This window comes from Diadema setosum, chromosome 1 (assembly GCF_964275005.1).
Source record: "Diadema setosum chromosome 1, eeDiaSeto1, whole genome shotgun sequence".
NCBI lineage: Eukaryota > Metazoa > Echinodermata > Echinoidea > Diadematoida > Diadematidae > Diadema > Diadema setosum.
In genome coordinates, this window is record NC_092685.1 from 43680765 (window position 1) to 43752853 (window position 72089).

General features: G+C 38.1%; 2 protein-coding genes across 2 annotated transcripts in view; one reads left to right on the forward strand and one right to left on the reverse strand.

The window, feature by feature from the left end:
* Nucleotides 1-18346: 18346 nt before the first annotated feature.
* LOC140230904 (D-aspartate oxidase-like) lies at nucleotides 18347-35262 on the reverse strand. The gene is made up of 10 exons (XM_072311048.1): nucleotides 35037-35262; nucleotides 33748-33874; nucleotides 32353-32435; nucleotides 29923-29988; nucleotides 28771-28825; nucleotides 27889-27990; nucleotides 25001-25092; nucleotides 22155-22272; nucleotides 19169-19270; nucleotides 18347-18627 (listed from the first exon to the last, which is right to left on the reverse strand). Exons 1-10 carry the CDS (start codon nucleotides 35255-35257, stop codon nucleotides 18502-18504), a joined length of 1092 nt encoding a protein of 363 aa, XP_072167149.1. The 5' UTR covers nucleotides 35258-35262; the 3' UTR covers nucleotides 18347-18501.
* A 26333-nt stretch (nucleotides 35263-61595) lies between these two features.
* LOC140238539 (putative lipid scramblase CLPTM1) overlaps nucleotides 61596-72089 on the forward strand; it is a 15647-nt gene continuing 5153 nt past the window's right edge. Inside the window, exons 1-9 of the mRNA XM_072318473.1 lie at nucleotides 61596-61679; nucleotides 63319-63537; nucleotides 64404-64562; nucleotides 65313-65430; nucleotides 66212-66297; nucleotides 67700-67820; nucleotides 69015-69114; nucleotides 69769-69910; nucleotides 71891-71984. Coding sequence (XP_072174574.1) covers nucleotides 61596-61679; nucleotides 63319-63537; nucleotides 64404-64562; nucleotides 65313-65430; nucleotides 66212-66297; nucleotides 67700-67820; nucleotides 69015-69114; nucleotides 69769-69910; nucleotides 71891-71984 — 1123 coding nt within the window. The remainder of the gene's footprint in view (nucleotides 61680-63318; nucleotides 63538-64403; nucleotides 64563-65312; nucleotides 65431-66211; nucleotides 66298-67699; nucleotides 67821-69014; nucleotides 69115-69768; nucleotides 69911-71890; nucleotides 71985-72089) is intronic.

Here is a 72089-nt window from a genome sequence, read left to right on the forward strand (position 1 = left end):
GGTATTGGAGAGCGGTGATACTGAGGGGGTTTACGCATCTTGGAAATATGTTGTTGACTGAATCGGTGAAGCAGTCCTGGGCATGAAAAGGGAGATAAAAAAGGGAAGTCTAAAAGGATACTTCGCTACAGATACAGTCGATTCTGTGCCGTCGATACCGGTGAACGGTAAATTGTATTACGAACCAATATGGAGAAAGAAGTTTAATGCTCATAAAGACAGATAATGTAAAAATATGTGATATTACCATTCCAATTTCATGAAGGTAATATATTTTCCCTCATCATCAGTCATGTTTATAGTCATTCATATTTTTTTTCTCTTTCTTGGTGTCTCAGATAAATCAATATGATAATAACGGTGAAAGTAGTGATGATAACAGCAGCGAAACATATTTATGATAAAAGAAACATATTGATTATAACTTTGATGATAATCCATTTTCATGTCTCACCATTGTCCATCCTGGTATATGTACGTACATCTATATTTGGTTTTGTTTTTTGGGGGTGTCTTTTGTCCTCTTGTCCTTCCCTTGGTATTTTGTTTTGTTTGTTTGTTGTTTTTCATTTTATTTCATTTATTCATATTCATTTTCAACAAAGAATATAGATGTACAAAACATATGCCGTAAAGCAATATACATATTCTACATAATGTATCGAAATATGATATAAACGTACAATAAATTGTGAAGCCCAGATATCTACTGGATGATATTGAAAATTTTGAAAAGGGATTTAGGGCCATAAACGGGCAGAGAAGTGTATATGAAGTGAAAACAACATATCGGACATCGACGACAAAACTAAAAACCTGACAAAGCCCTTTGAAGGTCTCCTTCTTGCAGCGAGGAATTTTAGAATCATATTCTTCGTCATTTCATCTACCGATTTTTTCCCTATTTGAATATAAGGCTTCTCTTTCTTTTCTTATTAACCTTACATTCTCTTCCTGGAGAACTTATCTGTCTTCTTCATCCTCAAGTGACCTTGGATCCTTTTCTTTGAGACCTAAGCACAAACGTGGTTTGCGCATGTGCCTTCATGCTGAGGACGATTACATAAGAACAGGGATGGGGGAGCGGTCCATACAAAGGCTGCAAAGTGATTATGATGTTGTCCGGTTGTTAGGGGTGAAGATTGACTGTATAGCGGCATTGTGAACGTGTTCATGATACCGCTTTCAATGCTACTATAGTTGAAAACCGCAATCCCAAACGAGGCTATAGATCTAGAGTTCAAAACGTACTTGTGTATGTTAAGTATGTACACACATTCATGCACATACTAACACATACTGGTACATTTGTTTATTTATTCATATATTCATTTATTGATATATTTTTTTATCTATCTATCTGTTCAAATATCTATTTATTCATGTACATAATATATGCGTAGTTTATGTGGATGTATGTAGATGTATGTATGTATGTATGTATTTATAATGTAACTATGTTTGAAATAGCTTCGTAAAGACTATAATGGTATATTACTGATGGTTTTAATCGTTGTTTAACAGTGCTTATGTGTGCGATGTGTTTAGCTTTGGGTATAATTTTGATCCTCTATCATGCAGTGCTGTTCATCCCATCAAATACAAATTTATGGCCTATGGAAAAAGACAAAGAGGCATAGTGCTTCGTTATAGGTTAAGCTATACAGGGGTTTTCTACTGAGAGTATGATATAGGCTACTTTGTATTATGGAGACACATAATATACACCTGATAAGTCAAAGCGACTGCACTCTTCTTTTCTGTTAACCGTTGAAAAAAAATCTTGAAAAAAAAGGCAAAACTTTTTTTTTCCACAAAGGAACGGATTGTTTGTTTTCCTCTCTGAATTCTTTCTACGACATTAAAAGAAGTGAAGAGTGCAAAATTAAAGCAGTGAGAGTTGAATATATATATATATATATATATATATATATATATATATATATATATATATAACTCCTTGTAATTCATTGCATTCTTTAAAGGTTGTAGGCCATGTATTCGGTTAATTCCATGCACTTTACTTTGTATAGTGTATGTAACAAAGTGTCAACGTTTACTACTTTATAAACACTTCCAGTTTGAGTTTTTCAGCTATATTGTTCATTTATCATCGTCGTGCAGTTTGGTAAAATATTGTATCATGCTGGCAGGCATTAAATGCTCATTGAGTGAATACCATTCTATTCGTTATCTCAAACTTGATTATCTAATTGCTCAGAGGGTGTGTTAGTAAATGTAGACAACTTTTTTAGTGATGACAAATTCATTACACCTTAACCATACGTTAGAGTTTCTGTTTACCTTTGGGAACAGTGATTTTAAAAAATTCAAGATATCACATTTGATGCATAATTATGTGTAGGTCTGTTGTATGATCACAAAACATCCTACGATATGATTTTTTTTTTTTTTTTTGCAATAAAGCCTAAAATATAAGGTGATACCAGTATTTTCTCATTAAACCGTAACTGTAGACGGTTTAGTCTGGAAACATTTTATTATAACTATTGTTCACATTTTGTGTATTTAGAAATACTTAACTTCAATTATACGGATTCAAATTTTTGCAGTTGTTGTTTCTATCCCTAACTCATATTTTGGAATTATTTTAAAGCACTAGTGCTGGGTTTTTGTTTCTTCTGCAAACGGTATTCGCGTTAGGTGCAGGGTGAGTTTCATAAGACATCGTACCATTGACGTAAAATAAGACAAGTAGAATTCAGTACGACGTTTTTGATAGTGTATGAGGAAAGCATGAATTGTATATTTATACTTTGTGTGTGTGAGTGTGTGTGTGTGTGTGTGACGTGTGGGTAGGCATGACATATAGTTGTAGGACAAGCAACAAAGGAAATTCCTGAGAATAATGGTCCCACAAGCGTAGATAATGGTCCCACAACTGCAAACAATAGATTTTGGCTTTATTTAGTATACGTTTGTGGGGCGAACTTACTGTAGGTGTCCTACAAGAGTATGCTGTGTCAAGAATGTGTGTGTGTGTGGGTGTGTGTGTGTGTGTGTGTGTGTGTGTGTGTGTGTGTGTGTGTGTGGCTATAGCTTTCTTTGCACAATCAAGTCTAAAATTGGTGAAATAACATCAGCCTGTTTCTCTTGAATTGAACAAGAAATGTAAGTAGTGTTAACAACGCCACAACGCAGACACACAAAAAAATTCAGTGGACTGAGTTATGAGTAATAGTGCCATAAAAACAATGCTCCATATTCAGTCTATTCATGACCGATACTAACTACCAACGCAGTAGCATCATCCTTCCAAAAGTTATTAGAGTTGAAAGTGAAAAGTGCTTGAATGTTTTCTAGTTCTTCGAATCCCCAATCTGAGAAAGACTTAGTAAGGCCAAAACAAAGTGCTCTAGAAAAACTACAAGAAAGGGGGGCAATGCTCCATTCTTTTTATGATCCCATTCTTAATTTCGACATGATATCATATCAAAGAGGAATTGCTCTTGTGTCCAGCTGCGGGTTGTAAGTAATTGTCATTGCGTCTTATAATCTTCTAAGAGAACTTTCATAGTGAAAATGTTGTAATTGTCCAAATGACCATGGGTTATAATAGAGGTTACAGCTCGATATTCCGAAGGTTCGTTATTCCGAAGGTTCTTTAGTCCGAAGGTTCGTTATTCCGAAGGTTCGTTATTCCGAAGATTCGTTATTCCGAAGGTTCTTTGATCCGAAAATGTGATGAGGTTTGTTATTCCGAAGGTTCATTAATCCGAAAATGAAATAAGGTTCGTTATTCCGAAGGTACATTAATCCGAAAATGAAACAAAGCTCGTTGTTCCGAAGGTTCGTTACGGACCCTTATATCACTTCGGATCAACGAACCTTCGGAATAACGAACCCTATTTCATTTTCGGATAAACGAGCTTTCGGAATAGCGAACCCTATTTCATTTTCGGATTATCGAACCTTCGGAATAACGAACCTTCGGAATAACGCCACAAATGTTCGGATTAACGAACCCTTTTTCATTTTCGGATTAACGAACCTCTAGGTAAAGGGAATTTGTGTGTTTCGGATTAACGAACCTTCGGAATATCGAACCTTCGGAATAACGAACAGCACCCATAATAGAAAGGGGACGTTGGTAAATAAGATGCTCCTTGTAGGCAAACACGACGAAATACAATGATATAGTGTCACTTCTTACTCGACACCCCATGTGACGTCAACGACGGGTTAAGAAAGCATTGACACGTGAAAAACTCACGACCCATTCCGCCCAACTCATCTCTCTGTCATTTTAAGGTTTTAATATGGCGACGTCGAATAAAGATAAAGTTAGTGCAATTGCATATATACAAGTACTTCTATCCGACATTTGCCATTTTTTAGACAAACGCTTTTCATTTCAAAAACAATTTCAAACAAACGATAACAGAGAAAGTTGTCCAAATAGCATGAATCGCTAGTAGAAAAATGTTCACTCACCAAACACGTTTTTTTTTTTTTTTAAGTAAAGTAGCCCTAACTGTATTTGTTGATAAGCTGTCGACCCAAATGCGTGTTAGAACTTGTAGAAATTACCTGGGATCCCAAGTGAAATTATCATAGACCCTATGCATCACCTAAAGCATGGTCACGTGACGATGGAGGTCATATAGGCACTTCGACGGTTTCTCATTTTACTTTGTGCATTGTGCAGTGTGCACGGGAGGAGGGGGGGGGGGGGACTGGTCGAGCTTTGTTGGATATCGGAACGGACGTATAAGATCAGAAAGGTGAAACCTTGTACAGAAATGACTTACTCTTTGTATACAGGCATGATCGTTGTTAAAAAACCCAACAAGAACAAGAAAGAAAGACAGAAAGACTGGGCAATAATAATATGTGAACATGAAAATTAGTTTCGTGGGATCGAGGAGAAATATTCAAATTGTGTCATGAGACGAGGAAGCAGAAGTCACATTTGGCAATGAGGGTACACAATGTAGAGTACGGGGCGAGTCTCCTCCATACATTGCCATGCAAACTTACTCGCGACTTCAGCAAATTTAAAGAGTGCGAGTCTTAAGACTAGAATCCGCCCATATAATTTATTTTTCTCATTCATTTAAGCAACTGTTAAGTAATTTACATTGGTTGTTTCTTACCACCTATGTGGATTCTGTAGTCGTTAGTGATGCCCTGTTTCGATCGATTTCATTTTCCTCGCTCATTCTTCATTTGTGTACCAGTTTCTACTTCTTAAAACAGCGCAGTGCAGTTCTATGAGATAAACACCGGCAGATTGTGACGCAGAAAGATTCATACAACTTACAATCATGAATGATGCATTTACGTGAAAATGTGATTGGAGAAGCAGTGCCAGGAAAAGGAGAGATGAAGACATAGCTCGTTATACAGAGAGAGAGAGAGAGAGAGAGAGAGAGAGAGAAAGAAAGATGGAGGGGGGGGGGTTCGTGGGGATCGTGTCAGATGAGATGGGAACGAAATGAAAGAGGGAGAACGTGAAGCAAGTATCTGATGACAACAGTCACTACCTGCCAAGATTTCCCCTCAATGACATTTGTTTGAGCAGTTCCGGGGCTTCTGTTGCAGAGGGTGAATTAGATAGCCGCATAAATCCCCTTCCCCCGCAGAAACAAAGAAAGATACGAAGGAGGAAAGCACACACAAGTTCCTCTTCTTGCCCACCCCCCCCCCCCCTCACCCCTCCTCTCCAAAGAGAACAAAGCGGACAAATACATAACCCGCACCATTTTGTTATAGGTCCATGCCCGCACGCACTTGGCAAGTCGGGGGATAAGGGTGCTTAAGTCGTTTGCTCGCGTCGACTTGGTAATGGTGTTTTCGAGAACTCTGAAAGGAAACGCTCTCGATTCGTACAGGGCGATCAAGATTATTTACCTTTCCCGTCACGGCTCTCTTTAGAAAGTCATAATCACGTCTGCCATAACGCCGGAGAACCATACACATCCTTGAATCGAGATGGACAACTTTGTATGGTTTCGTACCTCAACCGAAGACTGAAATGTTATTTAGACTCCAAGCAATCAATGGTCATCGGGAAAACATAAAGGATCGGATTTGGATCCATTTCGCTCCCTGTTTTCGCCGAGGCCGACACATACTGGAGATGGGGTAGCCTGGAATTTAACTGCCAAACTCTGTGTATATGCAGTCTTTCTCATCTTACTCATGGAATATCTAAAAATGCAATTTTCGCCAACTCGCGCTTCAATGTCTGCTGCATCAGTTGTTCTACTCTAGAAGTGAAAATCATTTCAGGTATCTGACCTATCAAGAGTCTAAGCACTTATATTTGCGACAAACTATTGAAATCACACCTTGTCAGGTACGGGAGCGGATGGTCAAAAGGTGACGAATATGGCAGTTGGTCTGCAAACCTGAAACAAATCTCTCAGTTTTCCTAAAATGTGATGGGACACTTGCTGCCTCGACTAATAGACTGACATCAGATGGATACACTAAACAATTTGAAAAATTGATGTGATGTAGTCTGACTCAACACTTTAAAAAAAAAAATTATAAAAATGGCAGAATCTCCGTGGACTGGGGAAAACCGAATGAAAAAGCGCCGTCTCTCGCACGAAGCCGAAGTATTTCTCAGCGCAAGCCACCAAAAGACTGAAAAAGCTCTGAGCAAGTGTATCGACGACCTCAGCACCTCGCATCGCGAGTTCATGCGGCAGCACAGGCGAGACATGTGGGAAGTCCATCGCTCGCTGGGCGCCATTCAGGCCACCGACAACCTCTCCCTCGCCGACAACCGCCGCAAGGCGAACTTCCACCTGGCCGCCGTACGCGCTCGACGCGAGTTCGCCGCCATGCCGAACGGCGTCCTCAAGCGGCAGCCGAAGCTGATGAACATTATGGAACTGCACGAGTGGCACGAAGCTAGACCAACGGGTGCCTTGTCACCGCTGGACACGACAGTCCTCGACGAAACGAAGAAGACGACTACGAGATCGAAGGCGATGCAATTGAACGGTCCGACATCGAAACAAGCACAGATTCATTCCAGGAGACACACCTTTCCGGCAGTAACGACATCGAAATCGACGCCTTCGGTGACCGCGCCAAAACGATACGATCGCCTCGCCGTATCAAGTCGTAGGAGATCATCGACGGGTGGTGATTTGCAAGTCCGCTCAAAATATTTGGAACCAATCTATGAGATTTCACCAAGATTCTCGCGCAGAGATCCCAAATCTTAACCAAACATCAAGAAAAATTGTGCTGTGGCGAACAGACATGAGAATACACACATGTCCGTTGCAGAAACTGTACAGGTGGAATACACGTATTTAAGTTATTACTTGATTAATTATGATGCGCAATCACTTTTTTTCCCACAGGACGATCCCTTTGTGATCGACATAACTTGTTCAAAAAAAAAAGATTACTTGAACAGATGAAATCGTTTGTTTGTATAGATTATATGTAATAGTATATAGGGCCTACATTGTAAACGTGTTGTTATTATCAATTGCTGAAAGAAAGGGAACATAACTGTGTGTATGCTACTTGTTGAGACCAATGTCCAAGATAGAAAAGGATTACTTTTTGTGATATTGAATTACGTCTCTCAGTTCTGGCGTCTTTTCGTTTTTGTTTTTGTTTGTTTGTTGTTTGTTTGTTTGTTTGTTTTTGGTTGTTTGTTTTTTTTTTTGGTAATTTTTCATGTGATTATTGAAGCCTTTCGTGTTTTGATTTTCAAAACACAATATACCGGGCATATTTTATGTATAGTATGAGGACCTTACCGCATGCTTACAGTCACACACTTACGGTTATTTCCATTCTGTAAACATGTCAGCGACAGGTTTACTGCACCCGATTTTATATTACAGTGAAGAAGGAAAAAATGGAAGGGAAGCAAGGTATAAAATGAAGGAACAGATATCAACTCACTGAATAACCGGTAAAAGACCAAGTAGGCTCTAGATGTAATCTTATCACCCTAATGACTGCGAGTACAAATCTGGTTTCTCGCTTCATCACACTTATGTTATGTTTGTTTGTTTGTTTGTTTGCTTTTATTTCTGCATTCAATCAAATGCAATTTGAATGCAAACTTCAAAAAGTACAAAGACAAAGAATAACAAGTGCAGTGAAATAAATCGATAACAGTACATAAATAGATTCACATAGGTGATTGCATTGAGCAATGTTGATACACAGAAACATGAAATAAAATATACAGTATTTTTCAGTAAACAACAGAGATAATTGAATGCAGGAGACCACCATCATAAGCGATTAAGCTTGAAATGGATGGAGGCCTCATAAAATGACTATCCAACGACATAACTCTCTTGGAGGAAGGTGATCAGGTGAGTGCAGTGCAGTTGCAGGTGAGAGTGCAAGATGCAGTTGAAGGAAGAAAATAGAGATTGACAATAAGATGACAATCTATACTATAAATATTTGTTAGCTCAATTGGTTTGGAGAATATAATTGTATCAAATATCGTTTAATTGAAGCTTTCAAAGAATAAATACTTGAACAAGACTTTATATTATCCGGGAGATTATTCCAAATATCCGGACCCGAATATCTTATAGATTTATGTGTCACTAATAATTTGGGATTCAAAAGGTGGAAATTTCTACATATACGAGTAGGGTACGAATGGACAGAAGTATTGAACCTAAACATGTTATCAAACGATGATGGAAGTTGATGATGTATATATTTGAACATAATTACTGCTACTTGAATAATATTCAAATCAAAAACCTTCAATGTTTTAAGCTCATGAAATAAAGAATCAGTTAAGTGCTTTGCACATAAGTTAAGTGCTTTGCACATAGAAAAAAAATGTTCGCTTTAAATAATGATAACTGGGGCCTGTTTTATAAAGAATGATCGTAAAATTGATGCTACGATTGATGCGATTAAAAACAAAGCTCGATCTAGCGTGAATATCTTTATGAAACAGTCTTACAACCAAGATTGATCTTACGATATACAGTATTCGCTGAGATATGCCAAATAAATCGAGCGTAAAATCAATCATAACTCTTTATGAAACAGGCCCCTGTATTATTTCGCGGGGTACGTTAAGTTGAGATACTGTTATAGCTCAGTGGATAAAAACACGGACCATCATATTAGAGAGCTTTAGATCTGCAACGCGAACGCTAATGACGACGCTAATGGGCCAGTCACAAATCAGTTGCGATGCGTCGGCGATGGGTAAAACCCGGGAAATTTTAACAAAATCTTGAGACAGATCTCACGATTTTGCAGGCGTCGGAGGCGCTCTCCGGACGCCTGCGACTTGTCGCAGATTTTTTAGGCATCGCCACACCCGTCGCGGTCCCTAACTTTGAACTTAAAATTGCAAGATTGCTCGCAAGATTTTTCACCCATTTTTGGCATCCCAGACACAATATCCGATGACCTATACGATGCCCTCCGATTAATCGGAGGCGTCCTCCGAATAATCTGAGACTAGTCGCAAGATTCTGTGTGGGATTGGAAATTCAGGTTGAGATTCAATGTCTGCGAGTAGTCTCCGGCGCCCTCCGACTGAATCGGAGGCGCCCTGCGACGATTCGTACGCTTTCTGTGATCGTCTCCGACGATTCGTACGGTGGCCCTCAACTCTGCAACACGGCCCACACGGAGCCTCTGGGGCGGAATCAGCGCCAGCTTCTCTGCAGAGTTGAAGTGACTGTTCTATGTACAAGCAGATGAGGGATACCACGCTATAGTGTACAGGGAGAAATACAGATGACCGAGGTCAGAAAACCCTCCTTTTCCCCCACATATACCCAGGGGAAAAAAATTAAAAGAAAAGACGATCGCAGATATCGTCTCGTCTCCGATCGCCTCCGATGGCATCGGAGGCGATCGGAGGCTAATCCCACGATTTTTCGACAAAACCGGGTCAAAATCCTTGAAAAAATCTCAGACAATGTGACTGCTCCACTTTTATTAGGAATATTGCTAGGATTGTTCAAGGATTCTTTATTTTCTACGACGACCCCCGGCCAAAACTAACCCCCGACAGATCGCCGACATTGTGACTGGGCCATAATTTGGCCCCAAATGATGTTCTGCACATGCGGAGACAGCTGTTGCTTCCTATGTCGGGAGGCTGAGTCGTCTTAGCGTTCGCGTCGCAGATCTATAGATCTTTAGCGTCCTTCGGAGGGGACTTCAAGCCATAGGGCCCGTGGTTGCTAGTTTACAATCATCTATTGCTTCCAGACGTAAAATAAATCAATTCAATTTGATTCAGTTCAAACTTGTAATACATGAACATGATTGTAATGCAGTTCTCTCCTCAAGCCAAAGGCAAGAACATTCAGTGCTATACAGGCAGAGTGAGGACCTGGGGGCATTTCATGAAGCATTTTGTCCGACAAAGTTGTCGGACAAATTTGCTCTCTGCCAATCAGATGCAAGAATTTCAGTAGCTTGTAACAGTTTGTCAGAAAAAATATCCGACCAAAACGCTTCATGAAATGCCCCTCTGTTATCATTACTTCTGTGAAAACATGTTAAAGATCGCTTCAAAATCCTGTGGCACCTTTTAAAACTAAGCAAGGATTAAATTCACTATTTCTTTTTTATCCATATGAAGTGATCATCTACAGTATGAATAGATACCTAAGTTTACCATAAATGTCAATAAGATATAATTGAAAAAGAATTTTTTTTTCTCTGAGGTAATCAAGTATTGAAAAAGAATACTTTTCTCTGAGGTATAGAACCAAGTAATCAAGTAAAATTTCTTGGGTTTCTTCTTGTAGCACAATGCTGTACTAGTTTTCGATGTTTCCTGTTGGTAGGATGTAAGTTTTAAAGATCCACTGTACTCCCTGTTATCGCTGGAGGTTGTGTTCATCCAGAAACAATCAAATAATGCGATGCCAAATGCCTTTTTTTTTGGGGGGGGGGGTCTAAAAGTTAGATCCTGTTAAGTAACAGCTTCAATATTCTAAGGATATATTTGGCTCCTGTTAGCCGTGTTGATAAAGAAGATATTTATTTTTTTTCTAGATAGAATCACAACATACTGTTCGATTTTTTTTTTTTTGGGGGGGGGGTGAGGGGAAATCATGATGCATTTGAGGAAAAAGTACTATACTAGCTGTAGTCTCGCATCATAGAATACGTCTTATTTCATTTTACCATATCACGATTGTGAAAAGTTGATAAGATATATTTTACTAGAGTAACAAATCAATTTGCATGTGCATTCATTTCAGGCGTTCCTAAGATTAAAGCATTCACAAAACACAAAATGAAATCTCGTTCTTTGATAGTAACTGTGTACGTGAAACGATAAGTGAAACGATACAATGTACTTTATCTTTCCCTGTTTGTAATATTGTTTTGTATTAAATCCAAAATGACGCTAATTAAGTTTAATTACAATACAGGCTAAATAACATGTATGAAATTTCTGACGTGACTCAACCTGATTTTTTTTTTTTTACGGTCACACTAGGTTAGGAAACGTTTGTGTGTGTGTGTGTGTGTGTGTGTGTGTGTGTGTGTGTGTGTGTGTGTGTGTGTGTGTAAAAACATTGTATCATATTTCATACCGATATTTATGTGCCATGTGTGAGGTTTGATGCTGTGCGTTTTCATGATGAAAACAAATCACGAAATACTTTCTTTTTTTGCATGTCAGAGATAATGTACATACATGTAGGCCTATACCAGTCTTTGTATACTGTAAACATTGCATTTGATAAGAGGAGTTTTTTTTTTTTTTTTCATATCATGCTTATTATATTATAGAAACCTTTAAGGTTTGTTTAATCATGTTAAGAAAATTCTAAATTGTACTTCTAAGGAAACCCGATTAACTTCCACAAAGCAAGCCCTCCTTGATTCGTTGCGCCCACATTCATAGTGACACATCCCCAGGACACATCTCGAAAGAAGGGCATTACATTTTCACCTTCCAGGGGGGGGGGGGGGGGCATTTCATGAAGCATTTTGTCCGACAACTTTGTCGGATAGAATTGCTGTAAACCAATCACATGCAAGGATTTCTGTAGCTTTTGAAAGTTTGTCAGACGAAATATCTGACGAAACTCTTCATGAAATGCCCTCCAGTAGTCTACCTCTATTCACTAATTCTCCTGAAGAGAAGTGTAATGAGCCAGAGCGAGCTGAAGGTGGAAAGGTTTTATTGTAAACATTACCGAGAGATGGCGCTATCATAGCTGTCGGATGTCAGGACTGGCGATAAAAATCTAATGTTGTAAACAGTGTATGCGTACAATCACGAGAAGAGAGGGACTGTCAGCGGGAGAGACAGACAGACAGACAGACAGACAGACAGACAGAAAGACAGACGGACACAGACGGACAGAAAGAGAGAGGACAAAGGGAGGGAACATACATTATTATAATGATCAAATGCATTTGTCAAATGTGTGCCAGGATAATATTCTGCAGAGACTTTCTGTAAGAAAGATGACATTGATGCTGAAGAATGTGAAGAGCGAATGTTTCCACTTATTGCAGACATGCCATGTGTGACCGATACACAGCATAAAATGTTAATGTGTGTCTCCAAAGAAGCACTCTTTCTCTCTCTTTATACACACATACATACATACATGCACACACACACTCACTTATGAAGAAACAAACTGGTAATGCATTTTTGGCCAATAAAGCACAAGTTTATTCGACTCAAATTTTCGGCGTCCTACGCCCAAAAATATGCATTACCAGTTTGTTTCTTCAGTTCTTCGTGGAGCCAACACGTGAAATCTCAAGATATATGTATATGTGTATGTATATATACATGGCTCGACACTAACTTTTTTGTTTGGTGGCCCGATGGGGCCACCAAAATCCTAAATTTCAAATTTTTGGTGGCCTGAGAGAAAAATTTGGTGTCCCGAAAAAAAAACCCAATAAAAAACATTAGAAGTCCTTTTTTTTTTTAATGAGTCAAATATTTAAGTTTTATGATAGTAAGAATTAGAAGTTGGACATCTACTCATAAATAAACTTCAACAAACTCGCAACACTCACTCTCAGGCACTCATTCAGTTCTTTTCATCCATCCTTTAAACAAATTTAACTGCTAATTTCCGGAGCAAAAAGTTACGAATCTATTGACATACTTTTCAAAAAATTTTGGTGGCCCGAGGCGGGCCACCAAATTTGCCCTTTTTTGAAATTTGGTGGCCCGACTTTCATTTCTGGTGGCCCCGGGCCACCGGGCCACCGTTAGTGTCAAGCCCTGATATATATATATATATATATATATACACACACACACACACACACATATGCACATATACATACCCTGTATACTTATATTATATACATACATAATCAATTATTTATACACAAAGACATAAACACACAAACGCACACACACACCACACACACACTTGCTCACTCCCATTCTCCTATATCTTTCTTTCTCTTTCTCCTCATCTTCGTTCTCTCCCACCTCCTTTTCTGTAACTATACTAATAACATATCTAAGATTCATTCAAATAAGCATGAAGCATGATTTTTATTTTCACCCGATATCAAAAATCACACGCACACGTACACAAATTAGTGTGCTAACATCTGAGGGCAGGTACATTAAAGTTCCTGAGGTGATACACAACATTCAATCGAGATAGCATGATTATGACATTTAGAAATAGAATCGATACTCGGATACCACAACAGGCAGGAACATGCCTAGAGAAGGATAAACTACCACACTTAAAGTACTAGAGTAAACAATTTACCTTGTCATATGTGATGTGCTAAATTAAGTGTACAAGAATTGTTATACTTATAAAAAATATTCCAAAATACCGTAGAGTTATTTCAAAATACCATAGTCCTCCTTGAATACAAATGCCCTCCTGTTATAATGAACACAGTTATAATGAAATTCAAATTGTAATGAGGTAAAAATTGAGACCACAACCTTACCCACTCAATGTATTTTTATTATTCATTTGTTTGGTTATAACAAAATTTTGATATAACGAAAAAAAACTGCTGGTTCCGCAGACTTCTTTATAACTCGAGTCCACTGTAATAATGATAGCCAATAATAACAATAATAATAATAATAATAATAATAATAATAATAATAATAATAATAATAATAATAATAATAATAATAATAATAATAATAATAATAATACTAATAATACTAATAATGATAATAATGATAATAATAATAATAATAATAATAATAATAATAATAATAATAATAATAATAATAACATATTTATAATAAGAATGATGATAATTTATCACAAATGTATAATGAAAAGCCTTTGAAAAATATACATATTACATAGTCATACTGCAAGGAAAATATCTAAGACAAAACTTCAGATGTGAGATCATGGTCTCCTGTGATAAATGTTTTTGAGAATCTGCTGAGTTGCAACATTTGTTATCTCCTCTCTGTAATTAGAATCCATGAAATATATACACCTACCTACCTACCAAATAAAATTAAAATGCCATGTCACATATTCCACAATGATGAGTATTTCTACTGGCCACTCTTCTAAGCCTGCCTAATTCGAATAAATGCCCATTCACTCACCTCATATAAAGACAAATTGAAATTCGAGTGCAGATCAACGACTAAACTCCAAGGGTGGTATTCTGAAAATCTTCCTAAGTTTCGTCCTAAGTTTCTTCCCAAGTCAGAAACTTAGGAAGTGCCTAGGAAAGACAGAATTGGTATTCTGAAATTTCTTTCTAGGAACTTCTTAATGCAAATTAGGCCATTCTTGTCCCCACCCATGTCCTTTCTTGAGCCAATACAAAATGCTGTATCATAAAGAACCAACCAATGACAATCGTGTATTATTATATGACACAGGGTTGAATACAGGTGTGCACAGCATGTCCCCTTTCTCATGCCCATTTCGCTTATCAAAAAAGTACATGATGTGTGCAGTGAATGACAAGTGCCTATCACAATGTTTTGCAGCTTGCTATATCTGAACAACATACTTAGGACAGGGGTGTAGCTTTCCTAAATATCTTAATAGAATTCTTTCCTACATGCATTCCAGAATACCAACTTCTTCCTAAGTCAGAAATTTGCATATCTCATCCTCACTAGCATATCTTCCTAAATTTTTTCCTAGGTTTACGGAAAAAAAAAAGTTAGGAAGACACTTAGGAAGAAACTTAGGAAGACTTCACGAATACCACTTAGGAAAAAATCCTGACTTAGGGAGAATTTTCTTCCTAGAAAGAAATTCAGGATACCACCCCAAGGGGGGGGGGGGGGGGATTAATACTGTATTTTGCATTCTGCATAATGTGGAAACCTCTTTGACACGATTGCATAACTGAAACCTGGTCTTCCTGACAAGGTAACTACGATACCATTTTTTCCCTGCATTTTGTAGCATATATGATGCTTGAATGTAATTTTGCATACACACATGTAAAAGAGACAAACTTACACAAAACTTACATCCATGCAAGTGCACTGTAAATCATAACTAGAAATGTCGCTACGGCGACTGATGCCTCCGCCATAATGCATGATTCTCCCAATAGGTGTATAGTACAATGTCTTGACAATGTGTGATGACAGTTTCACATAACTGGCAAAATATCGAAATAACAGGTTTGTCAGAAATATCTTGAATGTTCACTTTCCACGAACTGGTTTTGCTATAATTGTCTATTAAAGAGTGCAGGTACACATATTTGGGGAATTGAAAATTTTCACTTGACTTCTGACCGACCTTATTATAAGTTTATGCATTGAGTATAATTTTCAAGGTATGAAGAAAGAGTGTAATTACAGTACAAAATATTTTTTTTTTAATTTAAACCTGACCTTTGACCCTTAACCTTTGACCTTTGACCTTCTGGCTGGAAATTTCCAAGAGAATCTCCATCAAGTAATACATGTACATATATTAAACACTTTTAAAACTAATAATGCAATCATTGCATATACTAGTATACATGTATGAGGGAAATACAGTAGTACCAACATTTTGAGGAGTTGACCTTGACCTTTGAACCCCTGACTATTGACCCATGACCCCTAAATTCCCTAGATAATCCCTGCCAGTCAGTACATGCAGATGTACCATGTTCCATGAAGATACATTGAACCATTTGCGAGAAAAGTGATATTGCAACATTTTCACCTAACCTTTGACCTTTTGACCTTTGACCTTATGACATGAAACTCTCTCTGGAGAATCCTTACGCAGTAGTACATGTCTACACTAAGTTTCAAGAAAATAACTGCGGGCATTGCATAGATATGGGGGAAATAGCAACATTTTTAGCATTTGACCTTGACCTTTTGACCTTTGACCTCTTGTCAATGTCACTAGAATCTACTCAACTAATTGTCCCATCATACATCATCCTTGGACCAAGTTTGGTGAAAGCTGCTTCATCCAGTTTTGAGTTATCACATAAACAGATAAATTTTAGGATTTGACCTTGATCTTTGACCTTTGACCTCTGTCCGATTTCACTGAAAAACTAATCAAGTAATTGTCCCATCATACATCATCCTCCAACAAAGTTTGGTGAAATTTGCTCCTTACAGTCTTGAGTTATCGCGTAAACGGATACAATTTCATGATTTGACCTTGACCTTTGACCTTTGACCTTCAGCCGATTTCAACCAAAATCTTATCAAATCGTTGCCCCATCATACTTCATACTTGGACCAAGTTTGGTAAAATTCCAGTAAATATTACTCAAGTTATCGCGTAAACGAAAGGGGACGGACGTACGGACGTACGGACGTACGGACGTACGGACGTACAGACGTACGGACGTACGTACGGACGGACGGACAACCCGAAAACATAATGCCTCCGGCACCACTTCGTGGCGGAGGCATAAAAAGCAACATAATTTGAATACATGTACCTCTGTGCCTAATGGGAAGGGGAAAATTTGTGATTTGTATGTGTGTATGTCTTATGTAATTTGTCTGAAACACGTTCAGGCATATCTGAATGATAACCTTACTCAATCTTCACAGACATGGAAACAGCAGTATGCTTCCTATTTCGGTAAAGTTCTGCAACGACACTACGTTCCTTTTTTTGATACACTTTTCATCTCTTCAGAAAATGATGAAATAATCACATCAACAACAGAACAAAAGTGACCTTCCTTAAACAAAATAAGTAATCACAGACTTATAGATTTGGGACAACATTATAAGTTATTGCAAACTTTAAAAATGCATACATGCACTTGACAGACACATGATTCACTTACTTGAAAATGAACATGTCACTGGAAACTTACATTAGATGACATACTGTAAAAGACAAAAGGATTATAGATAAGATTTCAATATACAGTATCATTTGATAACCCACACACAGTTTTAAACTAAAATTCCATGGACAGTACATATGACAACATAACACAAATACATAAATCTTCCTGGAAGACATGCCTGTATATATTATTTAATAACACAAACATAGTTGAAATTTAATTTTGATGGATATTGCAAGAACATGTCTAAAAAAATAGTAATAAGATGCATATTTTTTTTTACATAGACACACATAGCATTTAAAACAAAAAACAAAACAAAAACAAAACTTGCATTTCACAAAATTGCCAGTAAACCTCATTTACTCTCACAGTAAAAATGCACCCTCCTTAAAGAAAAGAAGAGGATTTGAATAGGTCTCTTTTTCCATTCTCAATCATTCCATCACTTTGTAGTGTTCAACCAAGCTCTTATCAAGGAACTGAGTAGTCTAGTCTAGTCTTTGTACTAAAACTATTGCCATCAGACATATGTATGTACAGTGCACTCTCGTTATGACGAACACAGTTATAACAAAATACCAGTTACAATGAAATAAAAATTCAGGCCGCGGCATCCAATGCTTTTTTACTGTTTATTTGTTCGGTTATAACAAAATTTTGATATAACGAAAGAAAACTGCCGGTCCCGAGGACTTTGTTATAACAGGAGTCCACTGTACTGTTACATGACAAGTGGGTACCTATGGTGTGGGCAGTGATCTCACAGTGACCTACACGTTGTGCAGGACCATATCTGTTTATACCATCCTAAACACGGCATAGAAAGTTGTTGCCTGGCAACAGATGCATAGTCAGGTGTATGGAGGTAGGTGAGTAAGGCAGTGAAGGTTACTTTGGTATATGTGTTTCATAGTTGGCACATTACACAGGAGAGACTTGGAGAAAACGACTCATCTCCTTCATGCATTTCTGTATGTGTAAAACATAGTCAATTTTGATCTCTTTGGCTGCACAAAGATTTAAAAAAAATCAAAAATGGTTGCTGACTATCAAGCAGCAGCAACTTATGCAAGAATAAAAAAAAAAAATTAATTAATAATGAATAAGTGTGACACAAGGATTACAAATGGAAGAAAAATAAACTCAGATGTGTTCCCATTACTGAATGGGTTGCTAGTGTTAGTTCTGTGTATGCTTTCATGAAATAAACAAAATGCAAAATGTAACATCTGGCTACAGCCCAAACCTGTAAAATATCAGTTGGACCGTCTACAGCTTGGACTGTGGTTGCCATGGTGAAGAGGCTAGGATGCCACGGACGATCTCAGCAGCCTCCCTCCCACAGCCCCAGTGCATGGTCACTCCGTTACCATCATGGCCATAGTTGTGGACAACCTGGACAACAGTAAAGGGACAAAGACTCAACATGACTGAAATGACTGATTTTTCAAATTTCCTTTCTTGAAAATATGACATATTTAACTATCTCTGTATTCTCTCTCTCTCTTATTCACAGTCATCATCGCTGAGGTGACAAGACCTCGTATCTACAAAATGTCAAATGTTCAGGAGAGTAAAAAAACATGGCAGTCAAAGCACTGTATCAAATTTGTAGAGCCTTTCCTTTAACATGCCATGGTGGCTTCATTTTTGGGGTAAGACAGCTAGGATTTGGACAGGACATCACTTAACTGATTATCCGACCATTAATCCCAAAAAGTCATTTTCACCAAAATTTCAGATACGAGGTCTTGTCGCCCCAGTGACGTTATAAATGCGAGTTTATGTTTTACTTATCAGTTCATTTTATAGAAACTATTTGGGGTACTCTAAGAAATAATACCCACTTGTGCTTCAGATCCAATTGTTTTTGGATTGTGTCAGGTTTTCATTTTCGAGAAGAGAGTAATGATACAATAAAAGGAAGCCATCTTACCTTTAGCTCCTGGGAGCCAAACCTCATCGTCTCCGCCTCTAGTCTAACACCAACTGGTCTGCTGGGCCGCAGGCCAACCTTTTCTTCAAGAACCTCACAGTCCTATGAGCACACAGCATCACAGACACTTCAGTCATTACAGAAAAGTTCTCCATGTGTGGATATAGTGCATATATTTCTACATCAAGACTTAGTTCATAAATTTTCTATGCTACATTAAAAAAAAAAGCCCGGAGCACAGAAAAATTGCAATTTACATGACTGATACATCCAGATGATGATAGTACCTAAACAATAAAAAAGTGCACCAATCTGTGACCTTTTACCTTTACCCCTGATAATCCATACAGAAAAAAAAGGTAGGGGAAATGACACATATACAGTGGACTCCCATTATAACGAAGTCCCTGAGACTGGCAGTTTTCTTTTGTTATATTTGTTATCACCGTACAAATACGGTTTGTGATGAAACAAATAAACCATGCATAAAATGTAAGTTGTTTGTTGAAAGCTAATCACATGCTGAAAAGCAATGTAAAATGCAGTGTTATCTCATTAGTTTTGTTTAAATTTCACATTTAAAATGGAGCATAAAGTTGTTAGTATTTTCATGTTTAGTTTGAAAATACATGTATAAAAGTGATGGTTAGGGTTTGGTTACAGTTTTGTTACTCCAAGGGTCCAGTTTTCAAAGGTTCACTATTCCCAAGAATCGTTAATCCAAAGGTTTGATAATCCGAAAAATTAAGCAAAGTTTGTTATTCTGAAAGTTTGTTCTTCCAAAGGATTGTTGTTCCAAAAGTTTGTAATTCTGAAAGTGAAATGGTGTATCATTCCGAATTGAATTGAATTGAATTGAATTGAATTGAATTGAATTGAATTGAAAAGATGTTTTATTCAGCCCGAAGGCTGAATTACAAACATTGTTAACAAAGGACCACGAATACATTAAAAATATGCACAAGATACAGCGTAGCGATGGAAAAAAAAATGTATAGAACAACAAAAAATCAATCTTATTCATCCTTACCATTGCACAATGAGATCAACCTATAATACAAAACAAAAATACTAAAATTGCAATGTCTAATATCACTATTCTCGATGATTATCACAAATAAAGTGAGTTTATGTTAATTGTGTATGCCGATCAATTATACTTACTGATACAGATGTTGTTATACAACTCAAATCAACAGATTCTACACAGCAAAAATAATCAGTTTGATTCAAAAAATATTCAAAAAGGTTTGTTAATCCAAAATGAAATAAGGTTGGTTATTCCAAAGGTTCATTAATACAAAAATGAAACTAGATATATCGCTACAGCGACTGATATGCCTCCGCCATAATGCATGGTTCTCCTAATAGGTCTATAGTACAATGTCTTGACAATGTGTGATGACAGTTTCAAACAATTGGCAAAATATTAAAATGACAGGTTTGACACAAATGTGCTGAATGTTCACTTTCCTAAAAGGTTCAATTGGATGAATGATTAAAATGTCAGAGTGCAGGTACTGTATTTGGGGAACTGATGATTTTTACTTGACTTTTGACCCTTTTATAAGTTTATGCATTGAGTAATTTTTCAAGGTATTGAGAAAAAGTATAATTTCAGTATCAAATGGGAAAATAGCATTATCTAAACCTGGCCTTTGACCTTTGACCTCACAGTTCCAAAGAGAATCACTGTTAGGTTGAACATGCATAAATATGTAAGTTTCATGATGATACCTTGAGTTACTTTTGAGATATGGAGGAAAAAGTGCAATTCAGCACTTTCACTTGACCTTTGACCTTGTGACCTTTGACCTTTTGGCAAGAAACCTCCCACAGAATATATATTGGGTAATACATGTATACATCAAGTTAAAAAATAAAAAAAAAACCTTCATTCATTGCATAAATATAAGGAAAGTAGTGATATTTTAAGAAGTTGACCTTGACCTTTGACCCCCTGACCTTTGACCCATGACCCCCAACTTCTCTAGATAATCATTGCCCATCGGTACAAGCATATATGATAAGTTCCATGAAGATACCTTGAACCATTTGCGAGATATGGAGAAAAACATGAAATTTCAATTTTTTTTTCACAAAATACCCTGTGACCTTTGACCTTGTGACCCTAAAATCCACACAAAGTATTATCCCCCAAGGATATACCCTCATACCAAGTTTGATGTAAAACCACCACACGGTTCTTGAGATATCGACAAAAACAAAACGGGACGGACGGACGGACGACCCGAAAACATAATGCCTCTGGCCACTTCGTTGCGGAGGCATAAAAAGGTTTGTTATTCCAAAGGTTTGTTAATCCGAAAATGACATCAGGTTTGTAATCCTTAAGGTTTGCAAGTATATACACTTTTTTCACTTTTGGATTAATGAAACATAATTCATTTTCAGATTAACAAACCTTTAGAATCACAAAGATTCCTATCATCTTTGAACCTTCATAACAATGAATCTTCGGAATAATACCACATAAATGTTTGTAAAAACGAACCTTATTTCATTTTTGAATAAACAAATATCTAGGTATATGATATTAGTGTGTTTCGGCACAATGCACCTTCAGAATAATGAGCCTTTATTCCTTTCGGATGAACATAATGCCAGTTCTATTAGGAAAAGGTAAACACAGAGAGCGAACACAGAGCAAAATGTGAAATGTCATTGCCATACAGAGGTGCTCTGTAAATGTTTGTTTGGCAATGTAATTTTATAAGCGATCCGCACATTGTTATAACAGAACGCATTCCTTTTGCTTTTCTTTGTCAATGGCATTTGGAAATGACTTTGCCATAACCAAAATTTTGCTATGACAGTGTTCATTTTAAGAGAATTTAGTCCCACAGACTTTATTGATAAGTTTGGGACCTGAATTTTTATTTTTATGTGATGCAATTTCATTCAAACAGTGTTCGTTGTAAGGGAGTGCACTGTATATATTTATTATGGAAAATTTCCACTTTACCTTCAGATTTGGAAGCAATCTCACAGTCTTCCTCATGATTTCCTCACCATCCTTTTTGTTGGGTGTGGTGTCCCATCGATTTGCCTGCCTTGTCCCCCCAAGAATGACCACTCCATTTCTACATTCAAAATAGATTTATCAATTCAATAGTTTATTTCCATCATCAAAAAAGAAAAAGAAAACATGATTCAAAGTGGTACAAGTTGTCGATTTGTCTTTCATTCATCTGATAAGGACAGTTTTTTTTTTAGAATAGGATATAAAGTATATGCACAAATGATGTCATTAAACAAAAGAAAAAAAACCTGAAGAAAGAATGCACACTTTGTCATGGTAACAAAAAAAAAAAAAGAGTAAGTAATCATAATGACGGAAAACAGTGTTCCACTGTGGGAGGACAGGATTGTTCCCTCCATCAGCACCACTCAATGAGGACAGGATTGTTCCCTCCATCAGCACCACTCAATGAGGACGCGGTGCATGCCCCGCGGTCACTATGGTGGCCTGGCCAAAGGCGCGTGTTGTTGAGCAGCATGGTAACCGCGCGCCTTATTGACATCATAGCGCAAAATTGTTATTGCTTGCTTATAATTTAATTCATTGTTGGATTGACTCGTAAACAATCCAGACGTTCATTTCAAAGCACTCCCGCTTGTAATGGATTTCATCATACAATACAACTAACTGACTCTTTCATAGGTAAGCGCATTATAAACAGCTGTTTTGCTGATAATTATTAAATACATATTTTGCAAATATTTTATTTGTTTGTTTGCTTTTGACAATAATTATATTTACATTGCAAATTAGCCGGATTGCTTTATTACCAACATACCTCTATTTAACCGTTGGTTGGTGAAATATATCATTTATTACTGTCGTACACATTCAGAATACAAGTGTACATGTATCTTCTTAATAATGTTAGCGATATCCAGTATATCATATGCTCCGTACCGCAGTATCTGTTTATGAGCTAGATCTATGAGTTTTTACGAAAATATTGTTACGAGAGCTGGTTGTAATTTGTAAACATTTGAATATATTTGTGGATTGTTTGGTCAGTCTACATGAGTTTAATAGCGGAACTAACTTCTTTTATTGCGTAGGTAACGCACGCTAATCATAACAGATCGGCTGGTGAGGCGCCGTGGATGGTGTAATTTGCTCATGTAGGAGGTAAATATATTCTATGCGTATTTTGTATTGTGAGAAGCATATCATGACGTATTTACGTATTCTTATTTATCAATGTATGAGCTCGTATCATATAATTATCATTATCATTATAAATATCTTTCTATGTTTTGTTCTATGCTTTACTTTATGTTAATTCATCCAAGATTTACATCATAAGATTACTGTTGTGTCTTGGTGAGCTGTTTGAAAATATACAAATTATTTATTTCATTCTTTTCTTATTACATATTTACAGACATCTTGTCACGCACGAGTTTGTGCAGCACAACAGTGCCGTGTTGGTTTTCGCTCGTTGGTTTTCCTTCTTTGAATATATTTTATTCTTTTTTTATAATATTTGTAATTTTCACTCTGTCTTTAATTATCTTAATAAATAAGCAATAATTTGACATTTAAAATATTGTTTCTGAGTTCTTCCTTTTCACCTTCTCTCCAAGTGTTTGAACCAGGGATTGTTGATGTATGTGTTGTAATGTAATGTAGGTATTCAGTCTGTCACACCACTAAAAAGCCAAGCTTTTAAGACGTGGAACGCTGGAAACAAAACAACGACAGCACCAATTTGTTATACCAATGAAATATATTCATATTAAATTCATCTACATACCACTGTACATTTGTTCATTGATATATGATGCTGATTCTATAAAAAAATACTATGATTTTAAAATGCAAACATATAAAATATACAACATAGCAAATTCATGGCACAGACACTAAAATGAGCAAGATGTGAGAGCATTTAATGCTCCACTCATAGACACACTTACATCATGACACGTGACCAGTTCCAGTCAAAATCAGAGAACACACCTGAATGATACTGCTGTTATATATTATGCAAACCAAGAAAAGCACTACTTTCTATCAACCACTGTAGTCTACCAAACTGCACAGAACACATGCATTGATTCTCACTCAATTATTCATGACACAATCACACATGCAGGCATACATCAGCAAATTCACAGCCTTCATAAATCAAACTTCTATGACCCATCACCTAAGAATGCCATCAACATAGAATATGAGTAGGTGGTGGTGGTGATGAGAGACTTAAGAGAAAGGATAAGTGACAGTTCTCTTGCAATTTTCTGAGATCATCTGTATTACCAAAAATACAAAATAAGAATAAAATACAGTAAAAAATATGGAGTACCTTTGGTTCCTGCCACTCTTCAGTCCTACAGTGGGACTACTACAAAGCACAGAGTGCATGTATTCTTAATTCATCAGGTCCAGGAAGAATTTGACTGCAGGTACTATCATTTTGTCATCATTATTGTGGCAGATTTAAGTAATATCAAGTAATATATATCTTACTTTGGAGAAAGGTTGGATGGAACTGGTTCAATTCATTGTATCAGCCAAATTTAAATCTGTAAATTTGTAAGAGATAAAAGAGCTAGTGTCGCAAAGTGAAGAAGCAGTTATGAATTATTCAATCTAGAAGTGTTTGGATATTTTGCAACCAAAACAATGACATATTAATAACACAAAATTCAAATGAAAGATAGCTTTTCGAATTTTCTTTATGACACATAAACAAGGAATAGATCAAACTTTGTATAAACGTTCTTGTACACCGCACCAAACTATAGACTCGATGGGTTAATAGGATACAAAGAAAGACGACTTCGTCGTACCTAACCAGGACGTAGCAGTCTGCCTCAACATCTCTCTTGGCGTGTCTGCTGTACTCCTCCAGTATACAGAACGTCTGCGAAGGGGCTCGCACCTGACAGGCAAAGGATGATTGAAAAGAAGACGTCATAGGAAACAGTAGGGATACCTTAAAGGGACTCGCACCTGACAGGCAAAGGATGATTGAAAAGAAGACGTCATAGGAAACAGTGGGGATACCTTAAAGGGATGGTACAGTTTTGGTTGAGATGGGGCTTCAGGTTTCCAATGTTTTTTGATGATGATTTTTTTTTTTTCAGATATTGAGATACAGTTGAACCTCTCGTATCCGGACAAGTCGGGACCGGGGCTCATCCGGATAAGGGATTTGGCCGGATACGGGAGACTCAATGCTTTATACATGTACATACATACACATGTACTGATGTAGCCCATTGTAGTACCACATGCAGTAATGTGTATACTGCAACCTTTTCATTGTTACATTTGGGGATGTTTGGGGATGTTAAAATGTCTGAGGGTAAGCAATTTGGAAGGAAATTTGATGTAATGTATGTTAATCATGTTGGAAGTAATATGTAATTCATGTGTGTTTGTGTAGGAGTTCTCAAGGAGTTGGGCAAAATCACGGCGAGATTGCGTCCGGATAATAGAGAGATCCGGATAAAGGGAGGCCGGATAATAGAGGTTCAACTGTACCTCTCATGAAATGTTAATGGGTATACAATTCAAATGAAGAATTCCAAGTTTATTTGATGAAAATTGGTTTTGAAATGGCTGAGATATCCAAAACAAAGTGGTTCTAATAAAAGATGGGTCCCGCCTTTAATTAGGATCGCTTAGTTTTACTTTGTTTTTGCATGTCTCAGTCATTTCAAAACCAATTGTCATCAGTTAAACTTTGAATTCCTCTTAGAATATTATTGTATGCTCTTTAACATTTCATTACGTGGTTTCTATGTATTTCACAAAAAAGATAAAAGCTGAAACCTCACCTCTACCCATACCGTGGAAAGCCAACAATGCAACTCTGTGCTTAGAGACCCGGAAGACACGGATGGCTAAATTGAATTGATCTTCATTTGCTGGCCACTGGGGTACATTCATACACCAAAAATAGCACCCGTCAGGGAAATGTGCATCAGAGCGTACGCTCATCAGTAACATTGGACTCCTGTTGAGGTTCTTTGGCTGTGTGTGAACTTACATAGATATCTGTGATAAAGTTGTACACAATAGTTATGTTCAGACGGGAGCCCTTAACCTCGAGGTCAGGAAACCTCGATGTTAGAGCTTGTAGTTAGGAACCGTGAAGACGCACTCGTAGTTAGCAAGCCTCGAGGTTTACTCGATGTTTCGAGCCACGAGAAATCTTATGGTTAGCTCTCTAACCACGAGCCGCGGGGGGTCCCCACTCGTAGTTAAGCACCGTGTGGACACAAAAAACAACGAACTCGAAGTTAAGAGGGAAAAAGAGTACCGGTAAAAGCGAGTCCGACAGGGTTGGACTAAAGAAGAAATAGATGCCTTGTTAGCAGTGTGGGCTGAAACTTCCAGTTTTGTGGTTTTAACATCGAGTGGGACCCACACGTAGTTATGGGGGGGGGGGCAGAAGCTTAACCTCGAGGTTAAGATTCGTCGTGTGGACACACGTCGTAGTTAGGGGGCAAGAGCTAAACCTCGAGGTTAGGGCCTGCCGTCTGAACGTAACATATATGTCACAGGTATTCTCAGCTATATCCGAGAAATAGCATGTCCAGACAGCTTTCCCACTCCATGTTAACTCTGTGCTACTGGGTCTAAATAAGGTGAATTGAAGCTCAGAAAGCAGCATAGATTGTAATATGAAACTCCAGGTTTGTTTTTCTCTTTTTTTTGGGGGGGGGGGGAGGGTGGTTGGTATTTTCATTCCCCCACAGCAAAGAAAAATAATTGATGCTTCTCAAAGTTATGGCTGTATCCATAAAGGTTCATGTCGACCATTACAGCAAAGAAGAAGAAGAAAGAAAAAAAAGACTGTCTGGCTGCCCTTTTAGTTTCTGTCATACAAGGCGTCCTGAGGGTTACATCATTTTAAGCTTGTTCCAGGCGTCAGATACATGTTTATGAGTATGAACCCTGGCTAAACTAATCTTGATTTACCACTGTTTGCATAATTGGCACATTTGACGCCATATCACTCATTGACAGGCATTGTTTGGTTTTAGCATGTGACCTCATATGGTTAACACACTATCAGGTTAAACATAGCCTTCAATTGTTTATTGTTCATAGTATCAAGTTACTATCGCTTCTGTATCAGATACTACACAACACAGAATGAACACACAACTTCATTAATGTGTTCAATACACTTGTTTTATGATGGCTAATGATGCTACACATATCTCAACAGACATATATTTAGACATTGACATGAGTTTATAATCTTTGGAGTGTTGAAGATAAAGCAGCAGAAGATAAAATACTGAATAGAGCATAACTTCCGCCGATAGGCAGCCATTAAGGAAATGTCTTGGCTATTCACCCACACATACTACAGCGTCAATAAACCAATTTAGAAGCTTAATTTATGATCAGTGAAAGCTATATAACAAGACGAAGTGTAAACATTAACATCCTAGAAGATCTTTATCTGCACAACTTGTGCACGAGATGAGATTGCAAATCTTGTCAATACCAGCAGAGAAAAGGAGCAAGTACTGACGAGGGAGCATGAACGAGTTGGCTACACGTAGGCATCACATTGTCTCTGATATCTTTACAGTTTGCCAAAATGCATCTATTCTTTTAGCTTGTTTTGCAATGCCCCACCCCTTAACCTCCCATAAAAATAAAGAAAAGGTCAAGATGTGTTTATCCATCCATCCTAATTGTTTTGCCGACTTACTCTGAATATCTGGCCCCGCATCGGCCGAATGTTTTTGTCATTAGCCAGCGTCTTGGCCCCTAAGCCTGAGCAGTTGACGACAACATCATACTCTCCTGCGAGCTGATTGGTTGAAGAAAAATTGAATTAAAGGCATTATTTATGATTTGCAGAGAAAACAAAAACCCAGCTTTCGTGCTTGTGTTCTAAAATGTGAATTAGAAATAGAAACAACCAATGTAAAATGTTAATCAGTATAGTCAATGTCAGTTAGGTATTGCTGAATATACAAAATGTGAACATTAGTTATAATAACATTGTTTGTAGAATAAAACATCTACAGATGGTTTATTGAAAAAAAATAAGGATATCTTCTTATATTTTAGGCTTTATGGCAATTTTTTTTATGTGATAGGATTTTTTGCAATGCAACTGACCTACATATATGCATCAAATGTGATAACTTGAACATTTTTTAAATCACTGCTTGCAATGGTAAAAATACCTTTAATTAGATAAGGGTGTGTTTATATTCAAGAAACATTCATAAGTGGTAATTTTCAAGAGTTATTGCCAGCTTGCATCACATTTTGAGGATGACATCTTTCCCAAAATGTTATGCAACTAATAGAACATTTCTGTACCAGCTGTAGTAAAACAGCTCAAAGTGGCAATTGGAATCACCATCACAAGGAATCTTGGCACATTTCTGACGTTTCCCCTGATATTTCATCCAAATCCACTTACAACTTTTAACACAAGAGTTGCACACAAAAGACAAACATACAAAGACTGGCAAAAGAAACATCACTTCCTTGGCAAAAAAAAAGAAGAAGAAGTTACCACTAAAAGAGAACTCTGTGTATACTGGCCACCTGCCTACAGTGGCAATCACATTCTTACCTCGGCAAGGCTACCAAGCCTCCTCTCCACCAACTGTCCACCTTTGGCACGGAAACTAAATTTTGTAATGGAAAATGCAACAAGAAAAAAATTGAATATTCTTCAGATTTGATGAATATTGCTCAATGGTGGGACCATATGACAAATGTTGTCCTAACATAGATATATGTTTACAATTATAGCACAGGAGAAGAAACTAATCCCTGGAGTTTGAGCAAAATTAGGTATGTACACAGAGGGAAAGATAAATACCTGAAATTTGAACATTTAGTCAAATCGTCAATCACTGAGTAATTGTAGAAAGTTAAGTCTGTTATGGTTTCTTTTTTGTGTGAGACTAGTCATCAATGATTAAAATTCCTCTTAAAAAATATGTATATATGTATATGTTCCTGACACTCAGTCAAATTTTGGGGACAGCAAGGTCAATAACAAGTCTCTCTGCTTCTGTTTAAGTTGTAAATGATAACAAAATTGCATGACCAGGAATGTGACTTATGTGGATGTAGAATGTTGCCCAAGAGCGGTCATGTATATCCACATTAACAAGACATTCAATACATCAATTGCACGATAACCTTCTCATGTAGAAATATCAGCACATGGATTAAACAAAAACTTTAAAGAAACAATAGTTTTTGAACAGATTACCCTATTCTCCTCAAATTTCACTGGTGTGTTCAATAGATTTTTTGTATTCAATGAATTGTCATTTGGGGGGTAAACTCCCGATTGTGATTCTTTAGCGTGTCATCTCAAATGTTATGAGATCGTGCTTCCAAAGTTCCTAGTTTATTTGGAATAGGGAAGCTCATTTCCTGGATTTCTAATTCAGTCACGAGTGCAGCGGCCCCACTTCCTAGAAGCTATGAGGCACTTTAAGAAATAGATTCGTTGTGGCTCAGCAAGGTCATATTATATGGTAAACACATTACATCCTTTATGTATAATGAAAACAGGACATTAATGTGACAGTTATGGGCAATTTAGGGAACAAAGACATATTGAGACCTAAAACCTGACATAAATTTGGAGTGATTCACAACATGCTCTCATCCTAAAAGCACTACCCTTCCACCTTCCCCCTCCTTCCCTCCCCCCCCCCCCAACCCACCCAGAAAAAAAAGAGAAAAGATAGTATAGAATACTCACCGATTGCGTAGATATGGCAGATAGAGTGTGGTGTCGGTGATCGATGAAAGGTAGCTAAAGGCTCCCCTGTTTTGTGGGTGGAGAAAATGCAGGAATTGTGATTGAAACCACAAACATTAACCCGTTGAGGACGAGTCCCGAGTACACTCGAGCAAGTGTCTATGGAAAATGCGTGCTGTAGCAAAATCAGCCCATCCTCAACAATTAAGTTTTTCGTGTTTTTTTTTCTTTCTTCACTTGTTCCTTTCTTTTTTAAATGGGAATAGGATAAACAATATTACATCTTCTTATCAAGAGCATGTCATCATGTAAGGTCAACATGCAAGCACATGAAAAAAAAAAAAAATCTAATATGTCACTTTATATTGGAAAAAAATACACATAACTGATTCTTGCCTGGCACAAATTCTCAAAAAACAAACAGACTTGAATATGCCATAAGTCAGGGCTCGACACTAACTTTATTTTTCGGTGGCCCAATGGGGCCACCAAAATCATCAATTTCAAATTTTTGGTGGCCCGAGAGAAAAAATTGGTGGCCCGAAAAAAAACAACAAAAAACCATTGATAAAAGTCCCTTTTTTTTTGATAAGTCGCACACTCACTGCATGCATTTATGCATTTCCGGCGCAAAAAGTTACGAATTTATTGACACACTTTTCAAAAAATTTTGGTGGCCCGAGGTGGGCCACCAAATTTGCCCTTTTCTGAAATTTGGTGGCCCGACTTTCATTTTTGGTGGCCCCGGGCCACCGTTAGTGTCGAGCCCTGCATAAGCACAAAATAGAATCAAAATTTGCTGTGAACCAAGAGGACAATGAAGTGTTCTACATTACTGAGACACAGCAATCTTTGTGAGCCATCATAAACCACCACAGGAGATGCAAGTGTGGACAGTATCCCAGAGTGAACATTTTTACGCACATGCAAGGGGAATGAAACCGTTTTATTGACAGAGCTGACATCTCCATTCAAGGGAGAAAGGCCAGATGGTTTCAACAGTGCATCACCATTATGGAATGTCCACTGAACATTTTGTATCACATACACACACACACATACACATACACAGGACTAACTGCTTCATAAAATTAAAGCTGGCAAAGTTCTATGCGGAATCAAATGTTGAGCACTGTTTTTTGCCCCTTGTAAATTATTTAATTTTTTTCATTTTGTTTTGTTTTGTTTTTGTTTTTGTTTTTGTTTTGTTTTGGTTTTTTTTGCTTTTTTGGGGGGGTTCTGGTCTTTAAGGCCTACTGGAATTCATTCATGTAGTCACCCATACATCATGGGGATGATCCTTTAATCCACTTTTGCTTCACTTTGACTAGTCATATTAGAGTACTGTAAAAGTGGAAATTTTGTGCATTTCGTGCAACAAGAAACTAGCGCGAAAATAAAAGCATGCGAATATTTTTCCTTGCGTATGTTCCAGTAGTTGATGTCTTGATTACGCGGAATTAAAAACCCACAAAACTCTTCTTACCAGCCGAGCGTGAAAAATTAGTCACTCGAAATATCCACTTTTACAGTATCTGTGATCACCATAAAACAGGCAAAAAGTACTGACAAGTGAACAGAGTGAAAAACACTTTAACATGTTCCTGGTATACCAGGTTCCTGAGGCATCAACTGATAAACAGGAACCTGGTAACGTACAAGCTGAAATTTTCACGGTGGTTTCATTTTCGCGAATTTCGCAAATTGCCTTTGAATCGCAAAAATAACAACACGCGAAAATAACAACACACGAATAACTAAGTTCAGTTAGACCCTCGCAACCGCGAACATGCGAAAATGTCCTCCAAGTAGCAATTCGTGAAAATATCTGTACGCGAAAATTTCAGCTCGTACAGTATACCAGGTAGATAAAGAGTGCTGGCATTTGTGGCCTAAATTCATGCTTATGTGTGTTATGCTGCCCCGAAAAATGGCTTTGATAGAACGAATTAGAGTTTCTTCTCTTGACAAAAGCTGTTCTCTTTCTGTGTGAAAACTACGTGTATCACAGTATTATTTACCTTTTTTTTCCGATACAATTTGCAGAAGTTTCACTCTAAAACTCGTATGAAGACATGTACATAGAAATCAAGGCAGAGCTCAGTATATTCCTAACTTCGCTGACCCCATTCGGGTGCCTCTTTTGTGTATAAGAAAAGAGCTTGTAAAGCCATCAGTGCAGGCTCTATTCATACCTCACATCCGATTGATATTTTCATTGTTGGATGGCACATGTTGTAGTTGACAGTGGAAAGGAGATACATGTATTGTTTGACTGCTTTTGCACAGGCGGATTACCAGCCTGTCTAGTCTCTGTTAACTGGCAAGAAGAATCTCATTCAGGGGCATTGAAGGCTCTCGGATGATCGTGGGAGGAATGGGGTAATATGATTTGTTTAACAGAGAGGAAGAAAAGTGACAGAGACCTACTTGTAACCCGGGAAGAGGCGTTCAACCTGGTGTGGCGCCATCATGTGGTAACCAAACACGTCATCCTTCCACCAGTGGCTTTCCTGTCATGGAGGAAAAATAATTAATTACCGGTAAGACTTAAATCACTTAAAGAATGGAAAAGTTCCCATCATCTGAACATACAAATGATGCGTATGTCTCAGCGCATCAGTTGGAATTATTTGCATGATGTAACTATGGGGTTGTTTAACCCACAAGCCACGGTCGCCGAGCAGGTTTAGACTAGAGTCCGCTGCTACCATGCATGCATGCATGCTATTCCTACTGATGCACGCTATTCCTACTGATGCACGCTATTCCTACTGATGCACGCTATTCCTACTGATGCACGCTATTCCTACTGATGCATGCTATTCCTACTGATGCACGCTATTCCTACTGATGCATGCTATTCCTACTGATGCACGCTATTCCTACTGATGCACAATGAAAATGTGCATCATCTGTTTCATAGAATAGTGGACATATTTTCACCCAACCCCCCCCCCCTCCCCCCCCCCCCCCAAAATAAAAAAAAAAAAATGAAACATAATCATTTTCACCATGCATCCAGTCAATCACCTATGCATGGGAAATTTGCTGGATGAAAGACTAGAGCCATGTACGCAGTAATTACTGGCTGCATGACAAATTTACTAGACGTGTGGCTAGTAACCTCTTACTCTGCACAATCTAGCAGATTTGCAGTTGTTATCGTCAGTGATCACAACAACTACAATTTTGTATTTGATAGGGAAAGTGCAGCCAGTAAAAGTCAGTGCATGGCTGGGCCTCTGAGTAAATGAGACTGCACCATTATCTTGACCCATTCCATCATGTTCTTTGATTGGCAGTAAATGGTCAAGTTTACAATTTTGAAACATGGAGTTGAAAACTTGATCTTCAATCAGTATGGGTATTGCTTCCAATGGTCAAATCTTAGCATGGAACATGAGTCTAGCTGCTTACAGTAGGACCCTATACACAACGTCCTAATGAAAATAATAACTTTTGATCACTTTAAAATCTGCTAAGAAAATGTATTGCACACTTGCACGCATACATAACACAAAAAATTCTTGTAGATTAAACACACCAGGTATACCAGACCTACTATAAAGTAATATATTTTCACAGCATGAAATTTTTGCGAATTGGAGGCGACGGCCTTTTTCGCAAAGTTAAAATGCATGCAAATATCCTCCTTTTACAGTATTCCAAAGAATATTTGCACATCTATTTATCACATAGTAAATGGACTGAGCAAAAAATTTCAATACATGTACTCACATCCACACATTGAAATCTTTCTGTACAGTAGGAGGAAGGCCGAGTCTATTTCACTGATAACATAATTGTGCCTTGTGGACTTACTGGTATATCTGGAGTGACAATCTGGGGACAAATGCGATAGATGTGTATGAATTGGATCCCCGCTTTCGAGCCTTCAGGGGTCTTCATTAAGGCTAAGTTGTGATTCCATGTCTCTCGGCTCCACTTTCTGAAGGGAGAAAAAGGCATTGCATAACAAAGAAAATTACTACTTGAGGGATTTATACATGTAGGCCTATTGAATTGAACTGAATATATTTTATTGACCAAAACTGGAAATATGCTTCCATAAAAGTAGCATGTCAGAATTGTATACCACAGGAATGAAGATTTATGTGGAGCACTGCTAGCAATCTCTTTCAGAGAGATATACATGTAGCCTACACGGCTAGTACAACCCCACTGAACCTACCCAAGATTCAACTCCCCAACATACTCAAGAAAACCCAAAACTCCATTATAAAACCCTGACTTTATAACACATCCCATTCCATGAAGAATTTATGATAATCAATACAACCCCAACAAGCCCAAGGCTGTGCGTACTAAATAAAACCACAGCTCCAAACTCCCTCAGGGTGGCTCTCACATCCACATTTTAGAGGTTTGAATTCAATGTTCTACAAGGGCAGCGGAACATTAACTACATTCATATGATAGTATATCTTTAATGTGAGGGGGCTGCGGGCTGGTCAAGTTGGTTAGTGCTTGATGTGGTTGGGTCCCATTGGTCCCCCCTAACCCCAGGGTGCTCCATTGTACACCCACTGTGGGACATGAGCATTGGGCTGGTCGCGGTTAGGTTCCACCACCCCCCCCCCTTTTTTTTTTTTTGCTTTGAAAGGCGGAATCTGACATGGGCATGCAGAACCTTCCAAAGAAAGTCATGGGTTTTGCATTGTTGTTGTTGTTGTTTTTATATTTTTATTTCCATATATATATATATATATATATATATATATATATTATATACATATACATTTATATATTGTTTGTTGGGTGGGGGGTTCCTGTAGAACCCCTGATGAGTTTGAGATATAGAGTGGTCTAAATGTTTGTGGGGGGCTACCAGCTGCAGCCCCGCCTCTCAGCCCCCCATCCCCCCCCCCCCCCAACCTGTCTCGCAGTGACAAACGAAAAAGGAAAAAAACACAGCTGCATACAAGCATAACAACTGCAAACTGAGACCAGCTCCAACGCGTAACGTTGGTACCTGTGTACAAGGAGCGCCCTGGGGTTAAACAATATTGCCTAAAAAAAAAAAATAAAAAAAAAAAAAAAAGAGAGAGATTTTACAGAGGTCGAGTGCTCACTCGAACTCGGAAACTCACATCAACCTGTCTCGCGGAGTAGCACCGATGCTGTCACTTCCGTGCCACAGCCCTCCCGACACACAGGAGGTGATGTCAGGTGAGCTGAATTTTTCAGCTACAACCGTTACCTCGACACCAGGTATGTTTTCCACAATGTTTACGGCCGAAGCAAGGCCTATAACCCCTGCCCCAACAACACATACTCGTCTTCTGCTACGCATTGCTTGCGTGGTGGTCATCCTGTGTATAACCTGGCCTTCTGCTTCTCAACAACGATCTACACAAATTGAGCCAGAGCAGCATGTACCCTATAGACCGGGGGCCCAGTAGGTTTATTCAACCGAAAAGCGGACAAGCCACTGATCTCATAGGAAGTTTACATGGACCCTGGACATCACAAAAATGCATTGCTGCCGGGTCTCATCGTTGGCCTAGATTGCCTTCCAGCCAAAATCACGCAATGTATGACGTCACTTCCGGTTGGCAGTTTTCCCAAATTTTTGAGACAGTTTGAGTTGAATGATCATTATTAATATGTCAGTTTCGGCTTCTAAGAGTGTCCTAGATATATTTTATTTGGTATCCAACTATTTTGGAGTATGTATTTACCATCTATTTGCTATGTGGTGATGCTCCTGATGGTGAATATGGCAATCATTGTCGACGTCGCTGTTTTAGAGAAAATGACACCTAGATTTTGATCACTTTCGAGAAGATAGTTGTTAATACTCTCTATAAATATCTCAATATTGTCTAACGGTTGTAAAAATCTATATCCAGCCCTTCTTGTGATTTGAGATAAGTCTAGTCCGTTCAAACATTAAAAAGTATAACCCTTCCACCATTTAGGGTAGCGCCCTCTGTGATGTGAACCTTTGCAACACAAAAAATAAACTTTGAAACAAAGCATTATTGGACACATGTTGGAGATTAATGTTCGTAATGCACACAAAAAAATTGTATATCTCGTCAGAATATTATAATGTTCTTCACTTAAAGCTTCTAGATAATTTATGGAAGAGAGTACAGGAACTAGGCAATATCTTAATCTTGTACATGGGCAAACAGTATTTGCATCATTACGACCAAGAGTCAAACTAAATTCGCAATATTTCGGGACACAACCTTTAGAATGTCTTCGTCATCACTGACGCTTCCATCACTCTCATCGCTTTCATCACTCTCATCGCTTTGCTCACTCCATGTCACTTCGGATTCCTCATCGTCTCGGTTTGCATTATCTGAAGGACTGAACGATGAGCCTTCGAGTGATGCGGGAACTGCACTTCCTTGGTACCAGTCTGGCTCAAAGTGCTTCTGGGTAGATTTCCACCCATAGTCTACAAGACTGTCGGAATGGCTCTCTTCCACATTCTGGCGACATACTGTGCTCTTGGATGTGATTTTTAAGTGTTGTGGCACAGAAAGGAAGAGAATTAGTAAATAGCAGATGATCTTATTCAGTCTTGCAAGGGGCAGTACCTTTGTCATGTCCACTGCTCATTCGCTTGAAGACATTGTATAATATCTGGCATCATTTATGTCCGATGTTGCAAAGCCATACAGTGGGCAGATGAAGAATGTGGCAGCTCGAGTATCTACTTCCTCGTTTGAGAGAGACTGGAAAGATTTGATGTGTGTTGCACTATTTTCCATCTTTTGTAAGGTTTTACTTTCTCTTTCCTGGAGAAACGTGAAGTGAAATCGCAACCTGTCATAGAGACCAATATGTGCATCGGCAATGTCAGGTTGCTTCTCTTCGAGAACTGCTGCAATTTTTGAGACATCAACTTACCTTTTGTTTTTGCCCGAACCAAAGTCTATATTTATTTTTCCTTCATCCGACCTGGCACAGTACAGCAAGATGATGAAGACGTCTGTGTCACTGGACCTAACGAAGATAATGCCCTCTTATTTGCATATTATAGCTTCTACATGATGGCCTTGCAAGTGTCTCGGCATATCTGCTAACAGTTGGTCGTTGCTATTCCTCAGTTCTACACAGCTTGCGCCATGAGAAACACACCACATTTTCTATCCAATAACCTGTCCATACTAGCTGAAGTCCCGATTCTCTGTACATACAAACCTATAGCACAGCGATCCGCATACAACGAAATTCGCTTATAACGAAGTATTTTATGTGATCCCAAGCACACACATACTTTTGGTTCGTGAAAAAAAAAGAAAAAATCGGGGAAAAATCAAAATACCCATGAATATGAATATCCCAAGATTCCGCCCTTACATAAAGTTCCCGTCTAAGCACCAGCATAGCAAAAGCAGAGGGAGGGGGATGGGGGGGGGGATGTGGCAGTCGCCCCCTTAAGATTCTGAATAATTCTGAGTGCACAAGACTTATCACTTACATTCCGAAAAAATCAAAAGTTCCGTCATGTACAAGGGGAATATCCCCTTTTAATCAACCCTTTCCTCTCTCGGTTCCCCCGATCATTTTTTAAATACTTTCCCAAATATTCCATCATATGCGTATACGAAATATAGATCTCAATTTCAATTTTAAAAAGGCAAAAGCTCCCTGTACGGGGAGGATGAGGATAGCACTCTCCCACGCTTTCTCCCCATCTCCCCCCCCCCCCCTCCCGTGCAAACAAGTAGACTATGGCTACACTTCGAGTTTTCCAAACATATACGTGTACCACAAAATGTGTACACAAAAACGTTTAACTGCAATCAGAAAATACAGAATCTCCCTCATGTAGGAGGGAGAATAGGGCTTATCCCCTCCCACATCATCCTGCTATGTCTCCTTCTGCAGACTTGCACTTCTCTATTTGACAAATTTTCAGATATCCCAACAGAAGTGTGCGCCAGATTGTTGAATTTCAGTTCTAAAAATGAAAAAAAAAAACCAAAACAAACAAAACCTCCCTCGAATATGGGAGAGGTATCTTGCCACCCTCCCGTTGATTGGTCCCCTTTATAGACTAAGTACACTTTGGGGAATGGCAATTTCCGAATTTCCCATGCACAAAAAGTGTGCTTCAGATCGCGTTAATTCAGTTTTAAAAACTCAATAGCTCCGTCGAGTGGGAGGGGGCATCCCCTTCCCACACCCTCCCCCTCTAGACTTTGTACATACACACAGGTGATGCACATGCGGAATAATAGCTAAATCCCGTGATTTTGCTATTAACACTTCCCTGAAAAAAGCCCTAATTGTTTCCATTATTTTTTGGGGGGGGGGAGCTAGAAAAAACTCCAAGTACTGCAACAAAAGTTTGCACCAGATCGCTGAATTTCAGGTCTGAAAATGTAAAATCACCTAGGAAGGAGAAATATCCCTTATGTACACCCTCGACGTGTGCATGCCTTTTCTGTTTGATTGCTTTACAAGAGACGGCGTTCATGAAATTCATTAATTAATACAAGAAGTTTATTCAAATGCTACCACTAATGTCTTTATAGGCAAGTTGTTCAATAATAATCGACATCTAAATATCCTGCTACCTTAATTAAACAAGTGTGGCCGTTTCAAGTCCATAAGACGCGCAAAAACACGCATTAAATTGTGCCATTTACAACATAACAATGAAAAAATTTCTCACCCTGGGAGGGGGACACACCCTCCCCCCTCTTTTCGCTCGGCTCGCTCGGCTCGGTCGCTTCGCTCCCTCATAATACAGCCGCCCCCCCCCCCCCTAAGGGGGGGGGGCATGACCTTGACCCCCCCCCCCCAAACTGGAAAACGTTTTCAAGGTATCTTTTTGATATGATTTTTTTTTTAATACTTCTTGATTGCTTTGAAAGTGATCTCTTTTGAGTGATACAATATAATGATCAAACTGGAACCCTAATGACGGTTGAAGATTTTTTTTTTTTACATCACCCTGCTGTTGGAGGATCTGTCCTTGCTGAAGAGTAGTGTGAAACAATTCAACAATCCTACCTGAATGAAGTGCTTGTTCCCTTGTAGTGTCACCATTGGTTATACTGCTACAGGCAGAGGTGATAAAACAGATCTTCTGTTCTAGCAAGAACCAAACATTTAAGTTTGTCTACTACTTTATTTGGTTCAGATGTATGGATCATGTTCCTGAATATCAGTCTTTTTCCTGAAGATACTGTTTGTGCATCTGTTTCATCTGTTTCTTCTGGATGGCTGGTAATATCTCTTGTCTCTCTCGTTTGGTCATTGTGACAAGAATAATGAGCCGTTACAGAGCAGAAGTATTCAAAAAAATCATATCAAAAAGATACCTTGAAATTATGTGTATACCAATGTATACAGAAAAGCAACATGACTATTTTGAAATACTTCTGATAATACTACAGTCGAATCCTGTTATAACGAAATGCTTGGGATCACATAAAATACTTCGTTATAAGCGAATTTCATTGTATGCGAATCGGTTGTATTTACAGAGAATCGGGAATTCGTTATAAGCGACTACGTTATAACAGGATTAACCTGTATTGTTTTTATCAATGGATCTAAGCTTTAGGCCTTAATCTTCATATTTCTTTTTTTACATTATGCACCTCCCTCGTCCAAAAAAAGGGGAAAACTTAAATGATAAGTCAGGTCTTTGCGCGATTCTACATATAAAGTCTACACTACAGCATGTTGATGGCGGCCATCTTGAAAAATGGCCGCCATTTTATTTTAAGACATCAAAGCATAGTAATATCCTGAAACTAACCTCAGATTTGAATTCTCCATCCCTAAAAACCTATAATGCCCATTTTGGATGTGCTGGGGGGTTAAAAGTAAGTACAATGTAAATAGCATTTTCAAGATGGCCGCCGGCGGCCATCTTGGATTTCCGCGTATATCTCAAATTGCTCAATGCTGACAGAGCTCCAGCATGTGGATTGATAAAATAGAAGGTCTAAACATTCAATATCACTTAAAAAAAAAACTATAACATTCCAATGCAACCTTAGCCCCAAAATCAGGGTTTGGCTGCCGGACTATACCAATTGGTGGAGTGTCGCAATCAGCGGTTGGGCGCATTGTGTGGGTGCATGCATGATTGTGTATGCGTGTGTTAGTGTGGGGAATGCGAACGATCAAAATCGTCCAGTATTGGACTACATGCACCCTAGTCCAGATACTGGACGATTTTAATCGTCCGCATTCCCCACACTAACACTGGAAGTGTAACAGCGCGCGATCACTATACTACACTGTAGTAGTAGGCCACGTGTATACATACGATTAAACACAAAAGATCCGGAGATCCGGAAGAGATTCATTTTTTTTTTCATACTTTACTAAAGCCATGAATGCACTAAAATTCAGAGTTGAGCCTTGAAATCTACATCTATGAATATAAAATTTAAGACAAAGAAATAAAAAAATTATACATGTACAAAATTCTATGTCTTTATTTACACCAAACATCATATTGAGGAGCGAAAGGGTGTATACCTTTGTTGGTCTTTTCCGCTGTAAAATCAAATAAATTTTGCCATAAAGGTATAGTGTTTCAGGACATTGTACAAATAAATAAAAGGCAGTTTCCTGTTCTTGACTACAAAACATACACTCTGGGTGTTCTATTTTTTAAATCTTAAATAAGAATGCATTTAAATCAATAATATCATGAAAAACCTTAAAATAAAATGAGCGAAGTTGCGTTTCAATAGTACATTTATAGTTATTCATATGAATAGCATACCACTGAACTGTTTCATCATTAATGGAGAGAAGGTCTTTCCATTTACCTGTTCTTTTCTCACAATGAGGAGTCACAGTGTACATTCCTTATTTTTCCACAAGCTCTGTCACTATTTTATCAAATAAATCGTCATTGGTATCCAGGAAAAATCATACCATGAAAGATAAATACCATTCATTAAAGAATTGTATTTTCTCCTATCCTTTTTTGCAATATCAAATTCTAGAACTAGCTCTTCAAAGGTTTTGACACGACCCCCTATGTGCAAATCATTAATAAAATGAATTCCTTTCTCAAACCAGTCAGAGTAATTAAAAAAAAAGGTCTGTGTCTCAAACTAACTTTCTTATTCCACCATAATCCTGTAAATGAAAATTTAAAAGACCAAGGTCTTTCAAAATACCTTCTCTATAAATGTACCATACTTTTAAGGTTTCAACTAATTGAGAATTCTTAAGCTTGTTCAAAACACAACCTGGGGCGTTTACTCTCCACGAAACTAAGCTATGTTCATGAAAATTCAATAGCATTATCTGTTCAATATCCTTCCATGTATTTGAATAATTAGGATCTAAGAATTTTGCAACCCATGTCATCTTCTGAGCCTGTGCATAAACAGCAGGATCAATCATACGCAAACTGCCTGAATCATAATCATTACACATTAACTCTCTCTTCACTCTATCTCTACCCCCTTTCCATATAAATTTAAAGGAAAGTTCCGTTCTCAGTGGCCCTAAAGGTTGTATATCCCTATTGCAAACGTCAAAAAAGAATGCATGATTGAAGAGTAATGTCTCCCAACATCGTGTATGAAATCTTACCGTGATACACCTCAGAGTTTGAAAACAAAACAAATGTATGAATAACCCCATGTCACCCGAGAATTACACCATGTACCAAGAATAACGGTTGGATTTTTTTTTCTGGGTCCGAACAAATTCATTGGAAATCTATCATGTTGTTTCCTTATCTATCATAAAGAAGTTTCCAGTTTTGCTATTCATGGGAAAGGTCTGAATTATCATACCTGTACAATATACTAGTACCAGCTTGTGAAAGGAATCTAATTGTCAGGGCCCAAAAGGGACACACAAACTTTAGATGTAGGCCTATACTCTTTGTTAACCAATGGATACATAAACTCTGCACGGAGTATCACACAGGGATACAATTTCATCTTTGAATCAGTATACCACAATGGAAACTAACAGAGGAACAAAGACAATGGCTAGATTTTTTTCCATGTTTTATTTTCTACACAGCAACTTGTAGTTTATAATGTGGCACATGAATCAGTTAAAACATGTAAAACTTTAAAGATTTCGAAACTTTTTTTTCTTTAATTTGAGGTCCAATTTTCACGGAACTTCTCTTATTCTTATTCTATTTTGCAAGGTCAACCTCATAATGTCGAATCGCACTTCATATAATGTGTTTAACTGTTTTCCTACATTATTTACATCAGTTGGGAAAAGAAAGTGGACATGAAGTCCAGAAGAAAGATAATGGATATGAATAATAATAATAATAATAATAATAATGATAATAATGATAATAATAATATAATAAATATTATTCATAAAGCGCTTATCACAACGTAGCTAAGCGCTAAGCGTCTCGTAATGTAGAAGAATTAGAAAGGAGAAATTTAGTCATGAAGTAGATAGTAAGCTGAAACACACTACAAAATACATAATACACACGTTGTAAATTATAACTTAAGGAACAAACATAACATAATCTATATAATAAATCATTACAAATTACATGTCATGAGTGAACAGATGGGTTTTCACTATACACTATACTGTAGGAGCTTCGCGGACGTGGATGGGAAAGTTGTTCCAGAGTGTAGGTGCAACAACGCTGAAGGCACGGTCGCCGTAACATGTACGTTAGCGTGTTATCGTGGTTATGGTGCAGATAAACCACGGTTTTCTGGTAAGATCTAATAATCTAAGCTTGAATCCAGCAGTAACTATCCGTGACTAAATGATGATCGTCCCAATTAATGACGGCCAACGCAAACGTCGTCTCAAACGTCCGCGTCGCAAGTCTGAAGCTCCCTATTAATGAAAAGCAGTCCCTTATTTGTCCCTCTATTTAGATATTTGATTTTATTCAATCTTCTATTCATTCATCACCTGTTTATACCTATTTATGCAACCATGATACCATGTAGTCCTACATTTACGAACAAGAATATTTAAATATCATAATGAAAACAGAATATTGACGACAGTCATTCAGATAATTAAAAATTTACTGCACCTGCAAGTAACATTTCATACACAGCAGAACACACGGTTACTGATATCTGCTATAAAGAGGAAATCCTTCTTCCACACTTTAGGATCTGGCACGCAATAAAGAAAGCTAATCAACGAACATAGCCTACGGTCGACAGCCTCGGATTGTCGAAGTCCTTTATTGTATTCATCACGAAGTTATTAAGGGTTTGGTCATAGTTGGTCATCACCCCGACACTCGTCTTGTAGAGCCAATATAACTTTCCGTCAACGATCTCGACGTCGATAATGGAATTCGACTTTGCGAGGCCGCTCATTAAGGGGATCAAGTCGTAGGTATTCCCCGTATCAAGGTCCGTGTACAACGCCGTTTGCGACTGCCAATCAGATATGATTAACCGGTTCCCTGCCAAAACAATCGTAACACATGCAGGACTAAGGAGATGACTGCAGATATTATAGGTTTTCCCGGCCAATTCGCACTTTTTTCATTCCAATTCCTAATTGCTGCATTCAATTTAGCACAATTTAGACTAGGCGGCATGTTCGGTATTTCAATTTTATAATCTTTTCATTCAAATTCATTTTGGAGCATTCAAATTACCTTTTACATCATTCGAATCAGCGCTTTTTCAGTTCAAATTCGTAAGACAAGCACGATTTCGCAAATCGTTCATTCAGTTTAGCACGATATAGTCACGTGATCACGTAAACGCTGCGCTCGTTCATTCGAATTCATTCTTGGGCATCCAATTTCGCATTTGCTGCAGTCAATTTAGCAGACACGTTTATGCTTTTATTCTGATATCACCTTTGCAACAGTACTTTCAAAATAAGTGTATGTTTTTATAATGTTCGATAGCATTATTTCATTCACAGATACATTGATCTTAAGTTTGTTTTGTCAATAATTGGGAGAAGGAGGTTTCAATTTACATGATTATTTCTTTCATCTGCATGTTTCATTATTTTCATTTGGTGGGTGCTAGATTGCGTTAATTATCATTAGGAATAAATAAAAGTTCTTGGATCAGCTCTAGCCATCAATTTGTCAAGGTTATTACCCTCAAATGCTTCTATGATTCTTTCCCTGTTTTCTTGAGAGATACGACTGTATCTAACTCGTGCTGCCATGACTGGACATAAGAAAGTGTAGTGAACCTATGGTACTGGTGCAAGCATGGCATGTATAGTTCTGATAACATGTATGGAAGAAGAGGGGCGTTACAGAACAACAAACTTGAGTTATTTAGGGTCAAAGATACCTTTACTATATACTTATGCTTAATGTGTGGATGAAACAAAAATTCACATTTAGATACGTATAAATCACGGTTCTCACCTTTTCAAAATAGAAATAACATTACGCCAATTTGAATGAACATGTTTGGAATTTGACTGCCCATACGCGAAATTGAATGACTGAAATACCATTTTCCGCCAGTGCTGGCGAATTTGAATGACTGAAGAGCACGTGCCAATTTGAATGCCCGTTTTACGAAATCGAAAGGCGCATGTGCGAATTTCATTGACCGAAATGCTAAATTGAACGAACAAGTTGCAATTTTGAATGACAGAATGTGCAGTGACGAGGATTTCGCCAAATTGAATGAACGTTTTATCAAATGGACTGACAAAAGTGCGAAATTGGCCGGGAAAACCTATAGTAGCAGGATTCGCCCGCCTATTGTATCGAATTACATGACACATTTTTAAAGATGGGATTTTGGATTCAAAGTATTATATTATTATTGTTATTTTCATTATTATTATCATTGTCATTATTATCATTATTATCATCATCATCATCATCATCACCATCACGATTTAGATCAAGGTGACTTCAGCTCTTATTATGCAAGAAAATCTGAACGTAAAGCTATTTTTCATTTGAACTTATATGATATCCTAAATTTACGAGGTCAAAGGAGAAGCGAACTCATTCACTGAATACACATGCCAGTCCCAACGATTATAGCAGGGGCGGATCCAGGAATTCTGTAAAAGGGGGGGGGGGGCGCAACTAATATTTCTGGTGCCACTTCCGGGTTTCAGTTCATTTTTTTCTTTTTATTTCCATTGTTTTTAACGAAAAATAAAGGGGGCGTGCGCCGGTTGCGCCCCCTCGGGATCCGCCACTGTATAGTATCCTGTGGAAGGTTGCATTATATTCGGGCTCTGTCTGAAGGCAGTGAAAACTTTATGTGAAAATCGCTGACTAGTTTCAGAATGAAGATTGGGAACGTCCTGTTAGTCGCTCAAATTATTCGTTTGATATTCATTTTATATCTACTAGTCAATGTACCCGTGGAGTGCCAGAAATAGGCTACGGAGGTCAAATAACTGTTTGCGCTACTCCTTGGTCCGATCTTGGCTAAACTTGCTTATCTTGTTATTTATATTTGGTTTTTGAATGAAATTGAATTGAATTTAATTGGATTAAACTATTAAATAAAAATCACCTATGATGACCCATGATGATGAACTTGCTTGAAGCATAGGTAGGCGTACACCTGGGAATCCCCATATCAGTAGGCCCAGTGCCGTATATATACGGCACTGAGTAAGCTTACATAGCACCCTCTATCGGGTGTCTGATTATATTTGGGGGGGGGGGGGGATTCCCCATATAACTAGGCCTACATAGCACCCTCTATCGGGTGTCTGATTGCAGCTGACGAAAATTAGAAGTTATTTGACCTTTGACCCCAGTGACCATGACTTTTCCAAAAATGAACCCCTCAACGGCAATTTCGCGGTCAACCTGCATCCACCCACTAAGTTTGATGGAGATCGGACCAAGGACCTGGGAGGAGTAGAGGAACAAACAGACAGACAAACAGACAAACAGACAGACAAACGTTGCTCGCATTATAGTATGATTTCAATTATTTTAACCAGAAACAGAAGGTTAGAATATCTTGTCCATGTAATGAAATAATTATTGTCGTAACACACGGTAGAAATCCAATGATATAAATTCATATCAGGTTTTGCTCTGTCTTACGGAAATACGTTATTAAAATGCACGACGATAACAAAAAACAACAACAACATTCTTAATACCGATGTGTCACAGAATAACCGCTACTCTCACGCTGTGGCTGATGTTGATAGAGCACTTGCAATGAAGCAAAAAAAAAAAAAAAAAAGAGGAAAAGAAAAAGGGGATCGAGATTTCAAATTGGAAATGCCATGAATATCAATTAACGAATAATGATAGAATGCAGAGCATATACCTCCCTGAAGCACAAGAAGACCGATGTATTTGTCCATGCTACCGGAGTGTTGGTATACTTCTTGCGCGGAGGGCTGCGCCAGTGAAGCTCGATAGACTCCAGCATCTTGGTCTTGCGTCCAGTAGAGAAATCTTGAAATAAATAAAGTCGTTGCAACTGGACTGAGTATAAGGAGTTTTCAAGTTTGCTTTATACAGATATTAACTGAAATGCTATGTATGATAATAAGAATGCTTTGATGCAAACTAGTTTAGAAATGCATGCAGGAGGCGACGCCATGTTTACATCATGGAGTATCAAACTTAGCAATAAACGGAAATATTTTGCGCTATCAGAGCCTAATCAATGCACAGTTTTCATGTTATATTTATGACACGGGGTTATCTTCTGGTGTATACCCGTTTTAAATATACTTCAGAATGGCAGCTATAACACTGTGAATGGCATAAAGAGTACACGCACGTTCTAAAATTAGTAAATCACGTATGTCACTATCTCATAGATGTATGACAATAAACATAGATAAGCGTGTTTATGAAATTTACCACAAACGAGTGTGTGCGACGGTTAATGGTATAGAGTGGAGAATCACGTGTATAAGGTATCGATAGTGTTATGGTGCTTACACAACTTTTTTGACAATAAAACAAACTAGATTTATTTCAAAATGGATCAACGTGTCTGACAATTCTTTTTATTACCTGTTCACATCATCCAAAACGAGCGTTCTTGGTCGTTTGACGCTCGAAATGAAAGTTCGTTCAGACAATGGGTCGCCCAGTTGAATTACGTTTATCTTATCTGACAGATAGTAGGAAACATAGATGACCCGTTTCGTTTCGGCGATAACCAGTCCGTACGAATCTAGATTTGAGAGAATACGATGCATGCACACTATGACGTGGTGACAAATTCAAAGAAGACAAGCGTTCCTTCACAATTTAAAAACAAATACAAGAAAGACAATCGGTCCGACAATGGGAGCACCGCGGTTTATAGCGGGATGTTAAGCTGTAGGCATTTCGGAAAATTCTGGACCAGACAAAATGTAATTAGTTTGACAAGAAAGGTTAATATTCTATAAGCACAATAGTGAAAATTTGAGGAAAATCAGATGAAACTTAATGAAATTTAGTATTCAATGTACGCTGGCCGTTTAACTATTTCAGTTGTTTCCCCGTCTCTCGGACATAATAACGTATACCGGCATTAGAATTCTTATGTCACTCATACCACAATGTGAAGGTTAACTCATATTCACATTTTGTAGTCCTAACACAGGCAAACTGGTCGTAATTCACGAACACAGGCTCTCAGTAAAATTTCCCTTTGACTTAAGACAAATTCTTGTTTAACAGGTACACAGTGACTCTCCTCTACACTGAGCTTACATCCATCTTGGTCGTTCGTTGACACTTGCTCCTTGTTCTTGTCGACAACTCCGGCCCGCCATATTTCCTCCTCGTCCTTGTCCGACCAGTACACCTTCTGTTCCACGTTATCGAAGGCAATGGCGTACGGACGAGTTGGAAAGGAGAGAAATTCCGTAAATTCTAGCCCCTCAACATCAGCCATGAGTATCTTTTTGTTTCCGAAGTCGGCGACGAACATGGTTGCCGTACCTTAACATTGGAGGAAACAAGAAAAGGAAGGAATCTGATATATCGTTCTTAGTACACATAGATGTACATCCACACCAAAGAGTCGCATTCTTAATGGTCGAGGAAGCTTCAAAGAATTCACATCTACCGTAGATTGGAACATTGGACTGAAGTGAGCAGACAGGTTTTTTTTTTTTTTTTTTTCTTTTCCGACAGTTTCAGATGTCGTCTTTATAGTGATCGCCCGAACGGGTTCGGGTACGCCCATTCCTCGTTCGATTTTCTTGATGCTATAGAGCAACTTGCACACCTCATCCATTTATGTTATGATGCTACTTTCTTAAAATTAGTTACATTGAGCTGAAGACATGACAATGAATAAGCTTTGTATACAGTAAATGAAATTTAAATTTTACATATTAGGATCTTTCGAACTCTCCGAAATTGCACAAGTGCTGTAAAATCGGGGCCATCCCACGAGACCGAAACCCACGAGTCATACAGCCCAGTATAGTTCGACATTGAAAAAAGGTCCATGAGTCACACAGCCCATGAGTCATACAGCCCATGAGTTCGACAGTAGGTAAAAACGGCCCACCAGTTTGACATAATCTGTCGGTCTCGTGGGCCTTGTTTGCTTAGTGTCGAACTCGTAAGATATACGACTCGTGAGCTGTATAACTCGTGAGCGATGGGCTGTATGGCTCGTGGGCCATACTGGGCTGTGTAATTCGTGGGCTATTTGACTAAAGGGCTGTATATGGCTCGTGGGCTGTATGACTCGTGGGTGTCGGTCTCGTGACGTGCACCCATCGAACATGGACATCTAATTTAAAGCATAATGGTGGTTGATGGTTGATTTTCTCCGGTCGATGAAGATATTATCGCTATGTTGGAGGCACAGGCAAACACACACCACATAATATGGTTTGCCATGTATCTCATGTGCATTCATCGTGACACTCACCTGTTGTGGCTTGTGTTGTTGGCGTTCCAGTAGTTGAAATCGGTACTCTATTTGTTGTCGTGTCTTCATGGTATTCCGTTGTCGAAAGAGATGTCGTTGGATTCTTAATCGACGAACTGTCCTGATGTGACAGATAATGTTTCGTCGTCGAAGACATCAATGTAGAAGCTTGATTATTTCCATGTTGAGTACTAGTCAGTTGTGTTGTGGTTGTAGCATCGTTTCTTTGTTTCTGGGTTGATGGTGATTTGTCGGCTTCTGTTGAGAGCACATATAAAAATTATGTTGCTGTTGTAACGTCTTGTTGCAACTGAGTTGAAGAGAACGGGGTCGATGCTTGCCTCTCTACCTAATACGTGTAACGTTCACAGCATGAAATAATACATAGATGTGTATTATGCAGTATCTATAATCAATGTCAACCTCACCCATAAATAAGTTAGGCTCACACATGACGAAAAATTGGTTAAGTAGCAGAAATTTGTTAGGTGGGAGGAAATAAACGCGTTTTCATTCTGTATAGTGTAAGTCGAATGATTTTCTTCTGTCCTCTTGGATTCGACACAGGCGAGACTTACTGTATGATAGGGCGCATTACATTTTCGCGACGGGGACATTTAGAGGGGAAAAAAAAAACTATTCTGAGCATGCGCAGAATCGCGTATCAAAGTCGATCTGTTTTTAGCTTGCGTCGCCCGAGTTTTCACCATGCACGCGTTCTGTGCTATTTTACGTCCCCTGAATTCACGACGTGGAGAGCTACTAATTGATGCACCGATTATGGTGGGGCGCCATTTTATTTTGTATAGGCTACGTGCCAATCTAAAGCTCCGGCCTTTTCAACACGACGCATGGAAGAGGAGAACGTCCAGCTCAAGCGTCGTCTCAAACGTCCACGCCGCAAATCTAAAGCTCCCTAATATTGTACACATCCAAATAAGAAAGTAAATCACGCGTCTTTTAGACTTCTTTTCAAAGTTATGTCGACGTTGTTTTGTGTATGATCAGTTATCATCTCTACCTCGCCCCCTGAGTCACATTCTCCGGGGATATATAAACCATGGTTCTCTGGGAATATATTGGTCTTTTTGAGGCATGCTTGATGCTATGTGTCTTAATCGCAGTGCATGTATTAGAAAGATACAATTCAGTGTCATGTTATACGATGTCTCGAACTAGTGTAATTTTCGGTATTTAGAATCTATTATAAAGTATACTCTGCGGAGTCTTATTTTCGCGTTTACAGTCAAGTCGAATGTTAATGTCTTTACCAGTTATTGAAATAATAGCACAGTGAGTTCTGTATTTCAAAAGCTTGGCTTGTTATCTGCATGCAGTGGTTGTTTCCTGTGGATCTATATTATGCCATTTTGGTCGTGTTAATAAAACCGTGTTGCATATCATTCACAAGATTTGCCTTTTGTCGTTTTTGGTATTATCTATTCTAATATTTACGCACTTCAGAACGAATATAACAATAGTGAAACTATCCGTATTATGTTTAGGGCAAATGAGATGCATATAGGCTTACGGATCAGCTCTTTTGATACTGTTCGGAGGAAAGCGTTTTAGAATACGTGCAGTCCCTCCTATATACTGACACAGCCATCTACCTCATTTCATTTTCCACGGAGACATTTGCCTTCAACGATTCAGAGGCAAAAAAAGAAGTAGCATTCAACGATGAATCTAACATTCATGATAGAAAATCGTGCTTTCATTCGGACCAGGGAGGTGAGACACCTCCCTGTTCGGACGTAGCCTACATAAGTATGTATCATACTGTAATCTAAAAACATTGTGTTTGATGTCATTGGATGGCCAGAAACTTCAGTTTATGGGTATGAGAGAAAGTTCATCCCAAATAGCTCACAGGTATTGAGCTACATCGACAGCATTGCCAGGGGTAACGCCTCTAACGGTGAAAAATATAACAAACATAGGATGCTGACTTGTGTGTGTTGTGTATGACGTGTGTGCACATCAACATCATGAAGATCCTTTCGTATTACAGCCTTTGTATAATGGCGTAATATCTTAGAACACAAAAATGATAAAGATATTAGCACCGCATGGTGGCGATATTCTCTTCAACAGTTACAAACCTGTCGTGTATTCACAACCATTACGGTTATGAATCTGCCCATATATTTTCGTCTTTGCTGTGCTGTTCCTACGGTGAATCGATTAGCCTTAACGTCACTAAAGATCACCACTCATAAATGTTGAATCATTGGTATACAAGTTGAAATCTGTAGTTGATATACAAACGTATCTAACCGAGTGGGCGACAAACGTACGGCTTCCCATAACCGTGGACGAGGAACGTCAAATGTGACGCCTGCGGGAACAGCTCCAAGACGTTTCCGCTACTCCCTCTGAGACTGTCACAGTTCATCAGAGCCACGCCTCCCTTCTTGTGATTTACACTGGTAGCTGATGACCCCGTAATCAGAACTATTCATTGTGTTGAACGGTGATACATCGAGGAATTAGATTAGGGACGAATATGATAATAACAACCAAGAATAATACTTGTAATATTGTGTAATAATAGAAATAATGACAATAATAACATTAATAGTAAGAGTATATAGTATTAATGTATATAAAAACAATAAAAGTAATAATAATATTAGTAATTACAATAATGCCGCTACTGATAATGAGGGTCAATAATGATAATCATCCAACGATAACCACCATAACATGCTTTATCAATATATAACACAGAGAATGTCATGGAGAAGAGATTGCTACATGGAGAAGAAGATTATCGGGAGTTGCTGATTTGAGGCGGAACATGAAAAAGGTCATCTTGGTGACCGAAATCATTTCAATGCGATCTTCCAAATCCGACGTTCTAGGAGTGGACAAAAATTACAACAACCACATTTAAAATATTGTTGATCTGCAATGATGCGCTGAACAATAAGCCCAAAACCAAAGAAGAATAAAGAAACCATACACGTGACCATGAAACCAAATTGGCATCACACATAGTTGTATTACCACAAGGTACTTGATGCTATAGCTGGTTAACAAACGTGTTAATTTTGAAGGGATTGATCTTCACCTTTATTCACGACTATAATAGCACGGTCTACTTACTTGCGGTTAATTTCAGCACCAGTAACACAACATTGTGTCGTCGGCTACAGACCGCATTATGCGTTGTCCTCTTTGTAGATGGCGGGAGAAAATATCAAAAAGCTGGCTGAACATCATACGCATGAAGTCATCATGACAGTCAATATTAACAAAATTAATTAAAAACTGAAATATGAACAAAAATGTGAAAACAAAGCAAAACGCATTAGGAGAGAAAAATAAAAGTGTGTTGTCAACAGGATATATATAACAAAATTTGTAGACAAAACAGCACAGTAAACATCACATTGCCAATTTGTTTACTGTTCATCGTCCTGACTGGTCATAACTGCCAACAATATAGATACTGCATGTTTTACGGAAAATTAAGTCTGTGCATGTGTTGCCTATGATACTATGTGTAATCACAATTGCATCGTGGAGAATGGAGTTTAAAAGGACGATTGCTAACCACGTGTGTCTTGTAACTGGTTTACAGATATTCATTAACCGGGCTTTAGATCTGTGACGCGAACGATAAAACGACGCAACCTCCCGGGTTGGACAATGAAAACTGCTGTCTCGCTCATGTGCAGGACAACATTTTTTTTTAAGGTGTGGGGGTGGGGGCTATCGTCTTAGCGTTGGCGTCGCGGAGCAAAAGCTCGCTAATGTTTGTCTTCTTAATGATACCGAGGAAGCATCAATAAGTAGTCTTGTTCACGAACTGGTTTGTCAGCATCGTGGTCGTAGCGAAAACTATTTTTCCCCTCTTACACTATGCAACTATATAATATCATCAAAGGGAAAATCCCGACATCCTGTTGCTTTGTATGAAAACAGAAAAGTCAGAGTAGTAAATCAATTAAAATTTTGGGGAGAAATCGGACACACACACACACACACACACAGTTATAAACTGTTAAGGTTTATAGAATAAGACAAATTGGCAAATCTGTTTACTATTCAGTGTGTATACAAAAAAGGAAGATAATTTTTTTTTCGACAGACCTGTTCCTGTTATACAATAAGAGTAACATGTTTTTGATTGTCCTCAGTTGTTGTTTATATTATGTTTATGTTAATATTGTTTAGAAAATGAAAATTAGCGAAATTTAGCGCACGAAACAAACGGAGAGATGCCCAAGGCACCTTTGATGCAATGTATATTTGCAGGTCTCAACACGAAGAAACTTGTCGAAAAAATTACCTTAATCTAGCGACATTTTTCAAATAGATTTCGGAGTCACACCGCATTCCAAATGAACATTGGAAATCTATGTTCATGAAAATAGTTAAATGAACGGCAACGTCAACTTTGTTTTCTTCCTCTCCTTCTTCTTCTCTTTCTTCTATACATAGTTTTTCCTTTCTTCTTTTTTCCATGCCTTTTTCTTCTTGTTCACTTCTTAGAAAATTCTTCTGCTTTTTTGAAAATGTTGTTTGAAAATCGTCATCTGACTTACCAACTTGTGACCAAGGGAATTCATGCTGCTATGGGCGTTCCTCCTGGTGGCAACTAGTGACTTTTAGATGAAACGTGGACAGCGAGTCAACAATCTCTTCTTTATATGATGGCACAAATCAAGATGACTGAATTTCGAAGGCCAGACTTGACCTTATTCCAAGTATAATCAGACTCTGCTAAGTGGTATGGAGGAGTCGATTGGCGACAGACTCTCTATCATAGCGATTGCATCACGGTGACCGTGGCCTGATGTTTTCAGTGCAGAGATACCGTTTTCCATCAAGGCTCGTCGTCAATTCTCTCGAGTTACGAAAGCTATACACACTATGGCAGTGACTTGCTTGTCATGGTCTGTGCCTTTTTTTTTTTTTTCTTTTCTTTTTTGGCGTTGGCATAGCGACAAAATTATTATCAGCAGTATAACGCGTGACCGCGTAATTTGTTTAATGGAATCGTTAAAAGTTTAGATGACCGAGATGAGATGCCCGAAGGCTAAACGATATAGTCACGAAAGGACTTGTCTTTCATTGTATATGTATGTGTTCATTAAGTGCAATATTGAAGTATAATTATTGTGCAGCCATAAAAGTTTTAAACGTTGATGAAGCAAAAGACTTGTGATATACAGCCTCTGTGAAGCTATAATCAAATTGAGGAAACATATAAACGATAAACTTGGTGTGAATTTGTAACAATGCTACATAATAGTGGCCATCAGAAAATAATGTAATGTGAGTGCTTTTTTGATATTATTGAAGATTCTTGATTTAATGATTGGGTATGATAATATTGTCCTGATGCTGACGAGTAAAGACTTAAGCTCATCACTATATAGGTAAGGAGCAAAAAAAATCATGATCTTCAGTAAAGAATGAGGTCGGGTTCTTCTTAAAGTTTGATCATTATTGTCCATTGACCATTCGCAGTGTCAAAAAACTCTAATTCGATCAAACTGACAAGTTTTATACAAAAATATCATATAAAAGCTCTTCACGGAATATGCGCGAGTATGGTGGGTGTGTGCCTGTCTGTCTGTTTGTGTGCGGGAGTCGCAGAGGTTGGAAGTATAGGGAATAAACGGCTTTCATACATCATTTCTCCTGAAGTAGGCCCTATATAATAATCTAAAGTAATATTGATAATTGTGCGATTCTCAAAGTAACGCATCACTAACTAAGCCTTAAATTAAGTGTACCGGTATTGAAAGTGCACTATCGCAAGCTTGGCATTTCACGCTCCCGAGGATGACAATTCTTTTTCTGAGTCTGCAGAGTAATGGAAAATACAAAATAATTATGCTGATTACTCATTTACATGGTATAGTGTCTGTCAAACAGGTATTGAACGAAACTATAGGGGCTTAGAACGGCGGAAGCGATATTGGCGTATTGACTATTGGCTTAAAAAATAACAACAACACAAAAACCCAGACAAAAACATATGAAAATCCATGACCTTCGAAGATCCCTCCACGAGATTATTCCCATCAATAATGGAGTTGAACCAAGCCCTACCCGGCCCCTGTGCTCCGCGTCCCGCGCATAAAGGCCTATGATACTGCTTCCACCTAGATAATAGCGCGGTCGAACCGGAGATGCATTTTATTATGCCAAGAAGTTTCTGGACGCTCCTTGAATTGCTTTCACTAAAACAAAGTCAATGACGTGAGAATTCTAAATATCATTCACGACGCTATGTAAATCCATAACAATAGCAGATACATCATTTTATCAATGAACATAAAGTAAATCAGGTAAGAGTCAAAATAAGCTGTAAAACAGCAACAAAGAATGCAAGCAATCACCTGGTAATTAGTTCGTGTGCATGGTGATCTATTGACAAAGAGACTTAAAGGCCCAGTTTACCTTTGGGAGCAGTGATTTCAAACATGTTCAAGATATCACATTTGATGCATATGTGTAGGTCTGTTGTATCACAAAACATCCTACCATATAAAAATTTTGCAATAAAGCCTAAAATATGAGGAGATATCAGCATTTTTCTCAATAAACCATAACTGTATACGGTTTATTCTGGAAGCACTCTTATTATAACTATTGTTCACATTTTGTGTATTTAACAATATTTAACATCGATTATACGGATTCAAATTTTTAAAGTGGTTGTTTCTATCCCTAACTCACATTTTAGAACTATTTTAAAGCACTACTGTTGGGTTTTTGTTTCATCTGCAAATAGTAAATTATGGCTTCTAATGTCGGTGCTCCTCTTCACGCACACTAATATACACAATGCATAACGCCAGGTAGATACTTGCAGTTTTGCAAATCATGTTCTGCTTATACATTGTATATAATATCATTGTTTATTTGATGGAAATGAAAATAAATTTGAACTTTGAGCTTGTATATTTGGAAGACAGAGGAAAGTACAACTCCCAAAAATCGTTGGATCACTAGAACGTTATAAAGGGTAGCAGTAAGAAATAGATTTACAACAAAGTCAACTCTGCATCACACCTATGTGGTACATGACGTTTCTGTGTCTATAGCCACTTTATATGCATGTGGCAGAGGATTTAGTGCAGAAAGTTGGTATATAATGACAAGTGATGCGGAAGAAAATCAAAAATTCTCAAGTTTTATGAGAAGTTTGTATACCAAATAAACGAGAATTGACCATTATTCATCTTGAAATTGACTAATTCTCTCCTAGTGATCGCTGCACTCCCAAAAAAAAAAACAACAAAACAAAACAACAACAACAACAACAACAACACATCGATCGTGTGGAAAATAGTCAACGTCGATCGCCATGGCCGAATGCAGGTTGTAGCTTTTAACGCATGTTGGACCTGGGGGCGCTGTGACACAGTGGATTTAGACTGTCGACCCCCAATCGCAGGACCCGAGTTCGATTCCCCTGCCCAGTGCTTATACGTCCTTGGATAAGATGTTTTTACCCACCACGCGTCCATCGGGGGTCATCCCACTAGACCGACACCCACGAGTCGTACAGCCCACGAGTTCAACATTGAAAACAGGTCCCCGAGTCGATACAGCTCACAAGTCACACTGCCCATGAGTTTAACACTAGGCAAATAAAGCCTATGAGTTCGACACTATAGGTAAAACAGCCCACGAGTTCGACATATTATGTCTCGTGGGCCTATAGTTGGCTTACTAATGGGCTGTATGACTCGTGAGCTGTATAACTCATGGGCTGTATGACTTGGGAGCTGGATGACTCGTGGGATATATGACTCGTGGGTGTCGGTCTCGTGACGTGCACCCGTCCATCGACCCATGTGTAAACGGGTATCTGGCAAAGCAAGGTACATAAGTAATGGCAGCGCCCTCTGGTTGAGCAGTGACAACACTGTATAAATGCTACCATATGGATAAAGAATACTCAAGTTAAAGCAAACGCAATAGTAAATTTCAATGCAAGTGGACTTGAAACAGGGAGATGGGAGAGACCCCACACGACAGTGATTAAAACAAGAAAGTTAAGGAGCATGCTTTTGGAATTCGTATCGTTTCGTATCGTTTTAATTCATTTCCAACACATATGATAACATTTTGAATACACATACTTACGATACAACAATGCACATGAAAACAAAAAACAATAACCAAACTATGAACTGTGATACAATTTTGTAAATATCAAGACAACTACCGGAAAAAAAAAATGTTGGAAATTCAGGAACTGATACCACCTTAACATTATAAACTCATAATTGCAAACACGTTGAAACTCCAAAACTATGGTTATTTGCACAAATAATGATTTAGTATTTTCTGATTTTAGTTTGCCAGGAAATTCATGAAATATCGATTTTCTTTATGTGGCAAGGAATTAGGAGTCTTAGTCTTAACAAACATACCTTGGAGGTGGTAGTAAAGTTAAACCAAACTTATTTGAGGCCATATTATCTTTTCCTGATGTAATCTGCATAATGTGACTGCGACTGACATCTTAAATTGTGCTTGGATTTCCTAATCTTTCTTATATCCAGTCTAACCTTCTCTGCCAATGTTCTATCAACTTAACCCCTTTTTTCAGTATATACATTGTATTTCTCAAAGTAAAAGAACGTGAAGTGGATTTCCACTTTATACGCATAATAGTTAATCCTGAATGTTAAAGGCATTATTTACCATTTGCAGATGAAACAAAAACCCAGCATTATTGCTTCAAAATAGTTCTAAATTGTGGGATCGCTGTCAGATAGAGCTGGGAATTATGCAAAAGCAGATACTAGTACAGTACTCAATTCAGATGGAAATGTAATTTGTCCTCTTCGGGGTAGTATCCTGACCAACCCTAACAATGGTTTGGAAGTTTCCCTCAGTAAACAGGAGACATAATAACGTTTATAGCGTGAGCTATACAGTGATTATTCGAGGCCGGGGCAAGTGTGGGGGTATTAGTTTTCAATTCAATTCAATTCAATTCAATATAGGTTTTATTCAATCATGTATTGCAGCCAGTGGCTGAATTGCACATGTTTACAAAGATAAAAGATACAATCATGATTATTAATTCATATTAAAAAAAAAATGAATCTCCTACAAAATACACTTAACTAAAACTGAAAATATTAACTTAAACTTAAACATTGAAAAACGTAAAATATACAAAAAAAAAATTATTGTTAAAATAATTATCACTATCAATGATAAACAATAGAAAAATAATGTGAACATAATTCAATCATCAAATTACAAATTACTCATAATTACATTTCTATCTATATACTCCCTAGTTCAACAATTTAAAACTTAAAAAGACACTTATATAGCTGATGGCATACAAATTGTAACTGCACATATATAATAAACATTAATGTAATCATTATTGAAAAAGGCAATATCTAGTGTATACAATACGCTCAAAACAATCAAAAGTAAACTGAATTAATGACGAAAACATCAAAATATAATTATAAAAGAGATAATTATAAGAAGAATAATCCATATAATATACTCTATGTTTGATCACAAAAATAATATATTGCACTAGGAACAATATTAATATTGAAACTTGAATTATGTATTTGAGAGTGTGTGCTTGTTTGCGCATGTGTATGGAAAGGGGGTAAGTGTGTGTGAGTGTGTGTGTGGGGTATGTGTGTGAGTGTGTGAGCGTGTGTATGTGTGCATGTGTGTGTGTGTTTGTGCGTGTGTGTGGGGGTGGGTGGATGTGCGTGTGTGCATACCCACAATCAATGAATCAAAGTTATATGATAAATTGTATCAAACTAAGAGCAATGGAAACATTGTCATAATCACCTAAAATATATATAATACACAATCTTAGGGTCATAATTGTGTATGTCTATCCCTGATTTACACTTTGTGCCGACAGAAGTAAACCCTGACTGTACATACTTATAGGATGCCGAGTAAATCAATGTTCACGGTGCAGTTAAACACACAGCAGAGATGAATTTTACATCGTATTTCCTATATACTGGTGTCTTTTATCGGGTCTTCTCCATTAGGAAAATTATAAATCATGGAATCATACCTTAAAATAAGTGCTATACCCTTATGTACGATATTTTTATTACTTGGAACAGAATAGACATATATGTAGAACATACTAATGTTCTACCTGTAAATAGATGAAATTGGATATGTAAACTGATTTTGACATTCTGTGTTTCGAGTGATCGGCGTTTTACAAAGCCTATAGCTTTTCAGTATAAATCACTCTTTTCCATCGTTCTGTAATTACTTTTGTCACTATTGCAAAGTTTGTATTTATAACTTGAATTTTGATCTGCATTGCTTAATGCACTTTGTATTTCTATTTCCTTTTTGTTGGATGGAAGTAAAAACACACTTGAATTGAACTTAATTAAACCGAACAGGAATATTTGAAAAAACCATCACACATTAAAACGAACGGCACGGAACAATTGTGAACTCGAGCAAAGTATAATATAATCGAAATTATTTTTGGTACCCAAGAGGAGAATACAAAAAGGAATACGACGTTTATATGGATAGCATGAAAGAGAGGGTTAAAATCAGCCAGGAGCAGAAGGGTGAATTAAAAAAAAAAAACTTTCGCAAGAAAGTTGCTTTCCTTAAGAGTAAAAAAAAAAAAAAAAAAAAAAAAAAAAAAAGATCCTCACTACTTTTTAATGGGGGGGGGGGGGGGGCTGTGTGGTTTTAATGTCTCAAGAAGCATAGCAGTGCTTGAGATTCCAATTCTTTCAAAACTGGGATGTTTTAACATGATGTTTTCTACATTTTTCCAGGGGAAAAAATGATGGATTTCTCTGTTTGTGATAAAACCACTGCAATGAGAAGTACGATAATTATATCTTTTATCACTACAATTTAGATCGCAAAGAATAACAACAGCTATGTGAAATTATTTCATTAAGTGTCGTCATCATGAAGGATATATCACAGAATGTGATTTCTATCAAACTTTATAAACTATTACCTAAGCAGCCTACACGTACTTGACTGAAAATATTGCAATTCCGATAAAAGAATCTAAAAGGTATGATCGCATGGCTTTTACTCTATGGAAGTTTTGTAAAATATGAGGATATAATTGACCTCAATGCGAACTAGGCCTATAGAATTCCTGCTCTTTCGGGATCGCATAATAATGATGTTGTCATTGCGTGCGGTTCAAGGATTCAACGAACAGTGATATGATATCAGTGAAAGATAGACGTATAAAGGTAAAATCTGGTACATGTATTCAAACTTGTCACTACCGACTCGCGAGTTCAGTTTCGGAAAGGACTTTGTTCCTACAGCCACTAAACAGCTATTTTATGCCTACGTAAATACAATTTAAAGGCGGCAAAGCTATAAAAGGTTCCTAGCTTGCAAATCACTTCCCTATGTTGGTGCCTACAGTGTTTTATGACAATCAAATGTCTCTTCTAAAGTAGCCCAAATAGACTGAAAGGCATAAAGTTATCCCTACCGTACTCCGAGCGTTCTTACAAATGGTATTATTGTTAACCTATAAGTATGTACAACCATTTTTGGTGGAATGCTAATTTCTTGAAGTGCATGGGGAATACAAGTAGGTGTGAAAGAGTAACTGTGTTTCCATTTCCGACAATCACGTGGAAGCATACAGAACTTTTCCTTGATTTTCACACTGCCAATAAAGATGATAATTCAAGAAGTTTTATCATTCAATCTCAATTAATATTCACGTGATGCATTCTCATTTTTTTTTTTTTTTACTCTTTTTTATTAGTGGACCTGCTCGAGTTTGCACGACGTGCTCTTATTGTCCCTGGTGATAGAAATAACACAAGAGTGTGGAACTATATGGCTCTCTTCATTAATGGGAACAGTAAATAGGTCACAGATAATTTGTCGTATCTGACCTCTCTCACAAAATATGAGGACGACTCACGGTACGCGGTGTGACCATGGAGCTACTAACAGAGATCAAGGAGGTTCAAGAGAATGGAGTCACAACTGTCGTATTTCCTTTGAAGTCACGTTTGATGCCGCCACTCGAAAGTATTTGAAGCATGTGGCAAACTGGATCTGCCGCGCAGATAGGAAGACAATTGACTCATGTCTCATTGCATAATCATCAGCCACTTTCTAACGAAAATATGTCTTTGTGATGGTAATCACTTTTCGCCATCCCTACTTATAAAAGATAGGTGGTATATAATGGTAAAAACACAGGGATGCGCGAATAGAAATTGCGCAAAAAATGATGAAATGAAAATGAAAATTACTCGACTGGCCGTGCCCGGCCACTAATCTGATATAGAATCATACTCGAAAATTATTCCATATCAGTTTTATTTGGAGGAATTAAGTGGAAAAGTGATAAAACCGGCTCTCCGGGAGGGTACGGTTTTAAACACTTTCACATGATACAGCTCTGATTTACACTTTTGCACATATTTCTTGAAGGGATTGACCTTTGTTTAATGAGCTTTATCATTCAGTGAGATTTCGTTTCATTTAATAGATAAACAAGCAAAATATAGCCAACATTCAGTTCACGTTCAAAATGAATCTTCAGATTGCTCAGCAAGACGGCGGCATCAAACCCCGCCACCAAAGGCAAAGATGCACCTGTGGAATTCTTTTGTACATCAATAGAAAAGTGACAACTGTTTGAATAATTACAGCCAGTTGGAACTCCATCTCTTAAACCTCCTTGCAGAGATACAGTGTAGTAGCTCCATGGTGTGAGTATCATGCTAACATGCAAATAGCGACATGTTAGCAGTGAATGGCATTTAAATTTTCGATGCTCCTTTGTCAACTCAGAACTGCATAAATGCGCAGTGCAATCTGTCAATGGGGTAACAAGCGAATCATATAACTTGAGCAAATATGGCGTCCACCAGTGCAGTGCCAAGGCAATCGCCTGATTCTAGTCAGGGTTCGGGAAATGCAGTTGTGCCACAAAATGGAGAGGTAAGTTTTATAAGATGAACGACTCATGATTGTTGCCATGTGTCTGATGCGGATAGTTGCAATATAGAGATTTCTCAAATGTAGTATTTACGGTTGAAAAAGTCACCGTACACTGGTTACTTCACTCATCACGCTGACACTGCACTGTACTGCTGCTGCGTGACAGTCGGTGTTGAATGGGCACTGCACTACAGTACTGTAGATACTTCTACGTTTCTAATTCTATTGTACTGAGCAGGACGTGTACGCGTGTGGTCATACCCGGTACCCGGTCAATGGACACGAATAGCGATTGATTGCAATTGCCAGTTTGTGTGTAGACAACGTGTTGCAGCGTGTGGAAACTGACTCAATTTGCATTGTCATGTGGTTATGCGGCTATATTGTGGTATCCTCTTGACTTGTTCTGCGAGTGCGTCTTCACTGTGTGCAAAGTCTATCAGATGCGGAGGTGGATAGCAAAGCAGTAGGGTGTCTGGAGTGTTTTTCTTACTTTTGAAATTCTTTGAAAAGTCGATTATGAACAATTTCATATGAAAGAGAATTAGGGTCTATGTCATTAAATTTAAGACATAAAATTTATTTAAAATTTCATGGCGAAATGATGTTTCAATCTCGAGAAATTAAGCTTTGAAATCATGCCAATATCACAACTTTTTCTAGCTGAGAACGAGCGAAAAACAGTCCAAATATTTTCACAAATAAGCATTGAGAAGCTGCATGAGCGTGCAGATCTCCAGCGACTGGTTAATTGAGCGCGCAGAAAATTATAAATTTAGGTCGGTCGTCATTTCATGCAAGAGCAGGCTGCAAAAAGTGGTAGCTTTGTTGATATTGGATGCTAACAAAAACATATTTATAAGTTTTATTACCCCCTCTTGTTTTTATGTTTATTACATTAGGCCCTTTAATTATTCTTGAACAAGTTGATATTAGTGTATAACATACCTGTCACAAGGATATGCAGTGGTGCATTCCTCTTTGATGTAAGATACGTTTTAAGTAACTGTGACCAGTCCCAACGCGAAGCGTACATATGAGTGTGGCACCCAATTGCTCTCTGCTGGTGTGGGCGTGTTTCACTTGAACCCTTTCGCTCGCCACAGCGCAGCGCGCAGCGAAAGGGCCTTGTTCAAAGGCTAAAATCATCACGACTCTCGTGCATATTCATATCATCAATGCACAAAGTGCCACACAAAGGTTGCATCGAAAGCCAGAGAATGAACGGAAGGGATGGATATGAACTCGTAGAAAAACGTCTTTTCAAGACTACGTGGGATTAATGTGGAAATTGACAAGTGAACGTATCGTATTAATAAGGAAAAAAACGTATGTATATTATAAAAGTAAGCCTTTTGCTGGTAAAACACAAAACTTATAGTGGCACAAAAATTTGTGTTTCTTTTACAACATACCGGTACAGACATAGCACTCTTTTGACTCGGGGCGCTCCCACAGTATAACTGTATACAAGGAGCGCCCCGGGATTACATTTTAAGTGAAGCATTTCAGTTTGACAAAGTCAGTCTACCAGGTATAGGTTGTTACACATATAAGGCTAGTGTGCATTGTATGTGCATTCTCAAAATATTCTTTTGCTTCCAACAATGCCACATTTGTGTGTGTGTGTGTGTTGCAGGTTGCCGCCAATGGTGAGCAGCAGCAACAGCAGGCACAACAGCCCAACATGTGGCAGACGATCAAGGGGATGGCGTTCCGCATGTTTGTCATTTACATGGTGATGAGCTTCTTCCGGGGCAAGTCCAGCACTCCAGCAGACAACTCTTCAGGGGCTGGCGGGGTCTCCACCTCATCTTGGAAGCCGGGCACCAATCTCTTCCCTACGGGTACCGTGATGGTAGGTTCGGCCATGTCCCCTGGCAATTTTCACAGCAAGTTTTCATAGAGTCAAGATTTATCATCCCATCAGGAGTTTTGAATCATTACTGCATATGTTTAGGATACTGTTTGTGGTTTGAATTCATATGTATGCAATATCCCAAAGATACCTCCTTTACAAATTATTTTTTAGTCTTTTGAAGGAGAATATTGTAATTCTAGCCTAAAATGATGACTCACATTATGATACAAAACACCTATAAGATAACTATGCTGTTTTTAAACTAACATAATGTGGTCATCAAGTGTTTTTAAGTTTAAAACATCTCAACATGCAGACAATGATTCATGTGATCTGGAAAGATAATTTGAGACAAAAATGAAGCCTTGAACACACAGAGACTTACATGTACATCTGTTTACCATGTGTCATGATGGGAATCTTGTGATCTCAACTGTGCATGCAGCTGGCAAACATTGAACAAGCCCGCAACTTGAACATCTGAGTCATTCAACTACCAGCACATCAAATCTGACTGAATAGCGCCATTATTTCCAGCTGCTACTTAGAAACCGTTGCACCCCCTTGAATACCAGCAAGATCACTCCGGGGGAAAAGAGGAGGAAAGCCTATTTAAGTGAAAGGAGGTTGTCAGATTAAGTTTGAATATGCCTGGTGTTGTAGTCATTTTATTATTCTTGGTTTAATTTGATCAAATGCACATTCATAACCGTAATAGAGACCAATGAGAAAAACAAATACGAACAAATACTAGGTTTATGAGCTAGCTATCGACAAACCATAATTGCAAGTGTTTGGCTCTCAAACAATTTCACTGTACCTTTTGTATTAACATCATTTGTTTTGTGTTTAAATCTATACAGGACCTGAGAGTTTACATTTCAGAGGATGAGATCTTTACAGACTTCAACAACACCCAGCAACTTTTCTGGGAGCTAGAGGACTTGGAGTATGGGGACTGGACAGGCGGACCCAATGGGGATGGCACCTTTGAGATTGAGGGGGACGTGGAAGCGACAGAGGTTAGTGCTGTGAAATTTTGAGGATCAAGTTGAATGGCAGAATTGGTGTCTTGTGAGGATTTGTTATTTCATTTTGATTTGCACCAATTGTGTATTCAAGTCTTTGAGATGTCCTCAGAAGACTGTCTTGATATCTCTTGATATCAAAGTGCTTACAGAATTCATAGATTCCTTTTAACCTGCCATTTGATATCAAAATATTGTACTATGAATAAACTCCAATAAACTCTGGTGATAATAGCAGCAAGATATGAAAGAATTTTACTTCTGGAAAGCCATGTTTGAGTGAAATTTCTTGCCTCAGTTTGCAATAAAGGGCCACAATGTTGAATTCTTTTACAATTCAAACTTTGATGCAAGTGCTGCAATGTTACAAGCAGTAAAAAAGTAATTTCATGTCATAAACATTTTCTGACCACTTTAACCCATAGGAAAGTCCAGGTATGTTATTTTAGCGATGTATAGAAACAAATTATGGAATATTTCCTCGGTGCAGAGAGGATTAAAGACCAGTCTGTGAGGTTCAGTGGTCAAGACCAATGGACTTGGTCAAAATTTAGATAAAGGGCCATGCACTTCTGGCAGATTGAGTTGACTTTGTGAGAAAATGGAAGCATTCCAGTGAGCAGTGTAGAATGATTGTGAGTATGTTGTGGTCGAACCCCAACACACTTTGCATGTGAGTGCTGTCACAATGGTAGTGTCATAGTGGAAATATGTGTTTCTCACTTATCTTCCCACCCTTTCCAGAGTATAATGAACAATGCATCCATCTACATGCATATATTCTTCACAAAGTCGGGCTACTCGCCAGACCCAAGACAGAGGGGGAAATACACCAAAAAGTATACCGTCTCAATGAGCAAAAGTAAGTAATGTGAAATTTGGAAGATCATCAGCGGTATCTAGTTTCTCGGCAGCAGTTAAATTCAAATATGATGATTGCTTGACTAAATGATTACTCATATTAGGACAAGGACTGATATTCAGATATACATATATATAGTGGCAGTATGTCAAGTAATCGTAAAGTTATGATGTGCCCACCTACTGTGGTCTAGAACAGAATTAAGAATAAAAAAGATTTGTATTTGATCTATGGTAGTTTCTGAATCTATAGTAGGCGCTGAAGTTTGCTTGTATACCATTATTGAAGAGGCAAGCTATTTAATGGTAGAAAAAGTTAATGATGAAAGAAGCTCACATCTTTGAAGCGAACGGTGTGAATGTTATGAAAAGGCTTGCATCAAATGAGAAAGTTGAAAGTTGATTTCAATGTCATTTTTTTTTTTTTTTTTAATGAAGTGAAACACTTTTTAGTCCATTTGTACTGTTTCAACTATCACACATTATATATATTATATATACACACACATAATGTTTGATGATTGAAACTAGGCAAATACTTGCACACACTTATATAGGCTTACATCGTTTAAATGATATGTATATGTGTGTAAACTTTTGACAATCTCAAATAGCTTGAATGCAGCTTCGTGACAAGCTTGTTCCTTAGAGTGAGTAGTGTATCATACTTGCTGTGATTTTTATGCCTCTGCCACAAAGTGTCGCCGGAGGCATTATTTCTTTTTATATTGGCATTTCTTGATGTTTCACATTTCCTTATTTTTAAATGTGCTTACCTGCAGGGATAAACAAATTTAAAAAGAGACGCTTCCAGAAAACCAAAAATCTGTTAACAGGAGAAACAGAGGCTGACCCAGAAGTGATTAAGGTGAGAAAAGGACATCCAACGTATAGTTGACAGTGAGAACTTGTGTGTGTATATATTGCCCCAACCCCAAGAAAAAGATATGAGACTCTGAATTAATATTGAGTATCTATAGTGAGTATCAAAAATCAGCACAAACATTCATGTTTATTTTCTCTGATATCTACAGACTGTGATTTTTACTCTTGTTTGGTGTGTTCTTTGTGATAAAGTTTATTTTTTTTTTTCAATAATAAGACCATTTTATTTGGATATAAACAATAGTAATTTATGGCATGGAGTTAAGTTGGCATTGTCATATATACAATTGTCTTCAAATTGCCATTTACTTGTTGGTAACCATTTTATGTGATTTGAGTGCCATTTAGCGTAGAATAACCCCATTGCAGTGTATACACTGTCTAGAGTCCCTGGCACAGTAGGAGTTAACTGCATTCTGTAATGTGTCAATAGTTGCAGTCACACTACATAAAACTATGCATAGTTTGCTTCCAAAGAACTTCCAGAAGTTTGAGCACACGGTCACACTACAGACAAAACTATGTGTAGTTTCAGCGATAGGGAACTACCTACAGTTGAACCTCTCTTATCTGGCCTCCCTTTATCCGGATCTCTCTATTATATGGACGCAATCTCGCCGTGATTTTTTTTTTAATAATTACGGGAGGAAAGGGGGATTCCCAACTCCTTGACAACTCCTACCCAAACACACATGAATTACATATTACTTCCAACATGATTAACATTAGATACATTACATCAAATTTCCTTCCAAATTGCTTGCCTCCAGACATTTCAACATCCCCAAACATCCCCAAATGTAACAATGAAAAGGTTGCAGTATACACATTACTACATGTGGTACTACAATGGGCTACATCAGTACATGTGTATGTATATGTACATGTATAAAGCATTGAGTCTCCCGTATCCGGCCAAATCCCTTATCCGGATGGGCCCGACTTGTCCGGATACGAGAGGGTCAACTGTACTTGTATATTTTCATTTCATTATGTCACAAACTTCTTGAATTTTCAGCCACACACGGTCACACTGCGCAGAACTATAACGCATAGTTTTGTAAGAAGCAAGAAACTTCTCATGTGCATGCAGGAAGTTTCACTGGTAAATCTTTGAAAAGTGCATTCACACTGCCCAAACTGTGAGAAGCAAAATAGCTGGTAGGGAAACTACACCACATAGTGTGACTGCACCTATAGTGGTCCAGACATTGGAATTGTGTTCACATCAGGGAATGTTTTTCCATTGCTTAGTGGAGCACACTTTAATGGGAGGATCATGTCTACATTTATCAATGTGATGTGCTTCCATCATGATGAGAAGATGATGAGGAGAATCATGGGTTTTATATCAATATGATGTGGATCTCTTTTTGTTTTGGCAGAGGGCTGAGGAGGAAGGACCAGTTGAGATCCTGTCCCACTGGCATCCGAACCTGACGATAGCCCTGGTCCACGATCACTCCCCGTGGAAGTCCGGCAGTGTCCCTCAACCCCTTGACAAGAGTAAGAATCTATCCAAGCGACTTCTTATGCTAAGCATCTGTAAGATACCCAAAGACTGTGTTTATATGATAGTGTACACATGTGCGTTGGAAGTGTAAAAGCTTTACATTGCCTTCAATACTATGTTGAATGACATCATGCCGAATTCAAATTATCATAAGTCTTCATTTTGCCCAATTTTCCTGCTGATATGGTGCATTGATTTGACTGTTTTCCTGGATAAAGTTCTCTCTTTAAGGACAGGAACTCTTGGCCACAACAACTGTGTACCAGGTTTACAATGTCTGTACAAGAATTTATACAGCAAAGTCATTGTTCTTTCAAATTAAAGGACAAGTTCAACTTCATAAACATAAGGATTGAGAGTATGCAGCAATATTAGTAGAACACATCAGTGAAAGTTTGAGGAAAATTGGACAATTGATGCAAAAGTTATGAATTTGTAAAATTTTTGTGTTGGAACCGCTGGATGAGGACACTACTAAGGCTCATGATGTCATATGAGTACAACAGTGTAAAGAAAATGTAAAGAAAATTCAACATATTTTCACTTTTTTCGCATAATAAAAGAGCACTTGACTTGCCTCTTTCTAAAGACAATAGGAATAATATTACCCATAACATATGTCAGTAACGAGTCAAGGGAATGTGAACTTTTTTCAAAAGATGAAATTTTGTGAAATTCTCTTTATATTTTCCTTATATGGTTGTACGCATGTGACATCATACACTGCAGTAGTCTTCTCACCCAGCAGTGACTGCACAAAAACTTCAAAAATTCATAACTTTTGAACGGATTGTCCGATTTTCCTCAAACTTTCAATGATGTGTTCTACTAAAATTGCTACATTCTCTCAATCTTTATGTTAATGAAGGTGAACTTGTCCTTTAATGGTTCTGTGTGTAGAGCTTTCTGACCTAAGTACACATGCCTATAAATTTTTATCATGGCTGTTATTAAAAAACGCTGAATAATTGATATGTATTTATTTTGATGAAGGGCAATTTGTCAAGAAGTTGCAATTTTCAAAAATGTTAATGGCAACCACACCTGTATGTTTTTCAAAACTAATGAACAGTATCATTTACACACTCATATGGTGGGATTATGAGGAGACTAACAGGAGACTTACTTAAGTGGAAGACATTATTTCTTTATTCATTCATGACGTAATGCTATATTTTGTATTCCAGTGGTCAAGTTTCATCCTTCCGGAGATTACTATCCAATTATCTTCATCAATGACTACTGGAATCTCAACAGTGAATACCAGCCCATCAATGACACCACACCGTAAGTAGTAGTAATGACAATTACTCCAACTAGTCTGTGGTAGTTTAGTTAACAATATATAAGCTGACGGGCATTATCCTCAATCCAATGGTTTTATATTCGTCTAATGCAAGAGCCAAAGCAATGCAAGCTGTATGTTTCAGTCACGTCATCCCACGATAGTTGACATTGCAGAGGTCAACAAATCATGAAAGTTGTCACAGTAAGATAGTCCTAATTTTTTTCTTTTTCTTTTCTTATCATGTTGACTAAAGCAAGATTTATTGTACATCATGGGGATGGTGCTGAGTAATAGAAAAAGGGTTATGTGAGTATGAAGTGGTGAGTTGTACAATGTTTGATTATCTGATCATACTACGGAAGAACTTCAGACCAGAGCTTGACTGTAATTCTCTAACAATGAGAAGAAATGCTACAGAAATATAATTTGATTTCACATACTTTCTCAAACAGACACCATACAATTGATATGTGATCATAGCTTTCAGAAAGTGTTCGGGTTTGGGGGTGGGGTGGGGGTCAGTTTTGCACCTAAGCGAGAAATTTTGAAATGACTTGCTTCAGAGTGAAATTCTTCTAGTGTTAGTCTTTGCCTCGCAGTACTTCAGAATGGTATGATAACTTGCTAACCTGACTCAATCTTGTTTGCGATAGAACACTTCCCCTGAGATTGACGTACACCCCCATGGGCCTGTTCAAGCTCCAGTTCTATGCAGCCCAGACGATGAGGAACCAGTGGACGATGATGCTTGGAGAAGAGCAAGGCAACGATGATGAAGAGGAAGATGGACTGAAGGTAAGGATATGATAGCCTACTCGCAATATGAAGATTAGAGCGTCACTATGAAGCCATCATTGCATTGGGCGGAGCTTTAGAGAGATTTGCATACCGGTATGTGCTGATCAATTTATTGACGAGATCTAGGTTCAGGAGTTGCCTGTTGCAAGGGTGAAATGCTTCTTCATTCATCTCAAGGAATACTGTCATGAAAATGCCATGTCAGCTATGGGGTGAACATGCATAACTGTTGTCCATAAAGTGATAATGTGATGCTTGCTTTTTATACTTATTCAAATATGCAGTTGGTATTTTAGCAAAAACCTATACAATACTTAAAGATTAGTACATTGTGAAAGTGGACAATGTGGAACTGTAATAATTCTTCACACTTTGTTGAGGAAATTGAACCTTGTGTTTTTGGACTGTCAGTCGTGCATTTGACAATCATTACATAATTCACCAAGGCCCGAATTCAAGAAGGTGGTACAATCTTGTCCATGGTTTAAACCATGGAAAAAGATTGTACCAACTTTGTGAATTCGGGCCCAAGAGTTTAAATTCACACAGATATGATATGGTAGAGACATTGCCCTCTTTTAGCTATTTTTGCTTGCATCACATCACATAGAATGAGAGAATTTCCACTCCCTGAAATCCTACAAGTTTGTGATACCAGAAGTAAGAGTTGACACAAATAAGTTATCATACATACACAGGCCTCGAAATAGGATTTTGGAGGGGCAAGGCCATTTAGAAAAGGGCACTTTTTCCAAGAGGCCAGGGCACTTAGGTCAGTCAGAGGGGCACCAAGGCCACATTGGAAAGGGCATGTTGGATGTGAATGCCGTGTTGCTACACTCCAGCAGCGCACGCACGCATAAGATCTCTCCGCAGCAGACGACGTTGGGCAGTAGGCCATACGCAATACAATGTAGGTTCTGTAATACAGTACGTTCTCAACGCGTACGCCGCGCTCGCTTTAGAGCGCTTCCGGCACCATTTTGCTTTGAGCATGCGGGCATGAATGCAGAGCGAGAGAGATGGCAATGCTTGCAGCCGTCCGACAGGCCTGGCATTTTTTAGCATGGCTTGCGACCACTTGCTCCGGCCCGCCCGCCACTGCCTAGCTAGTAACTCTATGGCCGCTGCGCTGCGGAGGCAGTCGGGACGGTAAAAGCCGGTCAGGCGTACAGGTATGTAGACTTCTACACGTTGTCTCGCATCTCGGAAAGATACTTTGAGTTTGAATCAGATATATTGGGACGCGAGTGAACTGAAGGTATGATATTTGAGATCAGGAAAGTTGTTCAAGCTTATTAAAGGTATTATCCCACATTTGTAAACCTGCAGCAATTGGTCTCATAGTTAGCATGGAGTTTGGGTATGATTGCAGTAACACCTGTGCAAAATTTCGTTCCAATTATAGTCCATTACTTTCATAAAAATAAATGAAAATGCACCGTAATCCGTATGCATGCGTATAACGCTCGCTAGCGTGTTACATGTACAATGTACGTAGCTATAGCCCGCGCTCGTAATTCGATTTTGGGTCGGGTTGACCCTGTTTGAAAATTCATTTTAAAACGATGATTTTCTCTCTTTTATCGAATGGTATAGACAAAGAGCGACAGGTGAGGTATGTTACTGTTATAACTTGTACTTGAAGTCATATTGGACCTGTTTTATGCAGTTTTGATTTTCGTGGGTTTGCAAATGTGCGCTAGTACCTTTAAAGTGTAGACTTTGAGAAAGGGCATATTATACGTCATAAATAATAACTTTCATTCTAAAAGGGCACCACGTCCACAAGAAAAAGGGCACATTTTTTTTGGCCGTAACTTTGATCAAGGAAAAAAAGGCATTGCGGCCAACGAGAGAGGCACCGACGGCCATGGTCGTCGGTTAATTCGAGGCCTGCATACAGACTCTGATAAGATCTGTGGGAATGTGTCTCATGTTCGTTTTTGTCTTGTTTTGTTGTCTTTTTCCTTTCAGAGAGCCATCCTTGAGACCAACCCATACCTCTTGGGATTGACATTTGTTGTTTCCATCGTGCACAGTGTCTTCGAATTCCTGGCATTCAAGAATGGTAAGTACAGTCAGCCTTCCTCCTTTTTCTTTGTAGGAAGAATCAAATTGCCTGTGTAGAACTAAAGTGAAGTGTATTATTTTTGAAGAAGAGTTGTTTGTCTCA

What these genes read in the sequence shown, in the direction of transcription:
- LOC140230904 (XM_072311048.1), bottom strand. Translation starts at nt 35,257, where the DNA reads ATGACCACCACGCAAGCAATGCGTAGCAGAAGACGAGTATGTGTTGTT. An exon ending in TTGTCACTCCAGATATACCA is followed by an intron (nt 32,436 to 33,747) that starts GTAAGTCCACAA and finishes CCTCCATGACAG; the next exon opens with GAAAGCCACTGGTGGAAGGA. An exon ending in GATTGCTTCCAAATCTGAAG is followed by an intron (nt 19,271 to 22,154) that starts GTAAAGTGGAAA and finishes GTGTGCTCATAG; the next exon opens with GACTGTGAGGTTCTTGAAGA.